Source organism: Triticum aestivum, chromosome 4B, assembly GCF_018294505.1.
Source record: "Triticum aestivum cultivar Chinese Spring chromosome 4B, IWGSC CS RefSeq v2.1, whole genome shotgun sequence".
NCBI classification, from domain to species: domain Eukaryota; kingdom Viridiplantae; phylum Streptophyta; class Magnoliopsida; order Poales; family Poaceae; genus Triticum; species Triticum aestivum.
This window is the reverse complement of record NC_057804.1, coordinates 636,037,893-636,109,981: the sequence shown is the minus strand read 5'-3', so window position 1 is coordinate 636,109,981 and position 72,089 is coordinate 636,037,893.

Below are 72,089 nucleotides of genomic sequence, written 5' to 3'. Positions count from 1 at the left end.
AGACCCCGCGCCAGGAGGAGAAGATGACGATTGCACTTGTTCGGATAACTACATTATCATCAACGACACCGACTCATACCCCGAAGATAGCAACGATGACCATGTTGATGAAGCTGGAGAAGATATCATGGAGTCTTCCATCGATCAAATTTTCTAGTCGACCACCATATCAATAGTAGTATTCCCCCCATGTATATAGTATAGTCCAAGCACTTCTGTAATGATAGTTAGACCGATTGTATGCCCTTGTTGATTTGATTGAAGTGAATTGATTTTGTTTGACTCATGTGCATATGGGTAGTGTTTTCCCTCTAGATCTCATTCTATTCTATTTTCTCATCTTTTCTAAACCCATCAGATGCCTCCGAGACGTGACAATGGATTTGCTTTCCCGCCGGAGATCACTCAGTTCAGTTGATCCAGCAGCAGAACACCCTAATGCAGTTACTAGTCCAGAATCAGAACCAGGGGAACAACAACAACAACCCACCACAACCACCACTTGTTGATCACTTAGCCCGCTTTCTAAGGCTGAATCCGTCGATGTTCTCCAGTAGCACCGAGCCGATAGTTGCAGATGACTGGCTCCGAAAGATTGGAAGGGAGTTGACCACTGTAGGATGCACAGATACGGAGAGAGTGCGTTTTGCCGCACATCAGTTTGATGGACCCGCAGCATCATGGTGGGAGAATTTCATAGCCACTTACCCCATCGACACTGTCACATGGGACCAGTTTCAGCAGGCTTTTCGCACTGCCCATGTTTCAGCAGTAGCTATGGCCATGAAGAAGCGCGAGTTTCACAACTTGCGCCAAGGAGGATGCACAGTGGGCCAATATGTGGATGATTTTAGTAAGTTAGCACGTTATGCCCCGGATGACGTTGCTACGGATGCAGCTAAGAAGAAGTTTCTGGAAGGACTGAATGATGAGCTGAGCATGCAGTTGATGGTTGCAACCTTCAACAACTACCAGGAGTTGGTAGATAAAGCTCTCATGATTGAAGGGAAGCAGCAGCAGATAGACAACCGCAATAGGAAGTATGGACAAGGGAAGTACAATTCAGGAGCTCAGGAGAGACCCCATTTTACCCCGAACTCGGGAGGACACATTTACCATAACCATGGAGTCCACAATTCCAATGGAGGGAGTTCGCACAACCATATTGGCCCCAAGAATGGGAACGGGAACGGAGGAAGCAACGGCCAGAACCGTTCCAACTCAGCAACACCCACCAAGAAGGATCTAAGTCACATTACTTGTTTCAAGCGCGGGAAGAATGGACATTATGCCACAGAGTGTTCTGAAGCTAAGAATGGAAATGGCAACGGAAGCTCTGGGAAGAAGCCCAACCCTTTCAACAGGGGACAAGTAAACCACGTTAACGTGGAGGAGGTTGAAGCGCAACCAGATGCAGTAATAGGTAAGGTTTTCGTTAAGTCATTTACTGCAATCGTTCTTTTTGATACTGGTGCATCGCATTCATACATATCAAGGGGATTTGTGGATAAGAATAAGTTGCCCACCAAAGTTCTTAGAACACCGATGTTAGTAAGTTCGCCGGGAGCAGAACATATGGCAAGCCAAGGATGTTTTCAGATGCCATTGACCATAGGTAGGCATGGTTTCCCCTCAGACCTGCTAATTCTGGAGTCGCAAGGTTTGGATGTGATTTTGGGTATGGATTGGCTATCGATGTATGGAGGTAATATCGATTGTGCCAGGAAGTCGATTATGCTCACCATCCCAAAAGGAAGGAGGATTACGTATGTATCTCGGCATGTGCCGAAGAGGATTCAAGTGAATTCCTTATCAGGAGTTGTACAAGAGGAAGTACCAGTGGTGAAGGATTTCCCTGATGTATTTCCAGAAGAGTTGCCAGGCATGCCACCAGATAGAGACATTGAGTTTTTGATTGAGCTTTTGCCAGGCACAGGGCCAATATCTAAGAGACCGTATAGGATGCGTGCAAAGGATTTGGAGGAAATTAAGAAGCAGATTAAGGAGTTACTAGATAAAGGCTATATTTGCCCAAGTTCGTCACCTTGGGGATCACCAGTGCTTCTTGTGGAGAAGAAGGATGGATCGTTGAGGATGGCTATCGATTATCGAGTATTAAATGAAGTAACGATCAAGAACAAGTACCCACTGCCGATGATCAATGATTTGTTTGACCAGTTGCAAGGAGCTAAATTATTTTCCAAGATCGATCTGTGATCAGGATACCATCAGTTGGAGATTCGAGAGCAGGATATACCTAAGACAGCTTTTACCACAAGGTACGGGATATATGAGTATACTGTTATGTCATTTGGTCTGACTAACGCACCTGCCTATTTCATGAACATGATGAACAAGGTTTTTATGGAGTTTCTGGATAAGTTTGTCGTGGTGTTCATTGATGACATATTGGTCTACTTGAAGAATGAAGAGGAGCATAAGGAGCATTTGCGTTTGGTTCAAGAGAAGCTCAGGGAACGTCAGTTATATGCCAAGTTCAGCAAATGTGAGTTTTGGTTGAAGGAACTTGGATTCCTCGGACATGTTATATCCGGAGATGGAATAGCAGTAGACCCCACCAAGGTTGTCACTATGACAGATTGGGAAGCACCCACGTCAGTTGGAGAGATCCGAAGTTTTCTTGGACTCGTAGGATACTACCGAAGGTTCATTGAGAATTTCTCTAAGATTGCAAAGCACATGACAGAGTTGTTGAAGAAGGACACCAAGTTCAAATGGGCTGAGGAATGTGAGACCAGTTTTCAGGAGTTGAAGAAACGTTTGGTTACAGATCGAGTGTTGATTCTGCCAGATCAACACAAGGATTATCAAGTGTATTGCGACGCTTCTTGTAGAGGACTTAGAGCAGTACTGATGCAGGAGGGAAGAGTTGTTTCATATTGAGGGAGTCCTGGATTAGGGGGTATCCGGACGACCGGACAATATACTTTGTCCGGACTGTTGGAGCGTGAAGATACAAGACTCAAGACTCCATCCCGTGTTCGGATGGGACTCTCCTTTGCGTGGAAGACAAGCTTGGCGATCCGGATATCGATCACAATTACAATCATAATCATCACAGTCTAGCTTCTAGGGCTTAGCCTCTACGATCTCGTGGTAGATCTACTCTTGTATTACTCATATCATCAATATTAATCAAGAAGGAAGTAGGGTTTTACCTCCATCGAGAGGGCCCGAACCTGGATAAACATTGTGTCCCTTGCTTCCTGTTACCATCAGCTTAAGACGCACAGATTGGGACCCCCTACCCGAGATCCGCCGGTTTTGACACCGACATTGGTGCTTTCATTGAGAGTTCCTCTATGTCGTCGCTGCAAGGCTCGATGGCTCGTCTCATTGTCAAGGACAACATTACATCTAGGGGAGCTCTGGCTGTAGGCCAAACTCTCCGACTTGGTGGCTTCGTCATGGCCGCCCCATCGGTTGTCGCGCCGACGATGGCCTCTCGGGTCGTCACGCATAACCTTCACATCACTTTGGAACTCGCCGAATAGATGGATCCGATAGAGCTCTCCTCCCTTAATGAGCTCTTGGACCGCATCGCCGCTTTGGGAGTCGCTATGGACTATGACTGGATCGGGCTTAAACCCGACCAAAGGGACATTAAATCCCCGCCGTCCACCCATGAGATAGCGGTAGTGGAGGAACCACATACAGATTACCCCTTTATTCTGAGGATGAATTATGTCCGGATCACCAAGCTCCCTGAGCCGCACTCCGGCTCAAGGGAAGGCATGACCCAGATCCCGGACTAAGGATCGGGTATTCGACTGGAAAAATTGGGCAGCACCCCAGATCCCGAGCTGTCAAACTCGGAAGCTCCCCTGCCCCTAGGCGCCAGATCGGATCAGGATCCGGATTCAACCACGAACACCCACCCGTACTTAGACCGTCTCTCCCACATCAGACAAGAGCCCCATGAGACAGTACATTGCTACTAGGCCATATTCATCCTCGTGTTAAATAAGGTTGAGGACTGTCGTGAGGAAGACGCAGTCTCACTTTTCTACAAAAGTTGTACAAATAAAGGGATTCTTAATGCCATAAGTCGCCATGACATAGTACACTTTACTGTCTTGGCAACCATAGTACAGAAGTACTGTGCGATGGAAAGCGCCTGGAAAACCCAAACAGAATTTTGGGATAGTCCGGCTCTCACCAAAACCTTTGTTCGAGCTAAACGGGCGAACTCTCGAAAGTCGACCGATCCAATCCCCAAGAAGACAAAGCCCACCCCAGGGGGTGGAACCGTATTGGAAGAATGGCTCAATGGGCCATGTAAACTCCATGGTACGCCGGACACAACACTAACCCATAGCCTTAGGGCATGTTGGATACTCCGGTAGGTAGCAAAAAGTGGCGAGGATCTTCTTGTAAGCCATAAAGCAGAACAATATCCCGCTAAAAAACACAATACAGTACTATCTTCAAGACTTTCGCCTCAAACAATAGGCGCAAGCGAGCTCATCGAAGCTCCGCTGAAATCCGCCATGTGGCAAAAATAAATCCGTGGAACGACACTGCTATAACATTCAATGCTAGTGACGAACCTTGATTCCAGACCGTCCGGGCACCAGCCGATCTGGTCCTTAGCCCAATCGTGGACGTCTTTCGGCTCACTAAAGTACTCATGGACAGCGGAAGCGGATTAAACTTGATCTACGAAGAAACACTCAACAAGATGGAAATTGATAAAAGCCGCATTGAACAAAGCTGCACAACCATAAGGGGGATTATCCCTAGTCGGGAAGCGCGGTGTGCGGGAAAAATCACACTTGATATGGTATTCGGCACCCCGGAGACTTATAGGTCTGAAGAAATCACATTCCAAGTGGCTCCTTTCAGCAGCGGATACCATACCCTTCTAGGGCGGGATGCGTTTACAACCTTTCAAGCTATAACCCATTACGGGTACATGAACCTTAAAATGCCCGGACCCAATGGAATCATCACTCTAGCCAGTGATCCGGACGTTGCACTTCGCGCCGAAAACAAAACCGCAGCACTAGCCCTGGAAGCATTATCCGAAGCCCTAGCAGCCGAAGAATTAACAACACTGCGTGCCACCGTGGACAGGGACGACGTGATACTCGACAAACAACCGAAGTCCACCTCACTTAAATCCGCAGACGAGATAGTCAAATTCCAAGTCCATCCAACGGACCCCATGAAGACAGCTTCCATAGGGACACAGTTGAGCCCCGCAATGGACGCCGCACTGCGAGACTTCTTATGCGAGAATTGGGACATTTTCGTCTGGCACCCGTCGGACATGCCGGGCATCCCACGGAGATTGGCCGAACATAGCCTCAATATACTAAAAGATACAAACCTGTCAAGCAGACTCTAAGGTGGTTTTCAGAGCCCAAACGGCAAGCCATGGGGGAAGAGCTAGCCAAGCTACTTGAGGCCGGATTCATCAGAGATATCAAGCATCCGGATTGGCTGGCAAATCTGGTAATGGTACCAAAGAAGGACAAATCCTGGCACTCTTGCGTCGACTTCAAAGACCTCAACAAGGCTTTCCCCAAGGATCCCTTTCCCCTCCCTCGCATCTATCAAATCATCGACGCCACAGCAGGACACGACTCACTGTGTTTCCTCGACGCATACTCTGGATACCATCAAATAAAGATGGCAGAGTCCGACCAAGCTTCAACAGCTTTCATAACGCCATATGGCCCTTTCTGCTTCAACACTATGCCTTTCGGGCTTAAGAATGCCGACGCAACCTATCAACGCATGATTCAAACATGCCTGGAAAAGCAAATCGGCAAAACAGTGGAGGCATATGTGGACGACGTGGTCATAAAAACAAGACACGTCGAAACCCTAATAGATGACTTGAGGCTTACATTTGATAACCTCCAGACATACGACATCAAGCTGAACCCGGAAAAATGTGTTTTCAGCGTCCCCTCGGGAAAACTACTGGGCTTCATTGTTTCCAATAGAGGAATTGAAGCGAATCCGGCAAAAATCCGAGCTCTGTTGCAATTGGCTATACCAACAGACCTCAAGCACATCCAGAAACTAGCTGGATGCGTGGCTGCTTTGAGCCGCTTTATCTCCAGGTTAGGAGAAAAGGCATTACCTCTTTACCGCCTTCTTCGGTGCACCGAACACTTCCTGTGGACGGATGTAGCCGCGGCCGGATTCGAGAAATAAAGACCTTATTGGCCAGTAATCCAGTCCTAACAGTGCCAAATATCGGCGAACCTATGCTGCTGTACATAGCTGCAACACGTCAAGTTGTAAGCGCAGTGCTCGTCGTTGAACGAGAGGTTGACGGATACAAATTCCCGATCCAAAAGTCATTTTATTACGTATCCACGGTCCTCAACCCATGCAAATCCCGATACCCACACTATCAAACAATATCATACGCGGTCTTCATGGCATCCCAGAAGCTATGACACTACTTTCAAGAGTGTTCGATTACAGTGGCCTACGAAGTACCACTCAACGACCTAATAAATAACCGCGACGCTACGGGCCGGATCGCGAAATGGGCCATCGAGCTCCTTCCATTCAACATAACATACAAGCCACGGCGGGCCATCAAGTCACAAGTACTAGCTGACTTTGTCGTGGAATGGACAGAAGCCGAACTCCCTAAAGAGTACGACGCGTACTCTAAATCGATCATGCACTTTGACAGCTCTAAAATGCTGGCCGGATTGGGAGCAAGTGTAGTCCTGCCGTCTCCCACCGGAGAGACGGTCCAGTACGTCCTCCAAATATTATACACAGACTCCAACAATGCAGCCAAATACGAGGCTCTGTTGCATGCTCTTTGGATGGCAGTCTCTATGGGCATTCAACGCCTAGAAGTGCGCTGGGATTCAAACCTCGCAATATCACAAATAAACAGAGACTTTGATGCCAAGGATCCGAAAATGGCGGCCTACTGTAATGCCGTCCTCAAAATGTCAGCTCGGTTCGAGGGGCTCGAATTACACCATGTGGCTCGAGAAAACAATCAAGCGGCGGATATCCTCGCCCGCATCGGCGCTAAACGCGACCCTGTCCCACCTAACATATTCCTGGAAAGACTGTTCAAGCCATCCATGGTATGGGAAGGGGAGTCCGACAATACTAGCAAGGATACGAATACACCCCCATATTCCAAACTATCAGACATAATCGGAGGCTCTACCACCAAAATAACATCTTTGGCCCATAAAATCATGGTTGTAATCGCCCCGTGCACTACTAGGAAAAGGGCTATAGATGGGATGAACACTAATGGCGCACCTGTCAGGTGGTGCGCCATTAGTATATACTAATGGCGCACCATGTTTCGGTACGCCATTAGTGTGGAAGACACTAATGGCGCACCAGGAACATGGTGCGCCACTAGAAACAATTTTTTTAATTTTTCTAAACATTCTAATGGCGCACTGGCCACACCGTGCGCCATTAGAATATATACTTTTTTTTGCAAAACTTCTAATGGCACACCAGAAGCTGGTGCGCCATTATTAACCAGGGTCGACCCCCTGCTCCACCGGCCGCCGCCGCCGACCGCACCCTCCACCGACCCCCCATCCTACCGCACCCTCCCCCGCTCCACCGGCCGCCGCCGGCGGCCCCCGGCCCGCACCCTCCCCCACTCCACCGCCGCCGACGACCACCCGCACCCTCCCCCACTCCACCGCCACCGACGTCCCACCGCGCCCTCCCCCGTTCCACCGGACGCCGCTGCTGATCCCCGGCCCGCACCCTCCCCACTCCACCGCCGCCGCCGACCCCCCGCACCCTCCCCCACTCCACCGCCGTTGACGTCCCCCCGCACCCTCGCCCGCTCCACCGGCCGCCGCCGCCGACCCCCGGCCCGCACCGCCCCCCACTCCATCGTCGCTGACGACCACCCGCACCCTCTCCCCCGCACCCTCCCCGGCCCGCTCCACCGTCACAAATGAATGCAACTAAAATTGCAAAAAAACAAATTTGATTATATTTTCAAATAACAAATTTGATGATATTTTCAAATAATAAATTTGATGATATTTTTTCATATTCATAAATATTTTCAAATAACAAATTTGATGATATTTTTTAAAAAATTATTACTATTGGTATAAAAAAATATTACTGTTATGATTTAAACAAGTTTGAACATATTTAAACATAACTAAATATCAAACAGCATTTTAAATGCATAAATACAAAAAATGGGGAGCCTGGGAATCGAACCCAGGACATCCTGGTGTGTGTGCTGCGTGCTGACCAGTCGGGCTAGTGGGCTTTTCTGATTTAGATATGGGTTAGGTTATATATAACCTGAGAAGTCGTACTTATGGCGCACTAGGTTTAGGTGCGCCATTAGAACCCTCCCCCCACACCACCTACTCACCTTACTGTGGCCTCCCTCCCCAACCGTACGCCGCCGCCCTCTCCCCTTCCTCCCCCTTGAGCGTCGCCGCCCCCTCCGTCCACCGCAGCCGCCCACGCGCCCCCGCCGCCTCGCTCTCCCCTTCCTCCCACTCGAGCGCCGCCGCCCTCTCCATCCGCCACAGCCGCCCACGCGCCCCTGCCGCCTCCCTCTACTCTTCATCCCCCTCGAGCGCCACCTCCCCCCAAGCCCCGCCTCCCCCGCAAGCACCGCCTCCCTCCCTAACCCTCGGAGCCGCCGAAGAGTTGGAGCCTCGGTGCTGCCCCACGTCCACCAGGAGAGGAGGCCCCACGTCCACCAGGAGAGGAGGCCCCACGTCCACCAGGAGAGGAGGCCCCACATCCACCAGGAGAGGAGGCCCGCAACCTCCCCGCCTCCCCCAAGCTCGTCGTCTCCGCCTTCCCTCGTCTCCGCTCCGGCCACCACCTCATCGTGGTCAGGTAATCTTCATTGCCCTCCTCCCTCTGCCTGTCTTCTCCTCTATTCCTCCTCTCCTCCCTCCCGGCCATGCCCTCTTCTTCTCTCTTTTGCTAGGTTTAGGTCAAATCCCTCCCGGCCATGTCCATCTTCTTGCTCTGTAGCAAGTGTCCATCTTCCTTTGTAGGCATGGCGATGATTTTGTTTAGAATGGGGCTTAATTTAGGAACCAAACATTGGTCAGATGGGGCTCCTAATCATGTTAAATTCAAAGTTGCTAAATACAATCTTTACGTTGAATTGGTGTCATGTAGGAGCAAATACCCGCGGTTTTAGAATTTTTTAGGCAACACAATGGGTGATCTTCCAACTGCTAGTCATAGAAATGATAGTCACGCAGTTGCAAGTTTTCTATCAGTTCCCGAACTGCTAGGATTTTCTTTCTGCTCCTTACCTAGACATAAACTTGGCAAGTTTTAGCAACAAGAATACAAATGATAGTCACGCAGTTGCACATGATCTCTGCTAGTTATAGAAATTCATTGCTTGTCCTATGTTTTCTGTTAGGGTATTGTTCAAGAAGCTTGCTTGAGTTTGTGTCCTTTAATGTGTAAATCTGCAGTTCTAGCCACTGTTTGCAGTTCTAGCCACTCCTTGCTGCTAGTTGTGCTCAAAATTAGCTCAAGAAGTTGCATCTAGCTTTTACAAAGTTGTTTTGGCTTAGAGGATAAGTTGTTGTATATACTGTCATAAAATTTGCTTCATATGCTTGTATCTGGGTGCTAAAATCACTTTTGTTAGAGCTGTATTATTTCAGCAAAACTGATAGATTTAGTTCATTGATATGCTTCCTCTGATCTTCTTTCGCAAGAGGCCGAGAGGTGGTAACAGATAGATTTAGTTCATTGGTACAGACAAATTTGTTAATATTCTTCAGGAAGCTTGCTTGAGTTGTTTATATACTTGCTTGCTTGCTAGCAAAAACAATAGCTTTGTTTACGGTGTTAACTAATTCATGCCACCAAATGGTAGAGACAGAGACCAGGTCTCTTCTAGTTTCCCATGAATTAATAAACCATGCATGGTATCAAGTGAGCCATGCACAGCCATGAAAATAGCTTGCTTGCTACTGTTTTAAATAGTTAGTCAAATGAATTGCTTGCTTGCTACTATTTTTATTCAAAAATTATTGGAGTTTATATCATATATATTGCTGGCATGTATTTCATATGTTCTGTAGCATTAAGGCTACATAGCATGCCATTTTTGGGCCTTGTATTAATTGCTTTCCCTTCATGTTTGCAGGTTTAAGTGAAAAAAGAGGAAGAAAGGAGAATCAGGGTAGGGTTTCATGGCTAGAAGATATATTGCTGGGTTTTGTCTCGGACCATCGTGTCGTGATGATATTGGGGGGTTTTGTCTCTGACCATCGTGTCATGATGATATTGTGGGGTGTAGTGGGGTTGCAGCGGGGCGGGGTGGCATAATGATTTTGCAGGTACCCCGAGAGGCCCTTGAGTTTGCCGGAATGTCGATTAACTTCCGTTCCGGCAAATTCGGGTACTCCATATGTCCTATTTTCAGCCAAGGGCATGCTGAAATGTTCCGTGAATTTTAGCATGACTTTGCTAAAAATAGGACATATGGGGTACTTGAGACTAATGCATGGGCCGGGGTATCTTAGTACTTAGTTAAGTAGGATCAACTGCCCCTTTATTCTTGCTGCATTAAACCATAGGTGGCAATAGAGCCAAGTGGTCTTTCCTTTTAAGCGTGGTACCTTTTTGTTTTGCTAATGTGTACTAGGTGCTCCCATCTTCTGTGTCATTGTTACCCTAATTTATAGTCCAGTACAATTGGCCTTTCAGTATAGCCTATTATACCTCGCAAAAAAAAGTATAGCCTGTTATCATGCATGTTTTATGATCTATTGTAAGGGTACTAATTGGTCTCTTCTACTGCTTATCAGAGATGGGGGGAAGCAGCCACCGCCGCTCTGCGACACCGCAGTACGAGTTGGATGCTTCCGAGTTCTTCAGTATCATACTTGGGACTTTAGTGTCATCCATGACGCAGGTATATAAAACGAGAGATCTCCCCTTCACCCATCTCATTATGATATCTGTTGTTTGCTACATTACTCATTGTCCCAAACTGCAGAGGCTGCCTGACAGTTTTATGAACATGCTGGGTGAAGATCTGCCAAATAATGTGAAGCTACGACAGGCCGGTAGTGGGTTTCACAGGCAGTGGGATGTGGAATTGGTGATCAAGGAGGGCCACATGTACTTGTCTCGTGGGTGGGAGAAGTTCTACCGTGCCTACGACCTGCGGCTGGGGTACTTCCTTCTCTTCAGGTACGATGACAACGCCACCATGCTCATCGTGAAGGTGTTCAACGCGACTATGTGTCGCATGCGCTACGCTGATGATGATGATGCCGGTACGTTCTGCCTCTTCTTATTCCTCTACATTTGGCTTTGTCTCACATCGATTGTTAATGGTCATTGTTGCATTTAGACAGGTAATGGGAGCAGCAGCAGCGACACTTGCTACAGCCAAAGCAGCAGCGACTATGGTTGTAGCAAAAGCAACACCGATTCTGGCTTTAGCGAAAGCAGCAGCGATTCTGGCAGCAACATAGACAACAAGAAGGATGATCCAGACTGGAGTGCGGTAGAAGAAGAGAAGAGTGGGGATGAGGAGCTGCAGGATGACGATGGGCATCAGGCTGAGGATGACCTAGCGCTGGTGGTGGCTGACCAAGGGCAAGAGATGGTGGTGGCTGACCATGGGCAAGAGATGGTGGTGGCTGACCATGGGCAAGAGATGGAGGTGGCTGAGGATGACCTAGCGATGGTCGTGCCCGTCCTGCCTGAAGGTGGCCTCGCGATGGTGGTGGTGCCTGACAATGACCACGCACCGATGGTGGCGCCGGCGATCCCACAGCTGGGCGACATGACCACGCCAATTGTGGTAGAAGACTACATCCCACTGCCTCCACCACCTCGCCGCTCTTGGCGCATCAGACTGAGGAAAGAAAAGGACAAGAACAATGAGAACTGAACTATGTCAGGTATGTCAGATCTCCAAAATGATATATATATATACTTAGTTACCTATGTTATCTCTAATATGCTTAGTTTCCTATAGGTTAGCTTCATTTTACCTAAGTTGGCTCTAATATGCTAACTTAGAGCTTATATGCTTAGTTTCCTATAGGTTAGCTCCAAAATAACTTATGTTAGCACAAAATGATCAAGTTTACATAATAAGCTTATAGTCTTTTTCTTATTCTTCTTCTTTTCCAAAATGACATAGGTTAGCTTCATTTTACATAAGTTGGCTCTAATATGCTAACTTAGAGCTTATATGCTTAGTTTCCTATAGGTTAGCTCCAAAATTACTTATGTTAGCACAAAATGATCAAGTTTACATAATAAGCTTATAGTCTTCTTCTTATTCTTCTTCTTTTCCAAAATGACATAGGTTAGCTTCATTTTACCTAAGTTGGCTCTAATATACTAACTTAGAGCTTATATGCTTAGTTTCCTATAGGTTAGCTCCAAAATAACTTATGTTAGCACAAAATGATCAAGTTTACATAATAAGCTTATAGTCTTCTTCTTATTCTTCTTCTTTTCCAAAATGACATAGGTTAGCTTCATTTTACCTAAGTTGGCTCTAATATGCTAACTTAGAGCTTATATGCTTAGTTTCCTATAGGTTAGCTCCAAAATTACTTATGTTAGCACAAAATGATCAAGTTTACATAATAAGCTTATAGTCTTCTTCTTATTCTTCTTCTTTTCCAAAATTCTTCTTATTCTTCTTCTAGTGTTCTTCTTCTTCTAGTCTTCTTCTTCTTCTTCTTCTAACTTCTTGTTTATCATTTTGCAGATTTGTTTAATCCACGAAAGCTTGCATGGATGGAGTGCTTCTTTTCCATTTGTGTTTTTATTTTGTATCAATGTGAAACTTTTGTGAATTGATGGATAACGGTGTTGGATGAACAATGTGAAACTTTTTTGATATGTAACGATGGAACTATGTGTTGGCTATGTATGTATATATGATGGAACTTGTGTGTTGGCTATGATTGTTATATGGATGCTTGTTGTATATATATGTGTTGGATATCTCATATGTGAAATAGTGACCTGAGATAAAGAAAAAACAAAAAAAATTAAAAAAATTGTTACTAATGGCGCACTACCATGTGGTGCGCCATTAGTATAGCAGACACTAGTGGCGCACTATGGGCAAAACTAATGGCGCACTACATGGTGCACCATTAGTATACCAGATACTAATGGCGAACCAGTGGTGCGCCGTTAGTAAAAATTACTAGTGGCGTGATACTAATGGCGCACCAGTAGTGCGCCATTAGTAGGCAAACCGGTGCGCCATTAGTAGGCCTTTTCCTTGTAGTGGTGGATTGAGCCTTTCTTGGCCTACCTAAATAGGCAGGAGCTCCCCGAAGACCAAAATGAAGCACGCTACATCGTTCGACGTTCTAAAGCTTACAAGTCCATGAAGGGGAACTCTATAAGAAAAGTGCGACCGGAGTGCTCCAAAGGTGCATCTCCGAAGAGGAAGGGCGGAAGCTCTTAGCTGAATTCCATGCCGGACTGGGCGGGAACCACGCTGCGGCTCGAGCACTAGTCAGCAAGGCCTTCCGTACAGGCTTCTATTGGCCGACGGCCCGAGCAGACGCGCAGGACCTTGTCCAACACTGCCTCGGTTGCCAGCTCTTTGCCAATCAGAGTCATATGCCCCCTACCGCTCTCCAAACAATCCCCATAACTTGGCCCTTCACGGTCTGGGGGTTGGATATGGTCGGACCTCTTAAAGGGGGAAGCCATAAGAAAAAATACTTATTGGTCATGGTGGACAACTTCACCAAATGGATAGAAGCCAAACCAGTCAAAACGGTCGAATCCGGACCAGTAATAGACTTCATATCCGGGGTCGTACACCGATATGGTGTCCCACATAGCATCATCACTGATACTGGCTCAAATTTCGTAGTCGATGAAGTGAAAACTTGGTGCGGCAAAATGGGCTTTAAGCTTGACTACGCCTCTGTCTACCATCCCCAAACAAACGGCCAGGTCGAACAAGGCAAACGGTCTCATCATGAGTAGCATCAAACCCAGACTAGTGCGATCCTTGACAGAGTCGGATACGCACTGGGTTGAAGAGCTCGACTCCGTACTCTAGAGGCTGCGGACCACGCCGAGTCGCACCACCGGATATACACCATTTTTATGGTGTATGGCGCGGAAGCAGTACTACCCTGCGACATAATACATGATTTTCCACGCGTAGACATGTATGAAGAGAAGGAAGCCGAGTTAGATCGGCAGGATAACTTGGATACCCTGGAGGAGGAGCGCGACGTCGCAAAAGCCCGCTCCGCATTCTATCAGCAGCGGGCTCAACGATACCAAAGCAAAGAAGTGCGGGCCAAAACTTATAATATTGGCGATCTCATTCTACGCCTACCGGAGAAGAAGAAGGACAATCTCAAACCCAAGTGGGAAGGTCCCTTCGTCATTGACAAAGTTCTCACCGGAGGAGCGTACCGCTTACGTAACGCATCCGATAACAGACTCGAGCCGAACCCATGGAACGCGGCCAGACTCCAGAGATTCTACGCCTAGTGCCGAACTCAGTGTTCTTCTCCTTACCCCCTCCTTTTTAATTATGCTCCCGCCCTTTTCCTTTCTCAACCTTTTTTCCTCTTCACACAAAGTATTTAATACAGTACGGACTCCCGGATCACTCCGGCCGCACTATGTGTGTAAGTAATACATGGGGGCTTCCTATACGGAAGATAAAATGGCTTTTTGCCCATCACATACGCGTTTCTTTTTCCATATGTGGCTTTTCTTGACCATTATATGCATCGATATGACTTAGGATATGGCCAAGCTGGGTTGCCTGACTCTTGTGTTTATGCCCTATGTTCCCGTTAATTTGGCTAGGGCATAAGGGGAGCACGTCTGCGATTGTTACTGCCGGTTCAGCCGGATGTGTACCTCAGACTAGGTGAAGCTGAAAGCTAGCGTGCTTAAGAGAATATTCGGTCGGTAAACAAAAGATGTATTCGTTTATTACAACGTAAATCCCCAGAAGTTTTGTATCCTGCGCCCTTGTTCATAGTCCGGACATGTGCATCGTCGCATGCATACCCAGGGAAAGGAACCCCTAGCGGAACTATCCTCCCTGGAAGATGTTTCTTACTATCCATGTAATATAACATAACTAGTTGGGTACTTGTCTGTTCAAGCACTTATGACCCCTATGCCTGGTTTCCATGCATACCCCGGTTCTGTATAACTGAGCGGGTATTCGGACACAACCCGGACTGTAGGATCCGGGGGCTGAAGCGAAAAGGTCTGCCATGACAAATGATTTTAATCCGGCTAGGGACTACTTATGTCCATTGAATTACACAGTCACTTGGACTGACTATAGTCCTCCTCTATACCATCCAACAGGCTATCTAGCTTACAATCCTCCTGAGAATACTTTGCGGCTAACGCTACCTGGTCATATAGCAGACTCACCTGAATTTCTTGCCCATCTAGCCCCACCGGTCCGACTTCGGCCATATGGTTCGGGTCCAGCTTGGTGTAGCGCGTCTTCACCATAGCCCAGGCTTCTCTTGCACCTTGCTGGTAGGCTGACATCTTCCACAATCGGAAGCGCCGCCGTGCTCCTTGAAGCATATCCACAAGCTCCCCCATGCCATTCGACAGGAAGCTTGATGGCCACAAGGCTTGAGCAATGCCCCGCATCACCTGCCGAGCTCGCTCGTGCAGTTGTGAGAGGTCTTGTAGTAAATCGCCTGCAGATGAGGGCATCTTCTCCTCAGGGCGACCCGTTAACATTCCTACAAGCAAAATTCTTTCAATATACTTCCTCGCCGAACTATACTAGACTTTGTCTAGACACTTACCATAAATGCCGCGTCGAAGCCTTTTGTTCTCCTTCATGGAGTCCGCCAGCTGAGCACGGACGTCTTTTAATTCCACGTCCAGCTGGACTTTGGTATCTTGAAGATTGTTCTTCTCCTGCCTAATTTTCGTAAGAACGTGCTCGCCAGCCTTTGCTGCCTTTTGAGATGCGAGTCGTCATCTCTTACACCCTCAGGATTCACCCTGGGATTGTCTGCAGAATTTTCTGTTAGACTTGTCATACCATCCATTTACTAACTGGTGCATTTTCATACAATTGAGACAAATGTTTCCAGATGAGGCCTTCTAGGATTCCTCTAACTTGGCAATTGTGGCCCTCAGCTGGGCCTTACACTCCTTCGGATCCCGAGACAATTGCTCATTATTATCTACAAGGACCTTAAATTGATCCTTAAAACAGTTGTTCCAACCGTTTCGAGTCTCAGGGGCTACTGCTATACATGCTTATCAAATTTTCTTACCCATATATCTTTGGTATACTGGTCCGTCGCTCGGGCAAGCCTGCCTTGAGCAGCTCGGATGTATGCATCTCCCGAATTGAAGGAATTAAATGCCTCTCCGGAAAATATGTTGTTCTGAAGTACGGCCCGTCGGCTCCGGTGATTCATGGCGCTCTCTACTTCGGAATTCGTGGCCGAGAGCATATCCGAGTCCTCTGTCGGAGAACTATGCGGTGTCGGCCCCGCATCCGCCTCCGCTCTCGAAGCCGGTTCTGGAATCCGGCTGTTGGAGGCGTGATTAGCGGGATTCCCGGATATAGTCCGGCTGCTCCTCTTCCTGCTGGGACACAAAGGGCGCTATTATACTTCAAATACAATAATCGTAGGACAGGTTTCCACCTTACCTCTGTAGCGGCGTGTCGACACTAACCGCCTTCCTCTTGAGCCTGCCCGATCCGGACGCCCGTAGCCGACAGGTCCCTAGGGGCTTGGCCCCGCGCTCCGATCCTCGTCTCTGCAAAAACACGACACTTCAGGGGTAAGGCATGACATGTCAAAGGAGTCCTCTTTGGAGGATAGGGTTTTCGGCTTGGCTTACACGCGACGTAGGTAGCAGTCCGGGATAGTCGGAAATAATAGCACTGAGGCGCCATCGCAGCTAGACTGATAAAATATCCCGTTGACTAGCTCCATGGTAATATCAGGATCTTCTTCGAGTCCTAGATCTAGGCCCCTTCCGGGGTCCTCTGGCTGCGGGGAAGGGCTGGAGATTCCTTCTACGGCCCTCATCAGTTCCTGCTCGGAAATATCGAGGCAGATAATCTTAGCGAAGAACGCCACAATAAGTGAAGCGGGGAAAGGAATGATGACGTACCCAGTTTGGGGTGTTGTACATGGAGAATCCACCCCGCGGTTTAATGTGAAGGAATTCTTCCTCTTCTCCTTTGTATGAATCGGATAATATCCTTGCCAGATCAGTGGCGGAGTCCGGAACCTTACGACCACAGCGGGTGGCATCATCTTCCCCGTTGAAGTGCCACATGGGCTTCCCCCGATATTGAAGCGGTTGCACTCCCCTTATTATGCATATTGCCATAACCTCGACTATCATCAGTCCGGATTTGGCCAGTAACTTTATCCTACTCATCAGGAAGTGTATTTCCCTAGTATCCTCCTCTTGGGGGCCCTAGGGGCGCCAGCTTAGACGCGCCCTTGGCGGGGCGTTACTAAACTTGGGGAGACCTGTCCGGACTGGATCCGGAAGGGGAACGCCATCAATGTAAAACCACTCCAAAGGCCAGTTCTCTGGTGCCTTCTTGGGAGTGCCGGATAGGTATCCATTCTTGGCAATGCACCATACTTCGGCCCCGCCCACTTGACATAGGGATTCTCCCTGGCCAAGAGGGATAAGGCAGAACAGCTTCTTCCATAACCAGAAGTGAGCCTTGCAGCCTAGAAATAGCTCACAAAGGTCAATGTACCCTACTATATGTAGTACGGAAGCAGGGGTAAAGTTGTGCAACTGGAGGTCGTAGAACTCCAGGAGCCCGCGAAGGAACGGGTGGATGGGAAACCCGACGCAAGGCATATTCGCTCCTCTGGAGATGGATTTGGAGATCCCTCCGCTTGTTCCCCGCTGTTATAGGTGGCTATTCCGGCTCGGACGGGGACCATGAACGCCGATGGGAGAAACCCTTGTCTTTGTAACTCTATCAAACGGCTATGTGGAACTGAATACTCTTCCCAGTCCCACGGCTTGGAGCAAGGAGAGCGAGTAGAAGAGCTGTGACGACCGGCCATGTTGGAATGGTTTTTCCAGAGCGCTCTGTTGGATGCTTGGTCGAGGGGGAAGAGTGAGGTTTGGATTTGAGAATCCCCGTCTCTTCAAATAGACGGTCAACCCGAAGGATCGGGGGTGGCAAATGCAAAATGCCTCGGCCCCTCGCATTCACTCAACACGTGGAGATGGTCATTATTGAGGCTCTGAAGTCGAGGAGTACAACATTGATGGGAAGTCGGACACTATTTGTCGTAACAGGTACTTTGGAGTATTCGGAGATGGAACCCGCCTTGCAATGCCGAAGATAAGACTGCGCGCTGGACTCATCGTCATTGAAGCCTGGTTCAGGAGCTACTGAGGGAGTCCTGGATTAGGGGGTATCCAGAAGACCGGACTATATACTTCATCCGGACTGTTAGAGCGTGAAGATACAAGACTCAAGACTCCATCCCGTGTCCGGATGGGACTTTCCTTTGCGTGGAAGACAAGCTTGGCGATTTGGAAATTGTATTTCCTTCCTTGTAACCGACTCCGTGTAAACCCTAGCCCTCTCCAGTGTCTATATAAACCAGAGAGGTTGGTCCTTAGAAGGCCGATCACAATTACAATCATAATCATCATAGGCTAGCTTCTAGGGCTCAGCCTCTATGATCTCGTGGTAGATCTACTCTTGTATTACTCATATCATCAATATTAATCAATAAAGAAGTAGGGTTTTACCTCCATCGAGAGGGCCCAAACCTGGGTAAACATTGTGTCCCTTGCTTCCTGTTACCATCAGCCTAAGACGCACAGATCGGGACCCCCTACCCGACATCCGCCTATTTTGACACCGACACATATGCCTCACGACAGCTTAAACCCCATGAGTTGAATTATGCTACACACGATTTGGAGTTAGCAGCCGTAGTGCATGTGTTGAAGACATGGAGGCATTTTCCCATCGGAAATAATCATTGTGAGGTGTATACGGATCACAAGAGTTTGAAGTATATCTTCATGCAGAAGGACTTAAATCACAAACAGAGGAGATGGTTGGAGCTCATAAAGGATTATGATATGAGGTTGCATTATCATCTCGGAAAGGCTAACGTAGTAGCCGATGCTTTGAGCCGCAAGAGTCATGTCAATACGCTCATCAACGGAGAATTACCCAAGGAGTTAGCATAGGATCTTCAAGAACTAAGTTTGGAGGTAGTTCCACGAGGCTATGTAGCAGCATTGGAAATTCAGTCTACTTTGATGAATAAGATCAGAGAAGCTCAGAAGACGGACAAGGAGATTGCCGAGATAAAGGAAAGGATGAGCAAAGGAAAAGCTAAAAGAATTCGTGAGGATGAGCACGATACCTTATGGTTTAAGGACCGCGTTTATGTGCCTACCACTACTAGGAAAAAGCCTACTAATGGCGCACTGGTTTTGCCTACTAATGGCGCATTACCAGTGCGCCATTAGTAGCACGCCACTAGTATTTTTTACTAATGGCGCACCACTGGTTTGCCATTAGTATCTGGTATACTAATGGGCACCAGGCAGTGCGCCATTAGGTTTACCCATAGTGCGCCACTAGTGTCTTCTTTACCAATGGCGCATCACATTGTAGTGCGCCATTAGTAACAATTTTTTTAATTTTTTTTCTTAATCTCAGGTCACTATTTCACCTATGAGATATCCAACACATATATATACAACAAGCATCCATATAACAATTATAGCCAACACACAAGTTCCATCATATATACATACATAGCCAACACACAAGTTCCATCATATATACATACATAGCCAACACATAGTTCCATCGTTATATATTACAAAAGTTTCACATTGTTCATCCAACACCGTTATCCATCAATTCACAAAAGTTTCACATTGATACAAAATAAACACAAATGGAAAAGAAGCACTCCATCCACGCAAGCTTCCGTCAATTAAATCAAATCTGCAAAATGATAAACAAGAAGTTAGAAGAAGAAAAGAAGAAGACTAGAAGAATACTAGAAGAAGAAGAACACTAGAAGAAGAATAAGAAGAATTTTGGAAAAGAAGAAGAATAAGAAGAAGACTATAAGCTTATTATGTAAACTTGATCATTTTGTGCTAACATAAGTTATTTTGGAGCTAACCTATAGGAAACTAAGCATATAAGCTCTAAGTTAGTATATTAGAGCCAACTTAGGTAAAATGAAGCTAACCTATGTCATTTTGGAAAAGAAGAAGAATAAGAAAAAGACTATAAGCTTATTATGTAAACTTGATCATTTTGTGCTAACATAAATTATTTTGGAGCTAACCTATAGGAAACTAAGCATATAAGGTCTAAGTTATCATATTAGAGCCAACTTAGGTAAAAATGAAGCTAACCTATAGGAAACTAAGCATATTAGAGATAACATAGGTAACTAAGTATATATATATATATATATATCATTTTGGATAACTAACCTATAGGAGATCTGACATACCTGACAAAGTTCAGTGCTCATGCATTGTTCTTCTCCTTCTCCTTCTCCTTCCTCTCCCTGATGCGCCAAGAGCGGCGAGGCGGTGGAGGCAGTGGATGCAGTGGGATGTAGTCTTCTACCACAATTGGCGTGGTCATGTCGCCCAGCTGTGGGATCGCCGGCGCCACCACCGGTGCGTGGTCATTGTCAGGCACCACTACCATCGCGAGTCCACCTTCAGGCACGACCATCGCCAGGTCATCCTCAGCCACCTCCATCTCTTGCCCATGGTCAGCCACCACCATCTCTTGCCCTTGGTCAGCCACCACCAGCGCTAGGTCATCCTCAGCCTGATGCCCATCGTCATCCTGCAGCTCCTCATCCTCACTCTGCTCCTCTTCTCCCGCACTCCATTCCGGATCATCCTTCTTGTTGTCTATGCTGTTGCCAGAATCGTTGCTGCTTTCGCTACAGCCAGAATCGCTGCTACTTTCGCTACAGCCATAGTCGCTGCTGCTTTGGCTGTAGCCAGTGTTGCTGCTGCTCCCATTACCTGTCCAAAATGCAACAATGACCGTTAACAATCGATATGAGACAAAGCCAAATGTAGAGGAATAAGAAGAGGCAGAACGTACCAGCATCATCATCGGCAGCGTAGCGCATGCGACACATAGTCGTGTTGAACACCTTCACGATGAGCATGGTGGCGTCGTCGTCGTACCTAAAGAGAAGGAAGTACCCCAGCCGCAGGTCGTAGGCATGGTAGAACTTCTCCCACCCACGAGACAAGTACATGTGGCCCTTCTTGATCACCAACTCCACATCCCACTGCCTGCGAAACCCGCTGCCGGCCTGTCGCAGCTTCACATTATTTGGCGGATCTCCACCCATCAGCATGTTCATAAAACTGTCAGGCAGCCTCTATAGTTTGGGACAATGAGTGATGTAGCAAACACCAAATATCATAATGAGATGGGTGAAGGGGAGATCTCTCGTTTTATATACCTGCGTCATGGATGATACTGAAGTCTCAAGTATGATAGTGAAGAACTCGGAAGCATCCAACTCGTACTGCGGGGTCGCAGTTCGGCGGTGGCTGCTTCCCGCCATCTCTGATAAGCAGCAAAAGAGACCAATTAGTACCCTTACAACAGATCATAAAACATGCATGATAACAGGTATTAGTCGCAAGTACCTCATATGTCCTATTTTTAGCAAAGTCATGCTAAAATTCATGGAAAATTTCAGCATTACCTTTGCTAAAAATAGGACATATGGAGTACCCGAATTTGCCGGAACGGAAGTTAATCGACATTCCGGTAAACTCAAGGGCCTCTCGGGGTACCTGCAAAATCATCACGACACAATTGTCATGGCATTGTTTTTACTATATGCACCATGGCTAATTTCTTTTCTTTTTGCAACATGGCAAATTTCTTTTGCACCGGGCCATGGCAAATATAGTCTATGCATCATGAAAATTATAGTGTATGGATCATGGCATTTATTATTCTACATTTTTATTCTATGGATCATGCCAGGAAATTATAGTCTATGCATTTTTTTAATCTCTAGATCATGATCACTACTAGTCATTGATAATTTATTTTCTACTGTACATTCAACATAGAACAATTCAAGACGAAGTTTAGTACAGAGCAGAATGAGATATGTGAAATAAGTTCAGAATATACATTTTGTAGGTAGATGACAGAAAACAGTGAAATCACACTAGTTTGCTTCTTACACGGACATCTAGGCAAACCATTGGAGTACTGAAACAAAATAACAATAAAGATAGAAGCATATATGAATTTCATCACAACTAATTAACCATTTACATATTCTGATCTCGTTGTAGGATTATTCAAGAGATGATTCAGTACATAGTGATCGCCAGCTAATTTCCACTTTCGGACCATGGCAGCCAATTTCCTTAACACTATCATTTCAACTTTCCACTGAATGTTGTACAAGTTTACTGGCTACTGAAGAGCCCTATAGCTCAAAAAGAGAGCCTTCATTTCTTTCAGCAGAGCCCTATGATTCTAGAACAAAGCTTAAGAAGCAAATAATGGATTGATCCACTCGATTTCGATCAGTAATCAGCAGCTGCTGGATTGATCCTTTGTAGTCTCTGGATTTCCTCCAAACGGCCTGATTCTCTCAGAATTAGTACAGAGCTGCAACAATATGCACACTAGCATGCAGCTTGCTCACCAGTAATGTCCTAACCAATCTTAAGCAGAAAATACAACAAATTCTACAGCTTTATATTCTAGTCAGTGGCTACAAGTGCAAGGGAACTAGACTAATGGCTACTGTACTTGGGAGAGGTCCTAATATAGCAAACATCTGCTGCTTTCATTTTTAGAAACTGCACTACCCTTACATTTCTTCAAATTTGGATGGTCCATGGAAACAATTGGCGCGGTGAAGGCAAGCTGCTAATTTCTTCTCACAATTGGCGCGGACGCGGTGACGAACCCTAGAAGCTTGCCAATTTCTGCTCACAACTAATTGGCGCGGTCGCGGTGCTGTGAGTGCGCCTGGGCGGGGCCAGGGCGCGGCCTGAGCATAGTGGAGGCGCGGTAGCGGTGCGGTGAGCGCGCCTGGGCGGGGCCAGGGCGCGGCCAGGGGCCGAGGGGAGCACGGCCACGGGGGGCGACGAAATCGAAGGGGGGGAGGGTAACCGGTGCAGCTCACCGAGAGGAAGACGATGGCGAGCTCGTGCGGGGTCGGGTTGACGAGGTGACGCGGATCGACGGTGAGGCCGCGGTGGACGGAGGTGGAAGAAGACCTCGATCCGCACGATGCAGAGTCGTCGAGCTCGAACGGCTGGCCGCAGGGGTCGTCGGAGCGGGCGCGGGGGAGCCGGAGCGGGTGTGGAGCGGGCGCGGGGGTCGTTGGAGCGGGCCGGGGGTCGTCGGAGCGGGTGTGGCCGGCGGGGGAGGGAAGGGGGATCTGGCGAGGGAGAGGGAAGGGGGGATCGGGCGAAGGGGTATCCAGCTATAGCAATGGCGCACCCCCCCGTTGTGCGCCTTTAGTAACTTTTTTACAGCAATGGCGCACCCCACTCCGGTGTGCCATTAGTAACATTTTTTTTTCATTATTTCTTGTTGCATCTAATAATTTGTTTTTTATCAAATTTGTTATTTTCATGAGGACTAGAACAGAAGATATCATCAAATATCATCAAATTTGTTTTTTTATTTTTAATTGAAAATATCATCAAATTTGTTATTTGAAGATATCATCAAATTTCTTATTTGAAAATATCATCAAATTTGTTATTTAAAAATATCTTCAAAAAGTGGGGGAGGGTGCGGGTGTCGGCGGCGGCGGTGGAGCGGGCCGGGGGAGGGTGCGGGGTGTCGGCGGCGGCGGTGGAGCGGGGGAGGGTGCGGGGGGTCATCGGTGGCGGTGGAGCGGGGGGAGGGTGGGGGGTGCTCGGCGGCGAGGGGGATCTGGCGAGGGGGATAGCTATCGAGAGGGAGGGGGATCGAGATCGAGTGCCATTAGTAGTTTTGCAAAAAAAAAGAATAAAAAAATACAGTAATGGCGCACTGTCTGCCTAGTGCGCCATTACTAGTTAGAACAAGTAATGGCGCACTTCTACCTGATGCGCCATTAGTATGTATGGAAAAATGGAAAAAAAATTAATACTTGCGGCGCACCCTATTTCTGATGCAACCTGTTTCTGGTTGCGGTGGGTCGTCGGCGGCGGTGGAGCTAGCGGGGGAGGGTTGCGGTGGGTCGTCGACGGCGGTGGAGCTAGCGGGGGAGGGTTGCGGTGGGTCATTGGCGGCGGTGGAGCTAGCGGGGGAGGGTTGCGGTGGGTCGTCGTCAGCGGTGGAGCTAGCGGGGGAGGGTGCGGGTGGGATCGAGATCGAGATCAAAAAGTGTCCATGAAATTTATATATATATATATACTATTGGCGCACCAGGTCATAGTGCGCCATTACTAGTCTAAACTAGTAATGGCGCACCAGGCCAGAGTGCGCCATTAGTTGTTTTGCAAAAAAAAGAATAAAAAAAATACAGTAATGGCGCACGATCTGCCTCGTGCGCCATTACTAGTTAGAACTAGTAATGGCGCACTTCGACCTGATGCGCCATTAGTATGTATGGAAAAATGAAAAAAAATTAATACTAGTGGCGCACCATGTCTCTGGTGCGCCATTAGTGTCTTCCACACTAATGGCGCATCACCGTCTGGTGCGCCATTAGTATGTAGTAGTGGCGCACTGCTTCCTTGGTGCGCCATTAGTATCAATCCTATCGACAGCCCTTTTCCTAGTAGTGTAATGACCCGGAGATCAGAAAGTTGATTCTGCAGGAGGCCCATGATTCGTCGTATTCGATTCACCCAGGAAATACCAAGATGTATCTAGATTTGAAGGACAGTTTTTGGTGGACCAGAATGAAGAAGGATATTGCGGAGTACGTAGCAATTTGTGATGTATGTCAGAGAGTGAAGGCAGAGCATTAGAAGCCAGCAAGATTGCTACAACCATTGCCGTTACCCGAATGGAAGTGGGATAAGCTAGGCATGGATTTTATCACGGGATTGCCCAGAACTCGTTCAGGATATGATTTGATATGGGCTGTAGTCGATCGATTGACGAAAGTAGCTCATTTCATCCCAGTGAAGACCACTTACACCAGTGCTAAGTTGGCAAAGATATACATGACCAGGATCGTATGTCTGCATGGAGTTCCAAGGACCATTGTATCATATAGAGGAACCCAGTTTACCTCAAAGTTCTGGAATCAGTTGCATGAGACTTTGGGTACCAGGCTAGAATTCAGTATAGCCTTTCATCCACAGACAGATGGACAGACCGAGAGAGTCAATCAAATTCTTGAGGACGTGTTGAGAGCTTGTGCGCTTGATTATGGATCTAGTTGGGACGACAATTTGCCATATGCAGAGTTCTCTTGCAACAACAGCTATCAAGCCAGTTTGAAGATGGCCCCTTTTGAAGCTTTGTACGGAAGGAGGTGCATGACACCGTTGTTGTGGGATGAAGTTGGAGACTGTCAGTTGTTTGGACCAGATTTGATTAAAGAGTCTAAAGAGAAGGTTAAGCTGATTCGCGATAGACTCAAGGTAGCCCAGTCTAGACAGAAGAGCTATGCGGATTCTAAACGCAAGGAGACAGTTTACGAAGTCAGAGATAGAGTATATCTTCGTGTGTCCCCACTTCGAGGAGTTAAATGTTTTGGAGTTAAGGGAAAGTTAGCACCATGCTTTGTGGGACCATACAAAGTTTTGGAATGTATGGGAGAGGTAGCTTACAAGTTGGAATTGCCAGAAGGATTGTTAGGAGTTCATGATATATTCCACGTTTCCCAGTTGAAGAAGTGTCAGCCCCGCCGCCGCCGCGTCCCGCTTTCGCCCCGCAGCGCCTCGCCCCGCCGGAGCCGCCGGTCCCGATCCGATCCGCCGCCATTTTTTTCGGTTGTAGGTAAAAAACCCGAGTTTTTTAAAACCCTAGTTTCGTTTTTTTAGATTAGACCGGTTCATTTTTCCCCCAGTTTAGTTTATTAGCGGAAGTTCATCCGTACGTTAGTTTTAACGAGCGGTGTTCACCCGTTAGCCGTAGAAAGCGAACGTTCGTTCGTTAGCCTGTTCGTCAGTTTTTCTTTTTCCAGGGTTTTTCCGCGATTATTTTCGATCGCGATTTTTGCCCTAATTTTCATTTTAGTTTATCTTTTCGCTCGTTTATCGGAATCAGGAGATTCAAGCACCCAGATCTTTGTCTCGAAGCCCTCTTTCTGTTGAACCAACTTGAATGACATTTTGGTACTGTAAAATTTGACTTTAGTCCAGATTAGTAAATGGATCTTGTTTCTTTCGCAGTTGGAGTTTCGTTTCTTCATTTGATTTGATTCTTTTTCTAAACAGGAGTTCTTAAGTTGAACTTTCTGGTCAGATTTCTTATTTGAGTTTTACCCGTGCTTCTAGATGAGTGCTTATTGTATGCTTGTTTGTTGGTGCCAGAGTACCCGGAGTGTGAAGTGTGCTACTACGAGTCTTTAGGTTTCACTGATCACCCGCAAGTCAAGTAACACATTGATCATACCTCTTTACTACCCAGTTTTATTGCATTAGATAAGTCCTCAAACAATTGCATGGTTAGGATCTGATTAATATGTGGGTTTCGGGAAGTAGATGATGAGGTAGAACCTATTGCCCTGTTTATTATCAAACCTTTGGGAGTTACTTCTACGTTATGCTTATACTGCTATGCTATGCTTGTAGACGAGGATTGGGTGAGTGTATCCATGACATACGTGAGTGTTGTTACTTAATGGTTAACTTAAGGTGGCTACTTAAATACACATTTGTATGGATTGCTTGAGGCACCCTGGAGTACCCAGTGGTTGTCAGGGCACTTGGAGAATCCAGTGTTGTCCAAGGATATCCCGGAGTACCCGTGTGATATCCTATGATCCGCCACCCAGGCTCAAAGGGATCATAAGATTATTCATGCTAGAAACTTCCGTGTGCAGCCACAAGCTATTATGGGCTCTAGCATAGTTGAGTATGTTGAATGACCTATTTCAGTGGTGGGCTAGGAGATGTAGGGGAAAGTAGGTGTAACTGTCCATCCAGAGTAAAGAGGTATTGTTTCAGAAAGACTGTGTCTCGAATCTCCGACCATGGATGTATTCGAGTCTTGTGGGGAAAAGTGTGCAAACCTCTGCGGAGTGTACAAACTAATCATGGTTAGCCGTGTCCCCGGTTATGGACGTTTTGAGTATCTAGTTCTTGGATTATCATGTTGATCTCGTCACTCTAAATATAATTTGATTGGGTTAATGATGATGATTAATTGTGATTGAGTTGGAGGAACCTTCTCAATGTTTAACAACCACCATAATAGTTAAATAAAATTTATTCCTTTGTTGTAGGGAAAAATTGGCTTTATGCAAAACTGTAACCATAGAGCTTTCCACCAGCCAAATATGCATGTAGTGGTAGCCTTTATTCTGTTCATTACTCTATGTGTTACATTGCCAGCATATTCCATGTGCTGACCCGTTTCGGGCTGCAACATTTCATGTTGCAGACTTTTCAGATGACGAGTAACACTACTAGGGAAAAGCCTAGCAGCAGCGCGGGTTCTAGGTGTATCAATAGCGCGGGCACCGGCGCTACTAATAAGGTGATGTAGCTAACTCGTAGCAGCAGCGCGTGCGCTCCCGCGCTACTGATATAAAAGTGTAGCAACAGCGTTCTTACAGGGAGCTCGCTACTGCTAATAGCTATAGCGCACTTCTCCTGTGCGCGCTACTGCTACTACCGCGCTGCTGCTAACTTTTCTCCACTTGCTATTGCTAATTTTAGTAGTTTTTTGTTGTTTTTTCGGCATATTTGTTTTGTATTTGAATAGGCTTTATAGAAGAATCTTTAGCACATACAAATGTCATCATGATACACATACAAAATGCCTGCGAGACCACAAATGTAATCATAGCATATACATACAAATAGTCTCATCATAATCATCATCCAACACAAAGTGGTATCTTGTCATCATATCGAAAATAGCGATACATGGAAGTCTCGAATACTTGCAACTACAACGTCATCCATCGAAACAAAGGTATACGCGAGAAGAGCTATCACTATGAGAGAGAGCGGAACTATGCAGTACATGAGGTGGCGGTTACGAGTCCTCTCTCGCGCTAGCGTGAACCTCAAGTAACTAGCTTCTCCTTCTTGTCTGCTTTTGAAGCCTTTATGGCTGGCGCCCAAGAACCCATTCACTTGCGCCTGACACTCATGCCACTCGTTGTACACCCCCGGAACCTTCCCTTTGTACATGACATAGCATTTCCATCTTGCCATCAAGAAACTAGGTACCTGTTAGAGATGCATGTTCATGAAGAGGATGTACAATCATATATATGCAACAAAATATACTATAGCAACACCAAAAAAGAAAGGGTTAGCATCTAGATGCAACATACAGTACGCAAACTAATTAACTAGAGGTACGCAGGTCATCGTACGCAAACTAACAAAGTAGTGTTACGCAAGTTCGGCAGGGACTATGGACATCACAAAGTTTCATCGCTACAAAAAGTATACAAGTTCAACCGACACATATCATCGTCATCGGCATCATAAATCACTAGAAGTTCCATCCTTCCATATCATCGAGGATGGACCCTAGCTTCTTGAACGGCGTGAGGTCTAGACGTTGCATGCCTATGGGAGTTCGGACGTCAGCTCGCGATATAGGGCCGTGGTGGAACATCCCCTTCTCATCGACGACTTCTTTCATGGTGATCGTAGCAATGTCGCTTTGGATGCGAAAGAAGTCATCTCTAAGTTTATAATCCGCTTCTCCATGAGATTCTAGCCACTTCTGGATATGATCATCATTTCTGCTTCTCATGCGAAGCTTTTGGTGATCCATGTTGAACTGAATCATGATATGGACGATGTAGAATCCATCCTTCTTGCTTGGTTTTGGGACAAGGATACAGGAGAAGTTAGTTTTATGCACAAAATCCATCTTCTTGTTCCTTTGTTTCCTGATCTGCATGTGGCCACCTCTAATGCTGAAGCCTTGTAGAGCATCATCTAGAATATTCATTATGTGGGTGTAGTCTTTTTTCTCGTAGTCTCTAGAAGGGTCGAAATAGACAGCGTGGGAGACTTGCGGGTAAAGAACGATAAGGACGGCGCGCCCATTGCTGCGGGGAAAAGACACCTCAAATTATTCCCCATATGAGAGAGAAGGAATGATTGAAATGTACGAAAGGGTTGTCCGGAACTAACTTACTTTGGATGATAAGGCACGAGGACAATTTCCTGGTCCTTATTCTGTACCATGAAGTTTTGGAGGTACTCCCTAGAAGTTTCACGCTCAAAGTCGCCGAGACTAAAGAAAGACTCGTGCATGTAGTACGGACCCACCACACAGATTTGCGAGACTTCTTCACTCTTCATGACGGAGCTCATATATAGTGCAAAAAGGCGGACAATTGTAAAATCGAGCCGCCTTGTCAGAAACATCTCAAAGATATGGTCAGACCGCAGGAAGAACACCTCCGCGAGCCGTGTCTCGACGTAGCACTTCCCCTCAGGCACACGAGCCGCGTATGTCGGATATCCTGGATCCTTTGAGGCTAGTAGGCTTTTCTTACTCGACAGCACATGGTCATGCAGTCTCCTGAGATCCCCTGATAGTGCCTCCAGCGGTTTCGGCGGTAGCATCGGCTCGCCCGTGAGATGGAACACGGCCGCACCGTTCACGGATACACGCTCTTCATAATGCATCATCTGGCTGCTTTGTGCTCTGGCTTGTTTGGAGGCAGTTATCTTCCCTGATCTCTTCCTCTCCTTTTTCTTGGGCACACCTACCAGACCCTTCCTTAACCCCTGCCCCAGGGTTCCCAGGCTAAGCACTATACAACCCCCGGCTAGTTGAGCCTGTGTTGAGGTGACATCTTCACGCGTGTCCTGTGAGGAATTCATGAAGAGAGACTTTTTGCAATCCTTCCAACGACCTTCCTGCCCGGGCATATCATCCATATCCTCATTAGCATGCTGATAGCCTGATTCGTCATATGGTTGACTCATCATATCTATGTCACAGTCATACGCGTTTGTATTGAGGAAACCCATAGGGTCGACCTCCGTCTCATCATCCATTCTCTGTTCTACAGGACCGATTACATCAGCCAGTACTATTGCACCCCCTTCATCACGTCATCCGTCGCTCTCACTCAGCACTACAAGAGCTGGTAATTGCGTAGGAGGGGTGGTGGTCTCCGCACATGCTTGTTGATGTGTGGTTATTGGTGTGCTCTCGGCCGGCTCCAGACGAATAAGATTCTTCGGCCATAGCAGCACCCAACCCTTGCAGCTTCCAATCCACGGCAGGGTCTCGTCGTCCTCTCCCACATGCTGTACTGGAGGAGGCAATGCCTCGTGCCCTGATTTCACACTGGACAAGCTAACCCTGAAGTGCCTAGCGGGGATCGGCTGGTTGTGGAACGTGGGTTTCAAGGGGTTCAATACCATCCCCTTTCCCACGTCGACCTTCTGGACTTTTATCAAGTAGAGTATGGTGCACGGGGTTTCTTCACCCTGCAAACACATATGTCTGTGGCGTAAAACAACCGAAAGGTAACGAAAATGGAATATTCTATATATAAATGTTGGTGCGACATGTAATTACCGTGACGGCATCGAGCTCAGCCAAAGACGAAGGCCCACCTAGCGCGCCAGAGACTAAGGACGAGCTTCTATAAGCAGGAGCGACCGCGAGAGGAGGCCCGGTTGCGTGAGAAAGTGATGATGCGGTGTTGTTGTTATTCATGGAGTTGCTCCCGACGAAACTGGGCATAGGGAAATCATGTACCGTCTTGTCTGGATTTTTCTTCGTCCAGTTGATGATAGCTGGAACCAAGTTAGTAGCAAAATCATTTCTACAGGCAGTTACAGCTGCATTGACATCCTGCTGTAGCAACTCATTTTTCTCCTCAGCTATTTTTTCCGCGTCCTCAGCTGTTTTTTTCTCGACTGCAAGCTTCACCTTCGCGTCGATGTCCGCCTGACTAAACTTCTTTTTCTGCTTCTTGGCCTCTACGCCCTCATTGTAAAACACCTTCCATGTGGCGCTGTCTCCAACGCTGTGCACACGACCATATTGTGGCCGCTGGCCCAAAGGGAGTCCCTTAAGTTCGTTCAAGGCCCGGTTGAGAGGGGTGTCCCACTTGGGGCTCGTCGGAGAAGTTGGGTTTTCGGCTGCAAGCTGGTGATGCTTCTCCAGTAGTCTAATCAATTTCCTCATGATATGGTCCGTGTAAAAAACCTTTTTCTCCATGTCCCACTTGTAGCGGGCCCTGATGAAGTCACGCTCTAAGGGGTTGGTGAACTTCGCAAAGGGGTCTGGGAGACCTGCGGCTTCCCGTTACGCGTCCTCCTTATCCCATATGGGCCTTTTACCGAGGTAGCCACAGTTTCCGAGGTGATGCTTCCCCATGTTCCTTTGTTGAAGGCTCTTGAATTTCGGAGCCTTAGCCTTGGCTGCCTCTGTAGCGCAAGTGTCCTTGAACTTTTTGAACTCCTCTTCCGTAAGTGTCGGATTTTCCTCCAGAATCTTGGACAGGGTTTCCTCAGCCTCAATAGCTCGTTTCACCCTCCCTTTCCAGGAGGCCAAATCATTGCTAAACATGACCATGGCATGATTGTTAATCTTTTTCATCTTAGGATCATCCCACCTTTGTTCTATGTTATCATCCCGGTCAGGGAACTTGAATCTCTTGTGCAACTTCGTTAGGAGCAACTGTGTCAAATGTTCTTTACTCCTTAAGTCATCGTCGTTGATGCTCGCGCATTCCTGTAGGATGCATCCTACTTGGTTCCCATAGCACTTGGGAGGTTCTTCCGGCTCTAATGGCTCAAACTTGCCAGGTGCCATCTTTGTGATCACAAGTCGTCCAATCCCTAGTTTGTTAGGTTTTCGTATCCTCTGCTTCTTATGCTTCCTCTTTTCGGTAGCGGCATCGGCGCCGGTACCTTCCCTATCGGTATCTTCCCCGTCGGTACCTTCCCCACCGGTCTCGGCAGCGCCATCTGTGCCGACGCCGTCGGTGTCGATGTCGGCGTCAGTACCATCATCGAGGCCGACCTGCAAACCTTGCTTAGCAGTCAAATAGTCGAGGTACTCTTGTTCACCCCCATAATCCATCTCGTCTGCATCTTGGTCAGAAGGCCCAGTTTCTTCGTTGTTCGACATGTTTCCTATGATTAAGTGTCCTTGTTTATTTCTAAAAGTATGAATAAATGAGAAATGACATAAAAAAGAAATCTAGTGCCAGCACTCGATATAGTATGAAAACTATGTAGCACAAATCATGCCTTTATTCACGGCAAATTTCAGCATGACTGTCGGTGTCAAAACCAGTGGATCTCGGGTAGGGGGTCCCGATCTGTGCGTCAATGCTGATGGTAACAGGAAGCAAGGGACATAGATGTTTACCCAGGTTTGGGCCCTCTCGATGGAGGTAAAACCCTACTTCCTGCTTGATTAATATTGATGATATGGGTAGTACAAGAGTAGATCTACAACGAGATTGTAGAGGCTAATCCTAAGAGCTAGCCTATGATGGTATGATTGTAATTGTGATCGGCCTTCTAAGGACCAACCTCTCCAGTTTATATAGACACTGGAGAGGGCTAGGGTTTACACGGAGTCGGTTACAAGAAAGGAAACACAATATCCGGATCGCCAAGCTTGCCTTCCATGCAAAGGAGAGTCCCATCCGGACACGGGGCCAAAGTCTTGAGTCTTGTATCTTCACGCTTCAATAGTCCGGACGTTGTACACAGTCCGGCTGTCCGGATATCCCCTAATCCAGGACTCCCTCAGTAGCCCCTGAACCAGGCTTCAATGACGATGAGTCCGGTGCGCAGTATTGTCTTCGGCATTGCAAGGCGGGTTCCTTCTCCGAATACTCCAAAGTACCTATTATGATGAATAGTCTCCGGCCTCCAATCAATGTCGTGCTCCTTGGCTTCAGTGCCTCAGTAATGACCATCTCCACGTGTCGAGCGAATGCGACGAGTCGAGGCATTTTTGCATTTGCCACCCTCGATCGTCCGGGCCAACCGTCTATTTGAAGGGACAGGGATTCTCAGATCCAAACCTCACTCTCCCTCCCAAGGCTAGCATCCAACAAAGCGCTCCACGAAAAACTATTCTAGCATGGCCGGCCGTCGCAGCTCTTCTGCTCGCCCTTCCCGTTCCAAGTCGGGGGATTGGGGAGAGTGTTCAGTTCCTCATAGCCGTTTGATAGAGTTACAAACCCAAGGGTTTCTCCCACCGGCGTTCATGGTCCCCGTCCGAGCTGGAATAGCCACTTATGACGGAGGGGAACAAGCTGAGGGATCTCCTAACCCATCTCCGGAGGAGCGTATATGCCTCATCCCGCATCTGATGAGGGGCGTCGGGTTTCCTATCCACCCGTTTCTCTACGGGCTCCTGGAGTTCTAAGGCCTCCAGTTACAAAATCTTACCCCGGCCTCCATTCTGCACATAGAGGGGTATGTCGCACTTTGCGAGCTGTTTTTAGGCTGCGAACCACATTTCGGATTATGGAGGAAGCTGTTCTGCCTCGTCCCCCGCACCCAGGGAGAGTCCCTATGTCAAGTGGGCGGGGCCGAAGTATGGCGCATTGCCGAGACCGGATACCTGTCCGGCACTCCCGAGAAGGCACCGGAAAACTGGCCTTCAGAGTGGTTCTATATAGACGATGTTCCCCTTCCGGATCCAGTCCGAACAGGTCTCCCCAAGTTCAGCAACACCCCGCCTAAGCTGGCACCCCCGGGGCCCTCAAGAGGAGGACACAAAGGAAATATACCTCCTGATGAACAGGATAAAGTTACTTGCCAAATCCGGACTGACGATAGTTGAGGTCATGGCGATATGCATAAGGCGGGGAGTGCAACCGCTCCAACATCGAGGGAAGCCCATGTGGAATTTCAACGGGGAAGATGACGCCACCCGCTGCGGCCGTAAGGGTCCGGACTCCATTGCCGCTTTGGCAAGGATATTGTCTGATTTGAACAAAGGGGAAGAGGAGGAATTCCTTCGCATAAAAACACGGGACGGATTCTCCATGTACAACCCCCCAAAGTGGGTAAGTTGCCATTCTTTTCCCCGCTTCACTTACTCTAGCGTTCTTCCGCTAAGATTACTTGCATCAATGCTTCTGAGCAGGAACTGAGGAGGGCCGTAGAAGGAATCTTCAGCCCCTCCCCGCAACCAGAGGACCCTGGAAGGGCCCTAGATCCGGGACTCAAAGTTGATCCGGATATCACTGTGGAGCTTGTCAACGTGGTATTTTATCAAGCGAGCTGGGATGGCGCCCTAGTGGCCATTACGGCCGACTACCCCTGGACTGCTCCTCGCGGGTAAGCCGAACTAAAAACCCTATCCTCCGAAGAGGACTCCCCCAGGTAATATAATTTATCCTTAAGGCATCGTCCTATTTACAGAAATGACGGCCGGAGCGAGGGGCCGAGCCCCTCGGGACTCGTCAACCACGGGCGTCCGGATCGGGCAGGCTCAAGAGGAAGGCGGTGAGGGTTGACACACCGCTACAGAGGTAAAGTAATAACATGTCCTGTAATTATAGAATTTTGAAGTATGATAGCACCCTCTGTGTCTGGTAGGAAGAGGAATAACCGGACTATATCCGGAGACCCAACCAATCACGCCTGCACCTGTCGGGTTCCAGAACCGGCTTCGGGGGCGGAGGCGGACACGGGGCCAGCACCACACAGCTCCCCGACAGAGGATGCGGATATGTGTTCGGCCACGAACTCTGAAGTGGAGAGCGCCATGAATCACCGGCGCCGGAGGGCCGTGCTCCATAACAACATCTTTTCCGAAGAGGCTTTTAATGCCTTGAATTCGGCAGACACATATGTCCGAGCTGCTCGATGCGGGCTTGCCCAAGCGACAAACCAGTATACCAAAGACATACGGGTAAGAAATTTTGATAAGTATGCATAGCAGTATCCCCTAAGACTTGGAATAGTTGGGACAACTGTTTGAAGGATCAATATATGCACAGGTCCTTGTGGACAAGAATGAACAATTGGCGCTTGAGCTAGAGACATGGAAGGCCCAGCTGACTGATGCGGTAGCCAAGTTAGAGGGATCCTGAAAGGCCCCCTCTGGTAATATTTGTCTCCATTATACGCAGATGTACCAGTTAGTAAATGGCTGGTGCGGTTAGTCTAACAAAAAATTCTGTAGACAAGCCCGGGGTGAATCCGGAGGGCGTAATAGGTGACGACTCGCATCTCCAACGGCAGCTAAACGCTGGCGAGCGCATCCTTACGCAAGTGACGAAAGAGAAGAACAAGCTACAAGATGCAAATATTCGTCTAGACGTGGAATTAAAGGACGTCCGTGCTCAACTGGCGGACTCCGTGAAGGAGAACAAAAGGCTTCGACGCGGCATTTATGGTAAGAGCTCAAGCGAACTATTTGATAGTTCGGCAAGGAAGTTTTTTTGAAATTTTTTTGCCTGCAGGAATGTTAACTGGTCGCCCTGAAGAGGAGATGCCCTCATCTATAGGTGATTTGCTGCAAGAAATTCCGCAGTTGCACGAGCGTGCTCGGCAGGTGATGCATAGCGTTGCTCAGCCCTTGTGGTCATCAAGCCTCCTGCCGAATGGCATGGGGGAGCTTGTGGACCTACTTCAAGGAGCCCGACGATGCTTTCGCCTGTGGAAGATATCAGCATGCCGGCAAGGAGCAAGAGAAGCCTGGGCAATGGTGAAGACACACTACACCAAGCTGGACACGAACCATATGGCCGAAGTAGGACCGGCGGGGCCTGATGGGCAAGAAATTCTAGTGAGTCTGGTATATGACCAGGTAGCGTTAGCCGCTAAATATTCTCAACAGGATTGTAGGTTAGATAGCTTGTTAGATGGTATAGAGGAGGAATATAGTCAGTCTCAGTGACTTTGTAATTTAATTGGCATATATAGCCCCTAGCAAGATTGAAATCATTTGTCATGGCGGACCTTTTCGCTTCAGCCCCCGGATCCTATAGTCCGGGGTGTGTCCGAATACCCGCTCGGTTATACAAGAACCGGGGTATGCGTGGAGACCAGGCATAGGGGTCATAAGTGCTTGAATAGACAAGTACCCAACTAGTTATGTTATATTGCATGGATAGCAAGAAACATCTTCCAGGGAGAATAGTTCCGTTAGGGGTTCCTTTCCCTGGGAATGCATGTGTCAATGCACATGTCCGGACTACGAATGACGGCACAGGATACAAAGCTTCTGGGGTTTTTTATTGTAACCAACGAATACATCCTTTGTTCACCGATCGAATATTCTCTTAAGGAAACAAGCTTTCGGCTTCACCCAGTCTGAGGTACACATCCGGCTTAACCGGCAGTAACAATCACAGAGGTGCTCCCCTTATGCCCTAGCCAAATTAATGGGAACGTAGGGCATAAACACAAGAGCCAGGCAACCCATCTTGGCCACATCTTAAGTCATATTAATGCATATAATGGTGAAAAAAGGGCACATATGGAAAAAGAACGCATATGCAATGGGAAAAAGGCATTCAAAGTAATTATGTCTAGCTTCCGAATAGGAAGCCCCCAGGTACAGCTTACACACCTAATACGGCCGGAATGATCCGGGAGTACGCACTGTATTAAATATTTTGTGTGAAGAGAAAAGGGGTCAAGAAAGGACAGAAAAAGAGGTGGAGCATAATTAAAAAGGAAGGGTAAGGAGACGAACACTTAGTTCGGCGTTAGGCGTAGAATCTCCAGAGTCTGGCCGCGTTCCATGGGTTCGGCTCGAATCTGTTATCCAAAGCATTACGTAGACGGTACGCCCCTCCAGTGAGGACTTTGTCAATGACGAAGGGACCTTCCCACTTGGGTTTGAGTTTGTCCTTCTTCTTCTCCGATAGGCGCAGAACGAGCTCGCCAATATTGTAAGTTTTGGCCCGCACTTCTCTTCTTCGATATCGTCAAGCCTGCTCCTGATAGAATGCGGAACAGGCTTTTGCAACATCACGCTCCTCCTCCAGGGCATCCAAGTTATCCTGCCGATCTAACTCGGCTTCCTTCTCTTCGTACATGCGTACGCATGGCGAATCATGTATTATGTCGCAGGGTAGTACTACTTCCACACCGTACACCATAAAAAATGGTGTATATCCGGTGGTTCGATTTGGTGTGGTCTGCAGCCCCCAGAGTACGGAGTCGAGCTCATCTACCCAGTGCGTATCCGATTCTGTTAAAGATCGCACTAGTCTGGGTTTGATGCCGCTCATGATGAGACCGTTTGCCCGTTCGACCTGGCCGTTTGTTTGAAGGTGGTAGACGTAAGCGTAGTCGAGCTTAATGCCCATTTTGCCACACCAAGTTTTCACTTCATCGGCTGTGAAATTTGAGCCATTATCAATAAAGATGCTGTGGGGGACACCGTACCGGTGTACGACCCCGGATATGAAGTCCATTACTGGTCCGGATTCGGCCGTTTTAATTGGTTTGGCTTCTATCCGTTTGGTGAATTTGTCCACCATGACCAATAAGTATTTTTTCTTATGGCTTCCCCCTTTAACAGGTCCGACCATATCCAGCCCCCAAACTGCAAAGGGCCAAGTTACGGGGATTGTTTGGAGAGCGGTAGGGGGCATATGACTCTGATTGGCGAAGAGTTGGCAACAGACGTAATGTTGGACAAGGTCCCGTGCGTCTGCTCGGGCCGTTGGCCAATAGAAGCCTGTACGGATGGCCTTGTTGACTAGCGCTCGAGCCACGGTGTGATGTCCGCCCAGTCCGGCATGGATTTCAGCCAAGAGTTGCTGCCCTTCCTCTTCGGAGATGCACCTTTGGAGCACTCCGGTCGTGCTTTTCTTATAGGGTTCCCCTTCGTGGACCTGGTAAGCTTTAGAGCGCCTGACTATGCTGCGTGCATCATTTTGGTCCTCGGGGAGCTCCTGCCTGTTTAGGTAAGCCAAGAAAGGCTCGGTCCACTGGGCAATTACGGCCATGATTTCGTGGGCCGAAGATGTTATTTCGGTGGTAGAGCCTCCAATTGTGTCTGATGGTTCGGAGTCTGGAGGTGTGTTCGGATCCGTGTTGGTATTGCCGAACTCCCCTTCCCATACTACGGATGGCTTGAACAGCCTTTCCAGGAATATATTAGGTGGGACAGGGTCGCGCTTGGCGCCGATGCGGGCGAGGACGTCCGCCGCTTGATTGTTCTCTCGAGCAACATGGTGGAATTCGAGCCCCTCGAACTGAGCTGACATTTTGAGGACGGCATTATGATAGGCCGCCATTTTCGGATCCTTGGCATCAAAGTCTCCATTTATTTTTGATATTGTGAGGTTCGAATCCTCACGCACTTCCAGGCGTTGGATGCCCATAGAGACTGCCATCCGAAGACCATGCAACAGAGCCTCATATTCGGCTGCATTGTTGGAGTCTGCATATAATATTTGTAGAACATACTGGACCATGTCCCCGGTGGGAGACGTCAGGACTACCCCTGCTCCCAGTCCGGCCAGCATTTTGGAGCCATCAAAGTGCATGATCCAGTTAGAGTACGCACCGTACTCTTTAGGGAGTTCGGCTTCTGTCCATTCGGCGACAAAGTCAGCCAGTACTTGCGACTTAATGGCTCGCCGTGGTTTGTATATTATGTCGAACGGGAGGAGCTTGATAGCCCATTTAGCAATCCGGCCCATAGCGTCGCGGTTATTAATTATGTCATTGAGTGGTACTTCGGAGGCGATGGTAATCGAACACTCTTGAAAGTAGTGTCTTAGCTTCCGGGATGCCATGAAGACCGCGTATGCTATTTTTTGATAGTGTGGGTATCCGGATTTGCATGGGGTGAGGACCGTGGATACGTAATAAACCGGCTTTTGAAGCGGGAATTTGTATCTTTCCACCTCTCCTTCGATGACGAGCACTGTGCTTACCACTTGATGTGTTGCAGCTATGTATAGTAGCATAGGTTCGCCGATGTTTGGCGCTGTTAGGACTGGATTACTGGCCAATAAGGTCTTTATCTCATCGAGTCCGGCCACGGCTGCATCCGTCCATACAAAGTGTTCGGTGCGCCGAAGGAGGCGGTAAATAGGCAATGCTTTCTCTCCTAGCCTGGATAAGAATCTCAGCGGAAACAGGCAAACGGGTGTGGAGTCCCATCAACACCATCGGCAAGTTGAGTGCGGACCGTAACCCTATCATAGCACTTACTCGTCAGATAATACCTGCAACATAATATGTTGCAGCCGTGTAGGTCAGTACGTTGAATGTACTGGCAAGTCACACCACAAGAGATAAATAAATGTCCTATTTATACATGCAATATGGCTGGTGGATGGTTCTAAATTTAATTTGCATAAAGCTGATTTTTCCTTATCACCAAAAGAATATCATATTGTTACTACATAATTCATCATAATATGATTGAGATGGTTGCTCCATTCAATCTATACCCAAATTCATTAAAACCCATTAAATTAATTAAGAGTGATGAGATCGCTCAATTCCCACTTTCCAGATGCTCAAATTGTCCATAACCGGGGACACGGCTAATCGATTAATTTTACACTCTGCAGAGGTTTGCACACTTTTCCCCACAAGACTCGATCACCTCCTTTGTAGTCCTCACACTGCCTGGTGTTTGAGAATCGGAAGATCAAGACATAGTCTTTCTGACGTGTTCCCTCTTAACCCTGGGTAGACCGATACACCTACATATATAACTACATCTGCTAGTCTACAACGGTAAGAGGTCACACAACGTACTCAACTAAGCTAGAGCCCATAATAGCTGGTGGCTGTGCAGGTAAGCTTCTAGTCATGAAAAATTGATGAATCCCTTTGAGCCTGGGTGGCAGTCCATAGGGTGATCACACGGGTACTCCGGGATCCCTTGGGCAAGTCCACTGGTTTCTGCAGGGTGCCCCTTACCAATCCACCCAGATGTGTGTTAATGTTGCCACCTTAAGGTTACCCTTAATTATTATATCACTCGCAACTTTCATGATCTCACATACCAATCCCCGTCTACAATGGCATAGCAAAATCCCTACAACGTTGGTGACAAAGAAGTAAAGGCTCAGACCTACCTCATTGCACTACTGGGTTTATAATATAGCCAACTAACATATTCATGCAAACCTTACATCAAAGGACTAAATGCATATATAAAACATAGGTGTAAAAGGGCATGATCAAGATGTAACTTGCCTTGTACTGTTGATGAAGATGAAATATTATATTGGGTCGTCTCTCCTTCTCGGTACGATATATCTAACGATATAAGAAACTACTTTAACACACAACAACATCCAAATAAAGATCGAAATAAAATATTCAAATTACAATACAAAATAAAAAAATAAAAATAAAAACATTCCTACATAATTTGTTAGGACTTGGTTACGGGTTGAGATACGATCAAGAATGAAAATATGATCTAGGGTTTTGTTCTAGGGTTGGGTCAAAGTGAAGATCACGGGTTAAAGAATTGTGAGGCAAGGTTCTACGACAAAGTCTATAATGAAAATGGTAGGTGGAGTTTGTGGCATAAAGATTTATGTTACAAAATGTATGTAACATCTCATGAAGTCTAAATTTGTATAATGATAGCATATGACCAGAGAGGTTCCTAATGATCTTTCAAGAAAGCTGAATCAAGAATCAAATTAAACTAATGATGAAATTGAATTACGATAAAAGGAAAACTATATGAAGTGTTAAGGTTGAAACAGTGGCTAGACATAGATGAGAAATTAGGAAAAAAATATTCTAACAGCAAGATATGGACTGAAGGATCATTTTTTCTGAAGGAAACATTTTCAAAAGAATTACAGATTGATAGATATAGCAAAAATACTCAAATACAAATTTTAAATTTGGTCAAATTTAATTTACCAAAAGTGAAATATTTTTGTCTCATGATAAACTTCATGTTTCAACGAATCCGTGGATATAAAATTTGTCGAATTCGGACTTACGGTCTAGGAGATATGAATTTCTGAAGTTTGAGTATTTTTCTTGAAAAACAATTACGGGATTTACACAGTGCTCACCGGAGCTTCGCTGGAGTTTCGTCGGAGTTGGAGAAGAAAAGGTCGCGACGTCAATGAATGGCCGAACGGCGGAGAGGAGGCTGAGGCGAACTTGACAGATGCAGAGGTGAGATCATCCTCGTCCTCAGGCGCGGTGGAGAAGGCGCCGGAGTTGCGAAAACGGGTAAATCCCGGCGAGCAATTCCTCTCGGAATAGAGCGATATAAAGAGGGGTTTTCAGGTAGAGGGATGAGGGCTTCGAGGTGCACCTAGGGGTCCTATTTATAGTGGCCGAGGGAGCCGGTACAGGGAGATCAAACGAGCTCATTGTGGCCTCTAATGACGGATTGATTCCGGAACAATTAAGACATCAAAGTGGAATTTTAATCCTCTGAATGGGTTCTCCATGCAATACAAAAGATCTTTCGTGTTGATAAGAAGTGGAAAGAGCGAACGTTCCAAGTGCTAGAGGGAGAGGAAGATGTATAGGTGCCATGGCTGTTTCTGTTCTCCTCTAGATTGAAACGTACAGAGGAGGAAAAAGGGTTCCTGGACTTGGGCTAAAAAAAAGATGGGCCTTAAAGGGGAACTAGGCCCAAGGGGGAAAATGGAAAGAGAGAAAGAAAAAAAATATAGAAGTGGGCATGGTCCAAATAGGCTTAGGACATAATTACAAAATAATATATTTTTTTGTCCAAAAGTTTTAAAACAGCAAATAAAATAAATGTTCACATTTATTTTTAATTTAAGTGTGCAAAGCGTTTGTATAAAAAACAAAGAAATTTTTATTAATAAATGTTCAAATGAACCTAAATAACATTCATATATTTCGAAAATAGTTTTAGCCAAAAACTAAATAGTTATCCTGCTCTTATTATTCAATAAGTGTATTATAATTATCCCCAAAAATGTTCTCTTTTGTAAATTCTCAATTGAAAATTAATAATTGAGCCATATTAAACATTTCCAAATATAGTTTTGGAGAAGTCATGTTATCTCCCCTTATAAATTTTATGGATTAATTTGGAAATATTTAAACGACAGTAAAACTCCAAATAATATCATATTTCAATTGGAACACCAAAATCCAAACAAACTCCATATGAAATGTTCATCCACCACATTTGAGAAAGTCATCTTATTCTCACTCCAAAATTGTGATTGTGGTTTCCAATATTTCAAAAAAAAGTCAAACGGAAATTAAAGCTCTTTGATTTCTTGAATAAACTTCCCCAACCATAGTTTTCTTTATTGGACAAAATGTTATCCAACTTTTATAACATGATTAGAAAAAGTTTTAAACAAGAACTCAAAAGGTTTTAATTCCCGTGAAAGAAATAAAATAATTTCACACAATCCATGGCACAACAATCAAATAGACAATCCTATTTATTTATTTAATATAACATTCCAAAATATAGAATTTTGGGATGTTACATTATAGAACTTGGCTTGTATATTCCAATGATGGGCTTCCTCAAAAGTGCCCTAGGTCTTCGTGAGCAAGCAAGTTGGATGCACCCCACTTAGTTTCTTTTATTGAGCTTTCATATATTTATAGCTCTAGTGCATCCGTTGCATGGCAATCCCTACTCACTCACATTGATATCTATTAATGGGCATCTCCATAGCCCGTTGATACGCCTAGTTGATGTGAGACTATCTTCTCCTTTTTGTCTTCTCCACAACCACCATTCTATTCCACATATAGTGCTATCCATGGCTCACGCTGATGTATTGCATGAAAGTTGAAAAAGTTTGAGATTATTAAAGTATGAAACAATTGCTTGGCTTGTCATCGGGGTTGTGCATGATTAAATACTTTGTGTGATGAAGATAGAGCATAGCCAGACTATATGATTTTGTAGGGATAACTTTCTTTAGCCATGTTATTTTGAGAAGACATGATTACTTTGATTAGTATGCTTGAAGTATTACTATTTCTTATGTCAATATGAACTTTTATTTTGTATTCATTTGGATCTGAACATTCATGCCACAATAAAGAAAATTACATTATGAATTATGCTAGGTAGCATTCCACATCAAAAATTTCTTTTCAATCATTTACCTACTCGAGGACGAGCAGGAATTAAGCTTGGGGATGCTTGATACGTCTCCAACGTATCTATAATTTTTGATTGTTCCATGCTATTATATTACCCCTTTTGGATGTTTATGGGGTTTATTTTACACATTTATATCATCTTTGGGACTAACCTACTAACCGGAGGCCCAGCCCATATTGTTTTTTTCCTGTTTCAGTATTTCGAAGAAAAGGAATATCAAACGGAGTCCAAACGGAATGAAACCTTCGGGAGCGTTATTTTTGGAACAAATCTGATCCGTAGAGCTTGGAGTGCAAGTCAAGAAGCCTCCGAGGGCCCCACGAGATAGGAGGGCGCCCCCCCTGTAGGGCGCGCCCCTGTCTCATGGGCCCCTTGGGTGGCCACCGACGTACTTCTTCCTCCTATATATACCTACGGACCCCGAAAACATCCAAGAGCACCACGAAACACAATTTCCACCGCCGTAACCTTTTGTATCCGCGAGATCCCATCTTGGAGCCCTTGTCTGCACTCTGCCGGAGGGGGAATCGACCACAGAGGGCTGCTACATCAACATCCTTGCCCCTCCAATGAGTTGTGAGTAGTTTACCACAGACCTACGGGGCCATAGTTATTAGCTAGATGGCTTCTTCTCCCTTTTTGGATCTCAATACAATGTTCTCCCCCTCTCTTGTGGAGATCTATTCGATGTAAACCCTTTTTGCGGTGTGTTTGTCGAGATCCGATGAATTGTGGGTTTATGATCAAGTTTATCTATGAATAATATTTGAATCTTCTCTGAATTCTTTTATGTATGATTGAGTTATCTTTGCAAGTCTCTTTGAATTATCAGTTTGGTTCGGCCTACTAGATTGGTCTTTCTTGCCATGGGAGAAGTGCTTAGCTTTGGGTTCAATCTTGCGGCGTTCTTACCCAGTGACAGAAAGGGTTGCAAGACATGTATTGTATTGTTGCCATCGAGGATAACAAGATGGGATTTATATCATATTGCATGTGTTTATCCCTCTACATCATGTCATCTTGCTTAATGTGTTGCTCTGTTCTTATGAACTTAATACTCTAGATGCATGCTGGATAGCGGTCGATGTGTGGAGTAATAGTAGTAGATGCAGGCAGGAGTCGGTCTACTTGTTATGGACGTGATGCCTATATACATGATCATGCCTAGATAATCTCATAACTATGCGCTTTTCTATCAATTGCTCGACAGTAATTTGTTCACCCACCGTAATACTTATGCTATCTTGAGAGAAGCCTCTAGTGAAACCTATGGCCCCCAGGTCTATCTCTTATCATATTTGCTTTCCATATACTTTATTTGCATCTTTACTTTTTGCATCTATATTACAAAATACCAAAAATATATTTATCTTATCATACTATCTTTATTAGATCTCACTTATGCAAGTGGCCCTGAAGGGATTGACAACCCCTTTATTGTGTTGGTTGCAAGTTCTCAGTTTGTTTGTGTAGGTGCGTGGGATTTTTGAGGAGCCTCCTACTGGATTGATACCTTGGTTCTCAAAACTGAGGGAAATACTTACGCTACACTTTGCTGCATCACCCTCTCCTCTTCGAGGAAAACCAACGCAAGCTCAAGACGTAGCAGCGGGTCAGAGGAGCGACAATACCCGGTTTCCCAGAAGGAGGCTCATGGAAGGCCGACTTAAGAGGAAGGGCATAAGGAATATTTATCTTACAAGGGAAGCAGTAAACAAGACTAGGATTCCACTTGTAATATAATTGTCCTAGTCCTACTAGGACTCCACATGTAACCCACCCCTCCAACTTACATAAGGAGGGATAGGGCACCCCAAGAGGGACAAGTTACAGAAGGTTTTAGACAGACAAGTCAATAGCTCTCAAGATAGAGCACCATTGTAATCATGATCATTATCGTCAATATCAATGAAGAAAGATGTAGGCTTTTACCTCCACCGTGAGGGGCCGAACCTGGGTAAAAAACCTCGCATCTCTCATCCCACCCAACCCCTCTCAAGCTACCACATAGATGTGTTGGCCTCGCGACTAAGTCCTGACACTTAGGACATCCGCCGTGACAAATCCATGACAGGTTCTCTATAAAGCAGTGGCCTTAATATCCCTTAGATTACCTTATGGACCCACTACCACGGGAGGGTAGGACAAAAGATGGCATGCAAGTTCTTATTATAATCATGTATAACTATATACGTAATACATGTCTACATTGAATAGATGAATTGGAGCTATTGTGTATCGCTCTATGTTGTGACTGTTATACGATGAATGTCATCCACACAAATATCCATCATTGATACAATGTCTGCGCTTTGCTCGTATTGTCTTTGCTAAGTTACTATTGTTGTTGCTACAGTTACAATCACTACAAAACTGTTGGGGAACGTTGCAGAAAATTAAAAAATTTCCTACGGTTTCACCAAGATCCATCTATGAGTTCATCTAAGCAACAAGTCATGGGAGAGAGATTGCATCTACATACCACTTGTAGATCTCATGCGGAAGCGTTCAAGAGAATGGTGATGATGGAGTCGTACTCGCCGTGATCCAAATCACCGATGACCAAGTGCCGAACGGACAGCACCTCCGCGTTCAACACACGTACGGAGCGGATGACGTCTCCTCCTTCTTGATCCAGCAAGGGGGAAGGAGAGGTTGATGATGATCCAGCAGCACAACGGCATGGTGGTGGATGTAGCAGAACTCCGGCAAGGCTTCGCCAAGCTGCTGCGGGAGGAGGACGAGGTGTAGCAGGGGGAGGGAGGCGCCAAGACACAGGGTGCGGCTGCCCTCCCCCTTTCCCTCCTTTATATAGGCCCCCGGGGGGGGGGCGCTGGCCCTGGGTGATCCCATCTCCCAAGGGGGGCGGCGGCCAGGGGGGTGGAGTGCCCCCCAAGGCAAGTGGGGCGCCCCCCCCCCACCTAGGGTTTCCAACCCTAGGCGCAGGGGGGGGGGGCGCCAGCCCACTAGGGGCTGGTTCCCCTCCCACTTCAGTCCACGGGGCCCTCCGGGATAGGTGGGCCCACCCGATGGACCCCCGGGACCCTTCTGGTGGTCCCGGTACAATACCGGGTGACCCCGAAACTTTCCCGATGGCCGAAACAGCACTTCCTATAAATAATTCTTTACCTCCGGACCATTCCAGAACTCCTCGTGACGTCTGGGATCTCATCCGGGATTCCGAACAACATTCGGTTTGCTGCATACTCATATTCATACAACCCTAGCGTCACCGAACCTTAAGTGTGTAGACCCTACGGGTTCGGGAGACATGCAGACATGACCGAGACAGCTCTCCGGTCAATAACCAACAGCGGGATCTGGATACCCATGTTGGCTCCCACATACTCCTCGATGATCTCATCGGATGAACCACGATGTTGAGGATTCAAGCAACCCTGTATACTATTCCCTTTGTCAGACGGTATGTTACTTGCCCGAGATTCGATCGTTGGTATCCCAATACCTCGTTCAATCTCGTTACCGGCAAGTCACCTTACTCGTACCATAATGCATGATCCCGTGACCAGACACTTGGTCACTTTGAGCTCATTATGATGATGCACTACCGAGTGGGCCCAGTGATACCTCTCCGTTATACGGAGTGACAAATCCCAGTCTCGATCCGTGTCAACCCAACAGACACTTTCAGAGATACCTGTAATGCACCTTTATAGTCACTCAGTTATGTTGTGATGTTTGGTACACCCAAAGCACTCCTACGGTATCCGGGAGTTGCACGATCTCATGGTCTAAGGAAGAGATACTAGACATTGGAAAAGCTCTAGCAAAAACGAACTACACGATCTTGTGCTATGCTTAGGATTGGGTCTTGTCCATCACATCATTCTCCTAATGACGTGATCCCGTTGTCAATGACATCCAATGCCCATAGTCAGGAAACCATGACTATCCATTGACCAACGAGCTAGTAAACTAGAGGCTCACTAGGGACGTATTGTGGTCTATGTATTCACACGTGTATTACGATTTCCGGATAATACAATTATAGCATGAATAAAAGACAATTATCATGAATAAGGAAATATAATAATAATCCTTTTATTATTGCCTCTAGGGCATATTTCCAACAGTCCCCACTTGCACTAGAGTCAATAATCTTGTTACATTGTGATGAATCGAACACCCATAGAGTTCTGGTGTTGATCATGTTTTGCTCGCGGAAGAGGTTTAGTCAATGGATCTGCGACATTCAGATCCGTACGTACTTTGCAAATATCTATGTCTCCATCTTGAACATTTTCACGGATGGAGTTGAAACGACGCTTGATGTGCCTGGTCTTCTTGTGAAACCTGGGCTCCTTGGCAAGGGCAATAGCTCCAGTGTTGTCACAGAAGAGTTTGATCGGCTCCGACGCATTGGGTATGACTCCTAGGTAGGTGATGAACTACTTCACCCAAATCGCTTCATGCGCTGCCTCCGAGGCTGCCATGTACTCCGCTTCACATGTAGATGCCACCACAACGCTCTGCTTGCAGCTGCACCAGCTTACTGCCCCACCATTCAACATATACACGAATCCGGTTTGTGACTTAGACTCATCCAGATATGTGTCGAAGCTAGCATCAACGTAACCCTTTACGACGAGCTCTTCGTCACCTCCATAAACGAGAAACATGTCCCTTGTCCTTTTCAGGTACTTCAGGATATTCTTGACCGCTGCCCAGTGTTCCTTGCCGGGATTACTTTGGTACCTTCCTACCAAACTTACAGCAAGGTTTACATCAGGTCTGGTACACAGCATGTCATACATAATAGATCCTATGGCCGAGGCATAGGGGATGACACTCATCTCTTCTTTATCTTTTGTCGTGGTCGGGCATTGAGCCGAGCTCAATCTCACACCTTGCAATATAGGCAAGAACCCTTTCTTGGACTGATCCATTTTGAACTTCTTCAAAATCTTATCAAGGTATGTGCTTTGTGAAAGACCTATGAGGCGTCTCGATCTATCCCTATAGATTTTGATGCCTAATATGTAAGCAGCTTCTCCAAGGTCCTTCATTGAAAAACACTTATTCAAGTAGGCCTTAATGCTGTCCAAGAATTCTATATCATTTCCCATCAAAAGTATGTCATCTACATATAATGTGAGAAATGCTACAGAGCTCCCACTCACTTTCTTGTAAACACAGGCTTCTCCATAAGTCTGCATAAACCCAATTGCTTTGATCATCTCATCAAAGCGAATGTTCCTACTCTGAGATGCTTGCACCAGCCCATAAATGGATCGCTGGAGCTTGCATACTTTTTTAGCATTTTTAGGATCGATAAAACCTTCCGGCTACATCATATACAGCTCTTCCTTAAGATAACCGTTAAGGAATGCCGTTTTGACGTCCATCGGCCATATCTCATAATCATAGTATGCGGCAATTTCTAACATGATTCGGACGGACTTAAGCTTCGCTACGGGAGAGAAAGTCTCATCGTAGTCAATCCCTTGAACTTTCCGATAACCCTTAGCGACAAGTCAAGCTTTATAGATGGTGACATTACCATTCGCGTCCGTCTTCTACTTAAAGATCCATTTGTTTTCTATCGCTCGCCGATCATCGGGCAAGTCTGTCAAAGTCCATACTTTGTTTTCATACATGGATTCTATCTCGGATTGCATGGCTTCTAGCCATTTGTTGGAATCTGGGCCCGCCATCGCTTCTTCATAGTTCGAAGGTTCACCGTTGTCTAATAACATGATTTCTAGGACAGGGTTGCCATACCACTCTGGTGTGGAACGTGTCCTTGTGGACCTACGAAGTTCAGTAGCAACTTGATCCGAAGTACCTTGATCATCATCATTAATTTCCTATCTAGTCGGTGTAGGCACCACAGGAACATTTTCCTGAGCTGCACTACTTTCCGGTTCAAGAGGTAGTACTTCATCGAGTTCTACTTTCCTCCCACTTACTCCTTTCGAGAGAAACTCTTTTTCCAAAAAGGATCCGTTCTTGGCAACAAAGATCTTGCCTTCGGATCTAAGGTAGAAGGTATACCCAATGGTTTCCTTAGGGTATCCTATGAAGACACATTTTTTCGACTTCGGTTCAAGCTTTTCAGGTTGAAGTTTCTTGACATAAGCATCGCATCCCCAAACTTTTAGAAACGACAGCTCAGGTTTCTTCCCAAACCATAATTCATACGGTGTCATCTCAACGGATTTAGACGGTGCCCTATTTTAAGTGAATGTAGCTGTCTCTAGAGCGTATCCCCAAAATGATAGCGGTAATTCGGTAAGAGACATCATAGATCGCACCATATCCAATAGAGTGCGATTACGACGTTCGGACACACCGTTACGCTGAGGTGTTCCAGGCGGTGTGAGTTGTGAAACGATTCCACATTTCCTTAAGTGTGTACCAAATTCGTGACTTAAATATTCTCCTCCACGATCCGATCGTAAGAATTTTATCTTTGGGTCATGTTGATTCTCTACTTCATTCTAAAATTCCTTGAACTTTTCAAAGGTCTCAGACTTGTGTTTCATCAAGTAGACATACCCATATCTACTTAAGTCATCAGTGAGAGTGAGAACATAACGATATCCTCCGCGAGTCTCAAAGCTCATTGGACCACACACATCAGTATGTATGATTTCCAATAAGTTGGTTGCTCGCTCCATTGTTCCAGAGAACGGAGTCTTGGTCATTTTGCCCATGAGGCATGGTTCGCATGTGTTAAATGATTCATAATCGAGAGACTCTAAAAGTCCATTAGCATGGAGCTTCTTCATGCGCTTGACACCAATGTGACCAAGGCGGCAGTGCCACAAGTATGTGGGACTATCGTTATCAACTTTACATCTTTTGGTATTCACATTATGAATATGTGTAACATTACGTTCGAGATTCATTAACATTGACCATCGGGGCATGACCATAAAACATATCTCTCATATAAATAGAACAATCATTATTCTCGAATTTAAATGAGTAGCCATCTCGCATCAAACGAGATCCACATACAATGTTCATGCTCAAACTTGGCACTAAATAACAATTATTGAGGTTCATAACTAATCCCGTGGGTAAATGTAGAGGTAGCGTGCCGACGGCGATCACATAGACCTTGGAACCATTCCCGACGTGCATCGTCACCTCGTCCTTCGCCAGTCTCCACTTATTCCGCAGCTCCTGCTGTGAGTTACAAATATGAGCAACGGCACCGGTATCAAATACCCAGGAGTTACTACAAGTACTGGTAAGGTAAACATCAATTACATGTATATCAAATATACCTTTAGTGTTGCCGGCCTTCTTGTCCGCTAAGTATTTGGGGCAGTTCCGCTTCCAGTGACCCTTCCCTTTGCAATAAAAGCACTCAGTCTCAGGCTTGGGTCCATTCTTTGACTTCTTCCTGGCAACTGGCTTACCGGGCGCGGCAACATCTTTGTCGTCCTTCTTGAAGTTCTTCTTACCCTTGCCCTTCTTGAACTTAGTGGTCTTATTGACCATCAACACTTGATGTTCTTTCTTGATTTCAACCTCTGCTGACTTCAGCATTGAAAATACTTCAGGAATGGTCTTCACCATCCCCTGCATATTGTAGTTCAACACAAAGCTCTTGTAGCTCGGTGGGAGCGACTGAAGGATTATGTCAATGACCGCCTCGTCCGGGAGGTTGATCTCCAGCTGGGACAGGCGGTTGTGCAACCCAGACATTTTGAGTATGTGCTCATTGACAGAACTGTTTTCCTCCATCTTACAACTATAGAACTTGTCAGAGACTTCATATCTCTCGACCTGGGCATGAGCTTGAAAAACCATTTTCAGCTCCTTGAACATCTCATATGCTCCGTGTCGCTCAAAACGCTTTTGGATCCCCAGTTCTAAGCTGTAAAGCATGCCGCATTGAACGAGGGAGTAATCATCAGCACGTGATTGCCAAGTGTTCATAACATCTTGGTTCTCTGGGATTGGTGCTTCACCTAGCGGTGCTTCTAGGACATAATCTTTCTTGGCTGCTATGAGGACGATCCTCAGGTTCCGGACCCAGTCCGAATAGTTGCTGCCATCATCTTTCAGCTTGGTTTTCTCTAGGAACACGTTGAAGTTCATGTTGACATGAGCGTTGGCCATTTGATCTACAAGACATATTTTGCAAAGGTTTTAGACTAAGTTCATGATAATTAAGTCCATCTAATCAAAATATTTAATGAACTCCCACTCAGATTGACATCCCTCTAGTCATCTAAGTGTTACAGGATCCGAGTCGACTAGGCCGTGTCTGATCATCATGTGAGATGGACTAGTCATCATCGGTGAACATCTCCATGTTGATCGTATCTTCCATACGACTAATGTTCGACCTTTCGGTCTCTTGTGTTCCGAGGCCATGCCTGTACATGCTAGGCTCGTCAAGTTAACCCTAAGTGTTTCTGCATGTGTAAAACTGTCTTACACCCGTTGTATGTGAACGTAAGGATCTATCACACCCGATCATCACGTGGTGCTTCGAAACGACGAACTTTAGCAACGGCGCATAGTTAGGGGGAACACTTTCTTGAAATTATTATAAGGGAACATCTTATTTACTACCGTCGTTCTAAGTAAACAAGATGCATAAACATAATAAACATCACATGCAATTATATAAAGTAGTGACATGATATGGCCAATATCATATAGCTCCTTCGATCTCCTTCTTCGGGGCTCCATGATCATCTTCGTCACCAGCATGACACCATGATCTCCATCACCATGATCTCCATCATCGTGTCTTCATGAAGTTGTCACGCAAACGACTACTTCTACTTCTATGGCTAACACGTTTAGCAATAAAGTAAAGTAATTTACATGGCGTTCTTCAATGACACGCAGGTCATACAAAAATAAAGACAACTCCTATGGCTCCTGCCAGTTGTCATACTCATCGACATGCAAGTCGTGATTCCTATTACAAGAACATGATCTCATACATCACAATATATCATTCATCATTCATCACAACATCTGACCATATCACATCACATGACAATTGCTGCAAAAACAAGTTAGACGTCCTCTAATTGTTGTTGCATCTTTTACGTGGCTGCAATTGGGTTCTAGCAAGAACGTTTTCTTACCTACGAATAACCACAACGTGATTTTGTCAACTTCTATTTACCCTTCATAAGGACCCTTTTCGTCGAATCCGCTCCAACTAAAGTAGGAGAGACAGACACCCGCTAGCCACCTTATGCAACTAGTGCATGTCAGTCGGTGGAACCTGTCTCACGTAAGCGTACGTGTAAGGTCGGTCCGGGCCGCTTCATCCCACAATACCGCTGAAGCAAGAAAAGACTAGTAGCAGCAAGCAAGTTTACAAGATATACGCCCACAACAAAATTGTGTTCTACTCGTGCAATAGAGAACTACGCATAGACCTAGCTCATGATGCCACTGTTGGGGAACGTTGCAGAAAATTAAAAAATTTCCTACGATTTCACCAACATTCATCTAAGAGTTCATCTAAGCAACGAGTCATGGGAGAGAGATTGCATCTACATACCACTTGTAGATCGCGTGCGGAAGTGTTCAAGAGAACGGTGATGATGGAGTCGTACTCGTCGTGATCCAAATCACCGATGACCAAGTGCCGAACGGACAGCACCTCCGCGTTCAACACACGTACGGAGCGGATGACGTCTCCTCCTTCTTCATCCAGCAAGGGGGAATGAGAGGTTGATGATGATCTAGCAGCACAACAGTGTGGTGGTGGATGCAGCAGAACTCCGGCAGGGCTTCGCCAAGCTGCTGCGGGAGGAGGACGAGGTGTAGCAGGGGGAGGGAGGCGCCAAGACACAGGGTGCGGCTTCCCTCCCCCTTGCCCTCCTTTATATAGGCCCCCAGGGGGGGCGCCGGCCCTGGGAGATCCCATCTCCCAAGGGGGGGCGGCCAGGGGGGTGGAGTGCCCCCCAAGGCAAGTGGGGCGCACCCCCACCTAGGGTTTCCAACCCTAGGCGCAGGGGGGGGGCCAGGGGGCGCACCAGCCCACTAGGGGCTGGTTCCCCTCCCACTTCAGTCCACGGGGCCCTCCGGGATAGGTGGCCCCACCCGGTGGACCCCTGGGACCCTTCCGGTGGTCCTGGTACAACACCGGGTGACCCCGAAACATTCCCGATGGCCGAAACATCACTTCCTATATATAATTCTTTACCTCCGGACCATTCCGGAACTCCTCGTGACGTCCAGTATCTCATCCGAGACTCCTAACAACATTCGGTTTGCTGCATACTCATATTCATACAACCCTAGCGTCACCGAACCTTAAGTGTGTAGACCCTACGGGTTCGGGAGACATGCAGACGTGACCGAGATGGCTCTCCGGTCAATAACCAACAGCGGGATCTGGATACCCATGTTGGCTCCCACATACTCCTCGATGATCTCATCAGATGAACCACGATGTCGAGGATTCAAGCAACCCAGTATACTATTCCCTTTGTCAGACGGTATGTTACTTGCCCGAGATTCGATCGTCGGTATCCCAATACCTTGTTCAATCTCGTTACCGGCAAGTCACTTTACTCGTACCGTAATGCATGATCACGTGACCAGACACTTGGTCACTTTGAGCTCATTATGATGATGCACTACCGAGTGGGCCCAGTGATACCTCTCCGTTATACGGAGTGACAAATCCCAGTCTCGATCCGTGTCAACCCAACAGACACTTTCAGAGATACCTGTAATGCACCTTTATAGTCACTCAGTTATGTTGTGATGTTTGGTACACCCAAAGCACTCCTACGGTATCCGGGAGTTGCACGATCTCATGGTCTAAGGAAGAGATACTAGACATTGGAAAAGCTCTAGCAAAAACGAACTACACGATCTTGTGCTATGCTTAGGATTGGGTCTTGTCCATCACATCATTCTCCTAATGACGTGATCCCGTTGTCAATGACATCCAATGCCCATAGTCAGGAAACCATGACTATCCATTGACCAACGAGCTAGTCAACTAGAGGCTCACTAGGGACGTATTGCGGTCTATGTATTCACACGTGTATTACGATTTCCGGATAATACAATTATAGCATGAATAAAAGACAATTAGCATGAACAAGGAAATATAATAATAATCCTTTTATTATTGCCTCTAGGGCATATTTCCAACAAAAACTTCCACTCTTACTATTACTATTGCTACTATTACCGCTACCATCAAACTATCATACTACTGTGCTACTAAATACTTTGTTGCAAAAATATTATTTTCCAGGTGTGGTTGAATTGACAACTCAACTGCTAAGGCTCATAAATATTCTTGGACCCCCTTGTGTCAAATCAATAAATTTGGGTGAAATACTAACCTCGAAGACTATCTCGATGCCCTATACTTGTGGGTCATCAAATATCACCAACTGAATCAAGAGCGAAGCAACTAGCACGTGAAAACAAAGATGGATAGCAACTCAAATCAACCTAGTATTATTAGTACAATGTTGCTTCCTCAATTGTTTCTTCACAGATCTTCGTATCCGTCTATCATGGACAACAGGAGTATGAAATGAGCCATATGAATCTAAATATCTTGAAGGTGTAATGAGACATTTATCCCAGGTAGCATGAATTTGAGCAGGGGGGTTGATTATACATATGATAGACTATACAAGATTCCTCATCGGAATCCTCTCCGGCTAGCATCCAGGAGCGGCTACCGGCTGGAGTGACTCATAATGCCCGCCTAACCCATGAGCAAGTGCCCGAACCATCAATGAGTGATAAGGGAAGCAAGGCGAGCGACACAACATCTGAATCGTGTGCATGCCTCTCCCTTTCCTTGTATTAGGCACGACGGTTTCTCCAATCTTCGGTATATGCTGCTCAACCAATCCCAGTACAGGCATTGCCATTAGCTCTCCCACCACAAATTCCTTTGGATTTGGGGAAAACATCACGTGTGACCCGTATGCCGCCCATCTCCTCCTCTGCCCCGGATCCGCCGATTTCAATTCAATCATAGCATAGTGAATGAGCTCGTGGGAATAAAGCACCATCTCTGAACATCCTTGCTCGCTCCACCCTCATTGCCGAGATGGCAATTCTAACTGACTGATCCTCATCGAGCATCTCGATGTTCAAAAATAATCTGCAGATCTCTCTGAACTCGGCCATCTTCACCATAGGTCCCATCGCCATGTACCATATCCACTCCTCTAAGACCACCATGATGATCATTCCGCTCCCCTTCTTCGTCTCCCCCAAGCTTCGTCTCTCTGCCCAGATGTGGTGACGTGGACTAGAAAAGAGGAAAATCCTTTTCGCAAGTAGCATGTGATGTGTATGTATATCTATTTCTCATCATAATTATGAGGAGTAAATAAATAAAAAAGATGAAAACAAAAATTAGATGTCAAACCGCTAGGGGCAAATGTTATCTTGAGTCAACAAAATTTCCATCAACATGAGACATGGTCCCCATTCTTTAGCAGCCATTGTTTTCTACTGCTAGTAGTCGTCGCTCGGTCAAGACGCGGGTCATCCCCTCGCCCATGTCCTATTGTGGTCCTGTCCGCTCCCCTCACTCCACTCCCCTTGAGCCGAGTGTCACCAAATTCCAAGCTATAATGTTCAACCAGTGCCACGATGGTGGGCTGGTGGAGAATGAGGAGCGCACCAACCAAGCTGCCCTGATGAGGATGTGCAATAAGAGGGTGCTTGGATACGTTTTAGTCCCATGACTAAAAGTAGTGGGACTAAAACTTGCTAGCCTCACCCATGCTTGGATCCAAATATTAAAGATACTAAAATCAAGTTAATGAGCATTTGTTATCCTTCAAACCCTCCAATCCAGAACTCACCTATGTTAAAGGAGATGACTTAAATGAGGAGAGAGAGGACTAATCCACATTTTAGTAGGGGTACCCCTGACTAAAAATTTTTAGTATCAAGACTAGTTTTAGCCCCTCTTTAGTCAGGGGTGCTTGGAACTTTAGCCTCTTAAAGAGACTATTTTTAGTCAGACTAAAATAAGTCTCTTGGATCCAAGCACCCTCTAAATCCCATGTCCTTCACAAACAAACTTATGCATCTACATGGAATTTAGAACATGGCCTAGATAACCAACACAAGCCTAGGCACAACCGCACAACGAAACCCCAAGGAATCGTGAGTGGGACCCCCACTATTATGAGACCTCGTTGCAGCGGGGGTGGGGGGGGGGGGGAGGGGAGGCTTGCTCCTTTTCTGCCCACGTATGCAGGGAGCCATAACATGGCACTTGCGTTGATGTTTCCTTTCTCTCATAGGGTTGATAGACGACAAGTGGTATGGACACATTCTTTTTCTCTTCCTACTAGGTCCTCACGTTTTTATTTCATGAGGATCATAGATTGTTGTGTGACAATCGTTAGCAATTATACATCACATTATTACATTAGATGTGCATACCGACTGGCCTTTCCGTTCTCTATTATTTCAGTGTTGTGCTGGTGATTTCTGTACTGCTGGCACGTGTTTTTCTTTACTTCTCTTCAAATGCACTAGTGTTCCGCAATTTGTTCTCCCAACTCTAGATATTTTTCCTTTCTATTTCTATGACCGTGTTGTGATCCTTTTAGAAGGCGTGTCAAGTGTTTTCTCCTCCTTTTGCAAGAAAATAATAGAGGCAATGCATCAATAGTAATAACATTGAGAGCTCAACAACACGCCACCCTCTCCTTCGCTTCCTCTCCCCCGACCTCTCATAGCACCAACACATTTCCCTCTCCACCATGTTATCTTCCTAACCGTCCTTGGACCTAGTGCCTTCCAACTACGAATCCAGGGTCCCCATGGCTTCCCCATCTGTCTCTATGTTTGGTGTTTCCATGGATACAATGACACCTGGTTCACTGACCAACAAATCCTTTTCTTCCATCGAAACCAACATCGCTAGTGAGTATGTACTACACGTTTGATTTCAATCCAACATTTGCATCTACTCAGTGCATGCATAATAATTGATGATACAGTGCTGGATTAATAAAGGAGCACATAGTATCTGGAAGATGAATACTTGTGTCTATACTTTGTAGAAGTATATAAAAGAACTTAGTGTATACTTCCTTAGTTCATACTTATGACTAATAAAATTTTGCTACTTTTTTTGTTTCTTCCTCCCCACTAGCAACACCACTGGCTTGCCATCTGCCAACGGTTTAACAGAAGGCGGCTAATAGGCTCAAACTCATCGAGAACCACTGTCGTCGGGTCTAAGGGATTGGGCACAGGCGCCAATGCCAGCAACATGGAGTCATCCTCACCGTACTTAGTTGGTTGCCTACGCTTCTTTGTTGCTTCCTCCTCATGTTCACCTGGAATATTAGGGTACCATTTCTTCATGCGACAACCATGTCGGGGCCAATAGGCTACGCTGAAGGAAGTAGGGAGTTCTTCCTGGTCATATGTCAAACGCATGATCTGCATGCGGCTGGAGGACTGTTGTGCCGACAGTAGGAGAGGCTCCTACTATTTATATATTAATTAAAAGGTGGATATGTACAGATGAGGGTAGGTTACAAAGCCATGTTGGCTAGAGGTTTGAAGATTTTTGCAATGCTAGGTTTGGTACAAAAATGTTAAGAAAATTGGCCACCTCAGGTGCCACTCTAAATTTCAGAATCCACAGATCAGCTTGAAGAGCTCTCCTTCAGTCTTGTAGGGAAGCAGGTATCTTCACAAAGCATAACCTGTTCCTTTGCTTCCATATGATCCAAGCAGCCAAGATATATATTTCCTTAAACAGGAGCTGCTGCCAGGTTTGAGCTGCACGGTCAAACATGTCCTGCATCTCCAATGTGGTGTCCCAACGTATGTTGATAGATTGCCAGAATGTCTTACTGAATGTGCAAGTGAAAAACAGGTGTTTGTTCGTTTCGAGTGGCTCGGATCCACAGAGAAGGCATGAGTGATCAGCCCCTATGTTGAAGTGCCTTCTGCAGAAAAAGTCTCTAGTGTTGACCCTATCCATGTGCATCAACCAAACAAACACTTTGTGTTGCATGAGACATTTAGATTTCCAGATCTTTGTGATGTATTGGGGTAGCATCAGTACTCTGAAGCAAAATTTATAAATATGTTTTGGCCTGAAAGTTGTGTCTCCCTAATATGTGAGCCACTCATCCGCAACCAGCATGAGTTTACCTCAATGATGATACCAAGGTTGACTGAACCAATAGGATTTTAAAGATCTCCAGCATGGTGCTCGTCAACTGACGCTTTAATGAGCGTGTACCTACACACAACACACAAACTTTACTTTGCCCCAATGACACAAGAAGGTTGCGAGGCTTCCGTCTTGGCGAAAACAAAGAGATTAAACATATGGTGTGGAAAACAAGTGATGAAAGTAAAGTAATGATTAAAAGCAAGTAGACGAGGTTGTAATCAATGTAAAAGGACGGACCTAGGGACATAGTTTCACTAGTGGTGTCTCTCCATAAAACATTAAACATGTTGGGTGAAAAAATTACAGTTTGACAATTGACAAATCATGGGGGCATAACAATGCTATTATGACAAGATGAAGTTCATTGTATTATTCATGTAGGCATCATGCCAAACATACATAGAACGTTATCCCACTATGTCTATGACTAATAATCCACCATGAGAGCGCTTCTATGCTTGCCTGTCACTGGTATTAAGTTGCAAAGCAACGGAAAATTGCATTAATCAACATACATAATGTAAGCAATATTTACATGAAATAAGTAGATATAAACACCTCTGTTTTACCCTTAATAGCAACAATACATCCTTGGCCTTAGTTGTTTCTGTCATTCAAGCGCATACACGAAGGAGGCATTAACCTACTATGTAGCCAAATTAACCACACGCATCGGAGAGCATGCAAGAACATAAATAAAACATGGATATGATAATAGTAATAAGACCATATAGGTAGCATGAACAATCTGATCATAATTTCACAATTCATCGGATCCCAGCAAACACAGCATTTAGCAGTTACATAATATAAGTCTTGATCATGTTAGGCAACACACAAGACCATGGCACAGTAGTACAAGGAGAAGAGACAACCATCTAGTTACTGCTATGGACCCTTAGTCCAAGGATGAACTATGCATCACCTCAGAGGCAATCATGACGATGAAGAAGCCTCTCGTGACAATTTCCCCCTCTGACAGGGTGCCGGACAGGACTCTAGGAACCCTGTCGTGGATTTGTCACGGCAGATGTCCTTGTGAAAGGACTTAGTCGTGGAGCCATCACTACGGGTTAACTTGAAGGGGTTAAAGCGGACACAAAGACACAAGGGTTTATACTAGTTCGGCCCCTTCGATGAAGGTAAAAGCCTACGTCTAGTTGTGATGGAATTGATGTGGTTTCGATGGCTAGGGAGCAAACAAGCTTCGCCTAGGCTCGAGTTGTTTTTATCTGTCCTTGAACCGCCGCTGGGTCGTCCCCTTATATACACGGGTGACGCCCGTCGGTCCACAGAGTCCCACACCGGTTCATACTCGTATCTCGGTTGGTCTCTCTCTATTCCTAACTTACAATGCAAGTTTACATATCAAACCGGTTTACGGCTACAGGTTCTAAACTGACTACAGGCCTTGGGCCTTCATCTGCTTAATCACCTTTAAACTACTAATGAAGCTAACCCGGCCCAGGTAGGCCGGTTCACGCCCAGTGGTAATATCCCCAACATTAGGCCCCAGATTGATTTGAACTGGTTCATGTCAATCCTTCACAAAAATCTTTGTCTTCAACATCTTCTGGTAATTGGTAAACCGCCATGTCGTCATCATCTCTGGTTGCTGTAAACCGGCATGACGTCATCATGAAGTTAACATTTATGATGCCTTCTTTTATTAATAGATCTGCGATACCCAAGGCAGCAGCTCCACTTCCGAATCTTGTGGCTCCTGGATTCGCGCGCCTGACACACGTCCCCTGCCTTTTAAATAGGACCGAAGGGTCATTTCCTTTTCTCCCCTTCGTCTTTTTCTCTTCGTCTTCCTCGCGTCGCCAGCCTCGGAGCTCCGTCCGGATTGATAGATCCCGCAGTCCTTCAAAGCCTGCCGATAAACCGAGCGCGCCAGTGCAAACCGGCGAGTCCAAGGATGATGACGTTGTAATTACCGGCGTAGGTCGCTTTGAACCAGGGAATCCTGTCGCTTTGGCCAAGCATACTGTGAAAGAAGTTTTTTCTGCCATGAACAAAGGCAAATGGGATGTTGATCTGGAAACATATGCTGCTCTGAGTGCCCAAGATCTTCATTCTGGTTACTTGAATCAGCTATATACTAGTCGTGACTGTGAAGCTGGCCTGGTAAAGATGATGAGAGATAAATTTGAGGTAACTTCCTTGTGCTTCTTCTTTCTTTAATTACTGCCACTTTATTAATCCTCCTAGCCCCCAAGGGCCGGTTTGTAACCTTCTTCAAGCCGGGACTTGAATATAGTCCTCAATACTTTGAAATCCATCAATGTAGCCCCCAAGGGCCGGTTCAACTTAGTATAGTTAAACCGGGACTCCAATAAAGATTCTAACATCAGAACATAACTGAGCAAATAGCCATTAGCCCCCAAGTGCCAAGTTGAATACCTGTATTGAGCTTGGGGCTTTGCGATTTAGTAATAGATGAAAATTGAAGGTGCATTAGCCCCCAAGTATCAAGCGTATAACTTGTTATGTGGTTGGTACTTCAAATTCTTGTACCGTTTGTTTAAAGCCAAGCATTGTCTTTATGCAGGCTGGAGTGAGGATCAAAGAGGACCGGATTACTGATCTGCAGGAAACTTTGAAAACCCAACAAGCTGAAACCGACAAGGCAAGGGAAGAAATAACCAGCACTTTGAGCATCACAGAACAGCTGAAGGAGGGCTTCAAGAAGGAGCGGACTGATTGGGCCACTGAGAAGGCCGCTTTAATAAAAAGAGCTGAAAACGCTGAAGCTGCCCTTAAACCGGAGGTAGATGAGCTGACCGTCGTAAAGCGGCAAGTACATTCCATGACCGCTGCTATCTTTGGTAAGCTCCTTTTGGTTTCCTTGACAACTCTGGCCTGCTTATAATAGATCCGGTTTGTGATCTCTCCTGTATTGTTGCAGGTACACGCATTGGTCACTTAGGGTCAGATGTTCGGAAGAAGTTGAAGGCTGCCTACACTTTAATTGAACAGCTGTATACCGGAGCGCAGCGGATCATCACCACTGCATCTCATAACAATCCGGCACCCACTTTAAATCAAGACACTCTTAATAGGTTGTCAATGCTTCCTGCTCGGATTGAAGAACTGAAAAAATTTGCTGCTCGAACCGGAGCCATTAATGCCTTGATCCGGGCAAAAGCATGGGTGCCGGATTTCGATCCTGTTGAGGCAGCTCAAGGCTATCACAACTTGAAGGAAGACGGCTCAGAGTTCAATGAAGATGATTTGAGGGCGATAAACCGTGCAGTACGCCCTCTGGCTTGTCAATTGGCTGAAGAGGCAGACTTGTCGCATTATCAAGCTCAGTACAATGATCAGAACAAACGAGTGCCTGCACCAACTCCTGAAGCGGAGAATCTGATTCCTCCAATCCGTAAGCATACTTACGCTCCTGATATTGAACCGTCTTCTCTGATCCACGAAGAGGCTGTCTTTCAAGCTTTAATGGGAATCGACTGGACCACTGTTGATTTCCAGCCAATGGATAGAGATGAGGAAGCTGAAACGGCGCGGGACGACCCACAATCATCAGACCGGGGCGATGAACAGGCTTGAACCGGAAGCCAGTTTAAATAGCTGCTTTATTATGTTCCGCCGGAACAACAATGATCTTATTTGGGCACCGTGTTACCTTGTAATAGGATAGTCAATACTTCTGCCTTGAATATGCCTTCGTGCATAAGTACTGATGCTTTTGCTTGAAACCCTCAATTTATATTTCCTGCAATCAGAAAATCTTGAACTTCGGTGGCGGTTATACCGCCAACCGGTTTATGACCTTTATATATATATCATCAATGTATTTAAGACGTATAATCAAATATGTGATACAAAATACCTGCCATCGCTGGGCATGAAGTTGGCTTAGCCAGGCTTGAAACGGAGTATTTATAAACCGTTACCATCAAAGGGGAGAAAACAACTCCCATGTAAACCGTGCTGGGTCATTATGAGCCCCCCTGCTACTTCATGATGTTAACAGGAAAGTTAAACCGGGCATATTTCTCCGGATTACAAATGAACCGATTTCCGTCAGCTGAACCGGTAAAAAAGTGTTGTTGGTTTAAAGGAAACACAACAAAAATTGAAGAATAGTCATAAAAGAAATATGGAAGCAAAGGCAATGATAAAAACCGTTTGCAAAAACATGCTTTACTGAGCTGATCAGATGGTGTTACCATGGTCGGACAGGACCAAGCCCCCAATAGGAGTGACAATGGTTCAAGTCAGCCAGGTCCCCAAATGAAACCGTGGCATTTATGCCGATCAAAAGGCGTGGCAATGGTTCGGGTTCGACCAAGCCCCCAAGTGATTCTGTGGCCTTAGGCCGATCAAGAGGCGTGACTGGTTCAGACTTGACCATGTCCCCAAGTGATCTGGTGGCTTTCGCCTATCAAAAGGTGTCGCATTGGTTCGGACACGACCAAGGCCCCAAGTGATATCACAAAGCTTTTTTGAAAAGCAAATTTCAAGGGGTAAACCGGAGGCCGCTTTAAAACAGAACCACTCCATGTAACCACACATGATATGAAAGGACAGAGACCCCGCTTTAGCTGAGGCTCCGGTTTTATTATATCAATGATAATATATACACTGCCATAATATGTACATAGATAGAGCCGATGGCTCAAGTGTAGTAAGGCCGAAGATGAGCTATATTCCACGGCCTGTTGGTCTCCTCCTCTGATGTGCGTGAGTCTTTATGCTCTCGAATATCAATCAGATAGTACGACCCGTTGTGCAGATTCTTGCTGACCACGAAAGGTCCCTCCCAAGGTGGGGATAACTTGTGCATATCCGTCTGATCTTGGATGAGCCGAAGCACCAAATCTCCTTCTTGAAAAGTTCTGGTTCTGACCCGGCGACTGTGATAGCGACGAAGATCTTGTTGATAAATCGCCGAGCGGGCAGCCGCTATGTCACGCTCCTCATCTAATAGGTCCAAAGCATCTTGCCGTGCTGTCTCATTGTCCGCTTCAACATAAGCCGCCACACGAGGCGAATCGTGCCGGATATCACTAGGGAGAACCGCCTCTGCTCCGTAGACCATAAAAAACGGTGTGTATCCTGTAGATCGGTTGGGCGTAGTGTTGATACTCCATAGCACAGATGGTAGCTCTTCAACCCAACATCCCGGTGTTCTTTGCAATGGAACCATAAGCCGGGGTTTGATGCCTCGCAAGATCTCTTGATTAGCTCGTTCTGCCTGCCCATTGGACTGGGGGTGAGCCACTGATGATACGTCAAGTCTGATGTGCTCACGTTCACAGAATTCCTTCATAGCACCCTTGGATAAATTGGTACCATTGTCAGTAATGATACTGTGTGGAAAGCCAAACCGGAAAATCACCTTTTTAATGAACTGCATCGCTGTAGCTGCATCACACTTGCTGACAGGCTCCGCTTCAACCCACTTGGTAAACTTGTCAACTGCCACCAAAAGGTGGGTTTTCTTATCCTTGGATCTTTTAAAAGGTCCGACCATATCCAGCCCCCATGTTGCAAACGACCAAGTAATTGGAATCATCCTCAATTCTTGAGCCGGCACATGAGCACGCCTTGAAAATTTCTGACAGCCATCACACCGTTTAACCAAGTCCTCCGCATCAGCATGAGCTGTCACCAGTAAAACCCGTGACGAAACGCCTTAGCCACCAGAGACTTTGAACCGGCATGGTGACCACAATCCCCTTCATGGATTTCGCGTAAAATTTCACAGCCTTCCTCAGGAGAGACGCAGCGTTGAAACGCCCCTGATACACTGCAATGATGCAATTCGCCATTGATAATTGTCATAGATTTGGATCGCCGGACTATCTGCCTGGCTAGAGTCTCATCCTCTGGCAACTCTCCCCGGTTCATGTACGCAAGATAAGGAACTGTCCAATCCGGTATAATATGCAGGGCTGCCACCAATTGAGCCTCCGGATCAGGAATAGCCAAATCCGCTTCACCCGGGAGCTTGACTGACGGGTTGTGCAACACATCGAGAAAGACATTAGGCGGGACCGGTTTACGCTGAGAGCCCAACCGGCTTAAAGCGTCCGCCGCTTCATTTTTTCGACGATCCACGTGCTCCACCTGATAACCCTTGAAGTGACCCGCAACAATATCCACCTCACGACGATATGCAGCCATAAGCGGGTCCTTAGAATCCCAAGTGCCAGATACCTGTTGAGCCACGAGGTCCGAGTCACCGAAGCACTTAACCCGACTTAGATTCATCTCTTTAGCCATCCGGAGACCATGGAGCAAAGCTTCATACTCAGCTGCATTATTAGTACAAGGGAACATTAAGCGGAGAACATAACAAAACTTATCACCTCGTGGGGAAGTTAATACGACTCCAGCCCCCGAGCCTTCCAATTGCCTGGATCCATCAAAATGGATAGTCCAATATGTGTGATCCGGCTTCTCCTCTGGTGCTTGCAACTCCGTCCAATCATTGATGAAATCAACAAGTGCTTGAGACTTCACCGCCGTCCGAGGCACGTACTTCAATCCGTGCGGCCCAAGTTCTATGGCCCACTTGGCAATCCGGCCAGTCGCCTCCCGGTTCTGTATGATATCGCCCAAGGGAGCTGAACTGACCACTGTGATGGGGTGCCCTTGGAAATACTGCTTCAACTTCCGGCTTGCCATGAAAACTCCATATACCAGCTTCTGCCAATGCGGATACCTTTGCTTGGATTCAATAAGCACCTCGCTGATATAGTAAACCGGCCGCTGAACCGGATACTCCTTGCCTGCCTCCTTGCGTTCTACCACAATAGCCACGCTAACTGCACGAGCATTGGCCGCTACGTATAACAATAACGGCTCCTTGTCGACCGGAGCTGCAAGAACGGGCGGATTGGCTAATTGCCGCTTCAAGTCCTCCAACGCTTCATCAGCAGCTGGACTCCAGATGAATTGATCTGTCTTTCTCAACATCTGGTATAAAGGGATGGCCTTCTCTCCGAGGCGGCTGATAAACCGGCTCAGTGCGGCGATCCGACCCGCCAAACGCTGAACATCGTTGATACACTTCGGTTTAGCCAGGGAGGTGATAGCCGTAATCTTCTCCGGATTAGCCTCAATTCCTCTGTTGGACACAAGAAAGCCCAGTAACTTGCCTGCCGGAACACCAAAGACACATTTGGCAGGGTTAAGCATCATCTTATAAACCCGCAAGTTGTCAAAGGTTTCCTTCAAATCATCAACCAGCGTCTCCTTCTGCCTTGACTTGACTACAATATCATCCACATAGGCGTGCACATTGCGGCCGATCTGTTTATGCAGGCAATTCTGTACACACCGTTGATAAGTGGCTTGGGCGCTCTTGAGCCCAAAAGGCATAGATACATAGCAGAAGGCTCCAAAGGGAGTAATAAACGCCGTCTTCTCCTGGTCCTTAACCGCCATTTTGATCTGATGATACCCAGAATACGCATCCAAAAAACTCAAACGCTCACAACCCGCCGTGGCGTCAATAATCTGGTCAATGCGAGGGAGGGCAAAAGGATCCGCTGGACAAGCCTTGTTAAGATCCGTGTAATCCACACACATACGCCAAGTGCCATTTTTCTTAAGAACCAGCACCGGATTAGCGAGCCATTCTGGATGGAACACTTCAATGATAAAACCAGCTGCTAAGAGCCTGGCCACTTCTTCTCCAATAGCTTTGCGCCTTTCTTCGTTAAACCGGCGGAGAAACTGTTTTACCGGTTTATACTTGGGATCAACATTAAGAGTGTGCTCAGCGAGTTCCCTCGGTACACCTGGCATGTCAGAAGGCTTCCATGCAAAAATGTCCCGATTCTCACGGATGAACTCGATGAGCGCGCTTTCCTATTTAGGGTCCAAGTTGGCACTGACAGTGAACTGCTTGGACGAATCGCCGGGCACGAAGTCAACAAGCTTGGTCTCAGCCGCCGATTTGAACTTCAGATCTGAATCATGCTCCGTAGTCGGCCTCTTCAAAGGGGTCATGTCCGCCGGATCAACATTGTCCCTATAATATTTCAACTCCTCCGTGGCACAAACCGACTCTGCATAGGCCGCATCACCTTCCTCACATTCCAAAGCAATCTTGCGGCTCCCATGAACCGTTATTGTCCCTTTGTAACCCGGCATCTTGAGCTGCAAATAGATATAACAAGGCCGTGCCATGAATTTGGCATAAGCCGGCCGCCCAAACAAGGCGTGATACGGGCTCCGAATTTTCACTACCTCAAAGGTTAGTGTTTCAGATCGGGAATCATGCTCGTCCCCAAAAGCCACCTCCAAGGCTATCTTACCAACAGGATACGCTGATTTGCCAGGCACCACACCATGGAACACCGTATTAGACGGTCTGAGATCCTTGTCTGTTAGCCCCATGCGGCGGAATGTCTCATAGTACAGGATGTTAATACTGCTCCCTCCATCCATGAGTACCTTGGTGAATTTATAACCTCCCACCTGAGGGTCTACCACTAATGCCAACTGGCCCGGATTGTCAACCCGGGGGGGGGGGTGATCCTCCCTGCTCCACACGATAGGCTGCTCCGACCAGCGTAAGTAACGCGGTACGGCCGGTTCAACAGAGTTCACCGCTCGCTTGTGAAGTTTCCGGTCGCGCTTATCCAAGCTAGTTGTGAAAACGTGATACTGCCCATTGTTCAACTGTTTTGGCTGGCTCTGATAACCCGACCGCTGCTGCTGCTGCTGTTGGTTGTAACCCCCTTGACCGCTCTGATTATCCTGGTTATTATTACCGCCCTGATTGAAACCTGAACCGGAAGCTCCATCGTGACCCGGCCCATGGAAACCGGATCCTGAGCCACCACCTGACCCACGGTCATACCGGAAGGCATTAGAGTTTTTAAATTCCTGCATAATGTAACAATCCTTCCAAAGGTGGTTAGCCGGCGCCTCCTTCGTCCCGTGTTTTGGGCAAGGCTGATTCAGCAAATAGTTTAAGCGATCCGGGTTAGGATTTGGAGCCCCATTACGATTCGCCGCTTTACCTCTGCGCCGCTGACCCTTGTCCTGCGCATTAGTGTTAGCCACAAAGTCCATGCTGCCATCCGCTTTACGCTTGCCTCCGTTTCCATGGCCCGCCGGTTTGTATTGATGCCCCTTAGAGTTGCTATTCTTTTTTCCCTTCCCTGCTTCGTCATCGTCAGTCTCGGGATCCTTGGTACTATCAGAATCAGCATACTTCACTAAAGCGGCCATGAGAGTTCCCATGTCATTACAGAACCGCTTCATACGCCCCAACTTCAACTTTAGAGGCTTAAACCGGCAGTTGCCCTCCAGGGTTAAGATCGCAGAGTCAGCATTGATCCTGTCAGACGAGTGCAAGACTTCAGAAACGCGGCGTACCCAATGGGTTGTTGACTCTCCGTCCTCCTGAACACAAGCCGCCAAGTCTACTATGGACTTAGGCTGCTTACACGTATCTTTGAAATTCTGGATAAACCGGGTCCGCAACTGGGCCCATGAACTGATAGAATTAGGCGGCAGGCTCTTCAACCAAGTACGGGCTGTGCCTTCAAGCATCATGGTGAAGTACTTTGCACACGCGGTCTCATCCACATCCAGCATCTCCATTGCCATCTCATAACTCTCTACCCACGCTTCTGGAGATAAATCAGCGGTGTAATTTGGCACCTTGCGCGGGCCCTTGAAGTCCTTGGGCAGGCGTACATTGCGTAAAGCGGGGACTAAACAGGGCACTCCCAAGCTAGATGCGACCCCTGGCCCGGCAGAGGTGGTAGGACGAACCGGTGTAAGCTGATCCGCCTCGTTCTGTGCTGCTAACTCGGCCTCCCTTCGTGCCCGGGCCCGGTCCACTACATCCTGAGCATCGTGAACACCACCGGCCGGGTTATTGCCACGGGCCGCTTCACGGCCCCGCGCATTGCTTGATATGGCCGGTTCATCCAGGCACCTACTATAGCTCCGGCTTGGACGAGGTGTGGAATGAATCCGATCGCGGCTGTATGAATATGCCTCCTGTTGAATCAAAGCGGTCCGGAGAAGTTCCTTAACCCGGCGCGTCTCTATTGCTTGTGGAGAGTCTCCTTCGACCGGGATAGCTTCTAATCGCGCAGCAGCTGCGACAAGATTGTCCATAGGATTAGAATAATGACCCGGAGGTGTCTGGACCGGCGGAGGAATCACAATGTTCTGCCGAGGAGGTTCCATCAGGCGGGGTTGGACCGTCGCTCCTGGCCCTGGTGCCTCGACCCGGTTTACCTCCAGGTGCCCCGGCGGATTACTGGTTCCAGCTCCCGGAGTGTGAAAGAGATTTCGAGGGTCGAACCCTAACGGCAGGCGTGATCTGTGCTTCCGCTTCAAGACCTCCTGTGATGCGTTCTGGTCGAGCATGAGCTTATAGGCCTGGGCGTCCAAAGCGGCCCGCTCTGCAGCCATCCTGTCCTTCTCTGCTGCCAGGTCGGCTTTGGCCTGTACGATCTGCTCTCTCACCTTTGCAATCTCCGCATCATGGGCCTCCTGATCCGCCGGATTGGCCTCTGCCATAAGTACCGCTAGTGCGTCAAACAGGTCAGACAGAACTTGAACCGGTGGGCGCACAAGGCCTCCTGCCCTTGCTGCCGCTGCCGCTGCTGATCCGGAGAGCATTGCTGCTGCGGTCGAAGAGTGATTCGCCGCCTGCGTGACGGCCATGAATATTCCAACCCGGTTGATCTGATCTGGGGGGTCCGGAATACTGTCGCCATCGGAACAGCCCCTAATCTGGTCGTCTTGCAACTGGTACAATGATTCGGTCTCTCCGGTTGAGGACTCGTTGCCGGAATAGACGACGGTCTCGCTACCGTATTCTGACTCGTCCTCATGCTCTCCTCCGTGGATGACTCCCACGAAGGCACGCTTCACGGCTGGTTTAACCTGGGTAGATCTCGCACGCTGAGCCGTCTCGACGAGGTCGGTGCGGATGTCCGGCTCAGGCCCAGGCTCACCAATCTTGCCGATAAAAACGTGTATGCCACCAAAGGGGACCCGGTACCCGTACTCGATCGAGCCGGCTTCGGGACCCCATCCTGCATCGTCGATGTAGAGCTTGCCGCGACGACTCTTGGTCATCCGGCCCACAGCATAGCCTTCGAGTCCTTTGAGCTTGCCCTCCAAGATCATCAAACCGTCGTGCGATAGCCCCACGGTGGGCGCCAACTGTCATGGATTTGTCACGGCAGATGTCCTTGTGAAAGGACTTAGTCGTGGAGCCATCGCTACGGGTTAACTTAAAGGGGTTAAAGCGGACACAAAGACACAAGGGTTTATACTAGTTCGGCCCCTTCGATGAAGGTAAAAGCCTACGTCTAGTTGTGATGGAATTGATGTGGTTTCGATGGCTAGGGAGCAAACAAGCTTCGCCTAGGCTCGAGTTGTTTTTATCTGTCGTTGAACCACCGCCGGGTCGTCCCCTTATATACACGGGTGACGCCCGTCGTTACACAGAGTCCCACACCGGTTCATACTCGTATCCCGGTTGGTCTCTCTCTATTCCTAACTTACAATGCAAGTTTACATATCAAACCGGTTTACGGCTACAGGTTCTAAACCGACTACAGGCCTTGGGCCTTCATCTGCTTAATCACCTTTAAACTACTAATGAAGCTAACCCGGCCCAGGTAGGCCAGTTCACGCCCAGTGGTAATATCCCCAACAAACCCCGTTCTAAGGTTTTGAGATGGCGGTGACTCTCCATAGTTTTCATGGAAAATAATGCCGTCCCCGACATATTCAGTTCATGGTAAATAAATAGGCGAAGGGGGTCCTGAGAGGAGGTCCGAGAGGGCCAGGCGGCCATGGGGTGCGACCCCACCCTAGGCCGCGCCTTGGGGTCACCCCTCCCCTGGGTGCTCTCCTCTGGATGTCCTTTGGACTCCGTCTTTGTATCTTGTAATACTTTCCCTCGATTTTTTCTAGATTTTTCCTCGGACTTTTTGAGAATAACTTTTCTGAAACGTAAAAACAGCAAAAGAAAATAGGAACCGACATTGGGCATCTTGTTACACGACAAAAAAATACACTTCCGTGATGATACGTGTTTGTCACAGTAGGTCGCGTGTTTTGTCATGCATGTACATCCATGATGATTTTATGACAGAATCAAGATAGTCATACATGTGATGTCATTGAAGTGTTCCATGACATTACCAAAATTATCATCACGGAAGTGTCCACTTCCATGACGATAAATCGCGTGTCACAGAAGTGCTTTCGTCAAGGGTGACCGACACGTGGCATCCACCGTAATGGAATGCCGTTAAGCTATCGGGTCGGGTTTTGGATCCGATAACCCGTTAACAGCCCCGACCAATGGGGATTTTCCACGTGTAAAATCATCATTGGCTAGAGGAAACATGTTTCGGCTCATCATTGGGACAGATGTCAACCACTCATTGGACAGAAGGCGCCTATGATACGTCGACACGTGGCACGGCCCAACAGAAGCCCATTCCTGTGAAAAGGCCGACCCGTTTGACTTGGTCAAAAGGTGGCGTGCTGGCCCATGGAAAGCCTGTTAACGGCCTGTTCTCATATAGCCCATTTACAGCCCGCTAACCCAAGGCCCGTTACGCCCTATCCGAATTAGGCCCAGTAGCATCATCTGGACCATCCAATATGATTCCAGCCCGTTTTCACTTTTGGACCATGTATGGCCCATGACGTCTTTTCGGCCCATATGAGGCCCTTTGTAACTGTTGGCCCATTAACAGCTCGTGGGGAAACTGGCCCGTAATGCACAGTGTATCACTTTACACCCATTAACGGCTCGTGGTGAAACTGGCCCGTAATGAATTGTGTATCACTTTATACCCGTTAACAGCCCATTATTCCGTTGGGCCGTTTCCAGCCCATGTTATCTTTCGGCCTTCTCAGAGCCCATTAATTCTTGGGCTCATTTCCAGCATTTGTTTACTTACGGCCCGTTACTGTCATTTTTTGCTTGTGGGCCAATTCAGCCAGTGGTTACAGTCGGCCCGTTTGTGGTCCGTTAATACGTTGGGCCATTTTCATAGCGTCATCAAATACGGCCTATTAACAATGGCCCGTTATGGTCGGCCCTTGAACGAACGATTCCAACTCTAGCCCGTTTACGGCCATAATGCGGTCTGTTATTGGCCCATGTTTGGCCAATCGATCATACGGCCTGTATAAGGCCCATTGATGATACGGCCCGTAGAAGGCCCATTGTTTCTACGGCCCGTAGAAGGCCCATTGTTTCTATGGCCCGTAGAAGGCCCACTATTTCTACGGCCCGTAGGAGGCCCAGTGTCACTACAATAAATATTAGCCCATGGTTATTGTTGCCTAGTTTTAAAAAATAGGTTATTGCAGCCACTAGCAAACCGCGGAAAAAGAACTGCAGTGACTACAAGCAAACAAATAAACAAGGCAACAAGGAAATAAATAAGCAAGCAACTTATGCTAGGCTATCACGGCTATTACACATATTACATCCACTAGGCATCAAAGTTTGCCACCAGTGCAAATATAGGGAACAAAGCAGCATATAAACGCCATAGCAAAACAAGTCCCAAACTGAAACCACTTCAGAAGAGTTCAAGAGACAATATCTTGGGTACTCATAATGCTGGCAAGATGCTTAGCAAGCGTATTATCTTTCTCTTGTTTGGCGCTTAAATTCTCCAGCCCTTTTTGTTGCACAAGAAAGTACACATCTGAATTCTGCAGGGACTTCCTCAGTCCTTCGGCTTCTTGCCCCAGCACAGCTGACTGATGCCTTTCAGCTTG